At 45.9% G+C, this 60,360-nt stretch overlaps 1 protein-coding gene across 1 annotated transcript; it reads right to left on the bottom strand.

The window, feature by feature from the left end:
- Positions 1-7,104: 7,104 nt before the first annotated feature.
- On the bottom strand, positions 7,105-51,985 carry OIP5 (Opa interacting protein 5). Its single transcript, XM_063440469.1, has 6 exons — positions 51,906-51,985; positions 47,241-47,471; positions 45,143-45,209; positions 14,336-14,458; positions 9,492-9,573; positions 7,105-8,244 (listed from the first exon to the last, which is right to left on the bottom strand). Exons 2-6 carry the CDS (start codon positions 47,395-47,397, stop codon positions 8,101-8,103), a joined length of 573 nt encoding a protein of 190 aa, XP_063296539.1. The 5' UTR covers positions 47,398-47,471; positions 51,906-51,985; the 3' UTR covers positions 7,105-8,100.
- Positions 51,986-60,360: the final 8,375 nt, after the last annotated feature.

The raw sequence follows: 60,360 nt of genomic DNA, 5'->3' as shown, positions 1-60,360 counted from the left end.
CAGTAACTGCTGATTGGCCATTAGAGGCTGCTGCAAGCATTTGAAAAAAAACCAAAATGCATAGTTATGATTACATATTGGGTAGGGCTACATGCCTATGTTTAAACGCTATATAATCGATAATTAAATGTCAGGTGGATGGGACATTAGGCATAGTAGAGTCTTACAGCCTTTCCCAATGGTTAAATGCCGTGCTTCTATCTGGATTCTATAGCTTTGCTTGTATGACTCCAAATGCAAGGGAAGAATGCTGCACCTTTTTATACTAATATGCGGTTTGTAAATGCATTCATAATATGGTGCAATGTTTAAATGCATGCTTGAATTTTAACACTTTTTATATATGTATATTTGGAATGCCAGTGCCTAATCGGCTCTGTAAGTAATGAACTAAACTTGGTGAGGACTGAGTACTTGGGTTAAGGAACACAACTCCAAAGGAAAAAGCAATAAGAATTCAGCTTCGAAGTAGCAGAAGTTTCAATTTAAAGTTTGTCTTGTAACCTTTAAAGATAAACATGAAATACCTCTGAAACTGGAATGCAACATAGCACAGTGTCATTCTGGATGCAAATAAAGCCATTAAATATTTTAGACCTTTGGTAGCAATAACCGTATTGCATGACTATATCTTTATTATACAGTAAAAGAATAGACTGTAGCTAGTGTATGCATTTTCTTGTGTGTGTGTTTTAAATAAGGCTGCTTTTAGTGTAATTATTAATATTGCTGAGCAAAGAAACTTTAAAATCCATTTTTTTTCTCCTTAAGTATATGGGTGTAATACTGAAGACCACTAGTTCTCCATAATTTAGCAAGTAGCGGCACAGACCTCCGAGCTCATCCACTTAGTAATGACATCAAAACTTGTCAGGTTCAGGTAACAACACGTACACTTAGTTAAGTTGAATACAAAAAATACTATAGTACTACTTAATGGGCTTGCATAGCGTTTAAACAAATTCTTAAATAAAAACTCGAAGCACCATAACCATTATAGAATGCTGTAATGGTACCAGTAATTCCCTCCCCATTGAAAGTGATCACATTATTTTTGAATAATTTAGAGAAGGACGCACCTGGTGGCGGTTACCAGTTACAGACAAAATCTGCATTTTGGTTAAACGTAAAATGTTGGTGACTGGATCAGGAGATACTTAACAAATTTAAATATGTAAACATTACCTTTTTTTTTTCTCCTGTTGGGTATACTCCAGAGGTGACCCTTGTTGGGTTTTTGAACTGCTAGGTATCGCCTGCCAAGTTTTTCTTTGGACAGCGTCCAGTTTGCCTGAGCTGCAAGTATTTCCTTCTGTGAGTAAGCTTTTTGTACTCTTGAATACTGTCCGTTAAAGGACCACGGACCACTAAAATTATCCAGGCCCCATCATTTCAATAAATTCCGGGTCTAGTGGTCCTGTCACTTTAACCCTGCACTGGCAGAGTAAAATTGTCACTTTACATTGCTGCTCATAGGAAAGCATTGGGCGTGCAGAGCACTAGCTGTGCATGTCCAGCAGGAGCCCACTACTCCTCTCTAAAGAGGATCGGACCATCGCAGGAATAAGCCAGGCTTCCTCAACGTTTCAGGACATGGCGAAGTTAGCAACTCTGAGGAGTCTCGACGCTGCAAAAATGTAATGTTTGAACTCTGTGTAAAGGAGCAGATATTGGTGAAAGGCACATCTGTTAAAGTACGTAGCCTGGGTCAGCAAGCATTTTTGCTGCCTTGCAGAGAATCTAGCCATGACACTCTGTGACCTCCATTGATGGAAGATCTCATGCTTTTTCTACACTTTAAAGCTTTATGCTTCATTCCGGGCTGCTGCTGTGCTTATCTCATGACTACAGAATGGGATTCTGAGAGTTGTCACATTTTCAGCTTTCTAAACCAAAGCCAATAGGAGAGGAGGAAATGGTTGTCTTGTATAGAGCAGAACTAATTTTATGCATGCACTTACATAATCTGAGCACAGAATTGTGGGGTGTAATCTGCATTGTATGGCATAATTCTATTCTAGTCAAAGTTCCCCACAAAACCAGTTCCTTTTTAAACGAAGGTAGTCTTTATGATTATGGATATAATAGACAGGGAACAGATTATATTTTTGCTACAATGTAAAAATCTTTAAATTGACAAACGGTTTGAATAGCAGCAACAATATTTTGCTTGTTGACAATAAGTTCAAATCCAAAATATAGTAATGCTGCATTTTTGTCTTTCATTTTCATGACTTATGCAGGCATTTTATCATTGTGATTTTGGATTAATTTGTTTAGTGTTTCTAGCACATGCCCATTAGAGCCTTGAAAGAAATAAATATAAAAATCCAGTCTCTAAAACAGGATTTGAAAAAAAAATAATTTACAATAAAACTACTCTGTAATGGACTTTCTTTAAAAATAAATAAATTAAGAGTTGGTGTGTGTGTGAGAGAGGTTTGCGTGTGCCTTTCCAATTTCTATCATAATGAAATGTGCTTGGCTCAATGATTTTCTATTCCAAAAGGCTATTACTATAAGAAACCCTGGTTTGACACTTTGTATATACAGCTAGATTGGGTTTTGTAATCTCCTCTAGGATTAAACATGATTTAAATGTACAGTATTAAAGTTCTAAAACATGCAAATCACAATATTTACTGCGGCACAGTTCAAGCAATAGACCATACTATGAGCTGCTTAAATCGTTTTTGGATACGCCTATCTGTTGTGATTGTTAGTGACCTTAATTGTAGGAGCTGCTGTTTTGGGATCCTTCCTTCAACAAAATAATTGTGTATAGTTGGGCCTTGGGAGAGGGCACTGGTCCATACTTTATTCTCCCAGATGATATTTAATACACGAGGCAGGATTGGAATGAGCAGATTAAAGTCAATATTTGTGTTTATTTCTCTGTGGGCTAGTGCACCCTATTGTTTTTCAGTGAAAGCTCTCTGTATATCCCATAAAACCTCTGCCCAGTAAGGCCTGATGGGATTTGTAGTTCAGCAGTTGGATGTCAATTTCAGGTTTTATTCCCAATAAAATCTTTCGTTTTAATTAGTGAACCCACAGGCCACCCTATTCATGGCTAATGCATAAGAAACGCATATGCTTCGCTCGACCGGCTCTGTATGTTTGGGTTGCAGGGTAATGTCAGCCAGGCAGGGAAGACAAAGCCGAGGTACATATGGATTTTCTTTTCTGCTAGTACCGTGATGTATGCATAGAAATTATTATAGGCCATCATCACTAACAGGGACGGGAGAGAAGAGTATTACATTATATGATACATGTGCAGCTAAACATTGCCTATTGTGAGCTTTTTTTCTTTTCTTTACCCTTCACAAAGTCCCCAAGGTGCTGATGAATTTCTTTGAGTTTCAGATGTCAATCCATGTTCTATGCAGACAGACCTGTTCTCTGTCCAGACAAGTATAGCTCGCATCCGTAAGATGCCCAATACCCATTTCAGGCTTTGCCTGTGTGAACTGCAGGTTACTGCAAATAAATGCATAGTTAAGATGCTATTTGTTAGCATTTTAATTATACGCACACATATACCCGGTTTATAAATAAATATTTTCGAACACAGACCCCGTCAAACAAATGTTTAAAAATAAATTAAATGTTTTCTCACCCATGAGAGTAAAATTGCAGCCTACGCATGGCCAAATACAGCTTATATTTTTGTATTATGGTGTTCTGGTACACTGAAATAGTGGAAGTGTGTTTACATCCTAAAACGTATATAAGATACCCGCTATACCTCATGCAGAATTTGCGCAATGCATAATGTTATAGCTGTACCAACTTTGAGCGAGAGATCGTGCTTGTACAATACAAAACTGAACGCACAAATAACCCTACTTCAACTATTAGCAATAATATATTAAAATTGCAGCTGGACATCTAGTGTTTGTCTTGTGCTAGGTAATCCTGACACCACTGTAGAAACAAAGAAAAAGGTTTGTTTGTGGTTTTTGGATATTAGTCCACCATTCAGTGGGTGGTGGCTTCTTTGTAAGCAAGACTTAATGACTCTGAAAACTATGTAAAGATATAATGCATGAAGGATTTGTTATGTAAACTTAAAAATATATATATATCCATATATAAATATGCATGCGTGTTTGCCTGCAGAGCTGACCTTTCATTTGCCATCAATGAAACATATTTTATGTCTGCTGTCATTGGATAATGTACAGATCACAAGCAGTTCTACACATTTAGTATTATTCTATTTCACCAATATAAACACTTAACTATCCATCAATATGCTCCTTGTGATTTAAATCACTTTTCATAATAATGCATGCTGGGCAAACTGGTACAATATAACACTGTGTGCTCAATTTAGTGGGCAAAATGATGAAACCTCACTACAATCATGCTGACTGATATTTTACCCTAGGGGCTAATTTGTGTATATACTCTCACCTTTCATTCTATCCTTAGTTGGTCTGGTTCACATGCCAGTCTGTAGTGATAGGTTCTGATCCAAGAGTAGCCAAGGCCTCACCTTTTGGCTACCCTTGTTTTAATACGTTGTGGTTTAGTTTCAATGAGAACATTTGGCAGTGGACTTTTCAGACTTGCATAGACAATTCTGTAATGCAAGCAGACTAAAATTCCAGCTAATTGGACTCTAAAGGGTGATTTTGAAAAGATGTAACACATAAGTATAGCAACTCATATGAAAACCTATTCTATAGTGTGTATTTGCACAAGTATGAATAACACTCTATATACTAGCATAGGCAGTTTCACTCTGCAGCGTTTGCATGTTTCGTAACCCTAACAAGTGTGAAATTACATCAGTGATTGTGGGGGTTCATTTCCTAAACAAGGAATTGTGCAGAATAGGCAAAGGGAACAATATTTTTACAGCACTGTAACTGAAAATTAGCAATTCCCATGTCAGTTCTCCACAATTGATGGTGTGATTAATTAAAAACAAACACACTCTCTCTCTCAGTACTATATAGTTAAAGGTGAAAGCCACTGAATATGTGGTGAATACTATAATTTGTTAGCATATTGGATTCCTGATCAGACAAACATGAATACCTAGGAACAAGCACAGTTTAGTGCACACACTATATATAAATCACTTATTTTGGGGCCTCGCTGTACTCCATAATTTGGCAGCTTGCGTACTATATCTATGCATATTTGATCTGGGTAGTGGAAAATAAGGAAACCTACCACTAATGGTTTTGTAGGATCACTTGTTTTTTTTTTTGTTAAACCTGTATTTTGGAAACTTGCATTTATGTAAACTTTTTAAAGCAATAAAGAGGCTGAAAATGCACTGAACAATAAATTGTTGTCTGTCTATTTTTCAGTTCTATTTACTTTTCCAAAGATTTATTAAGAAGGAAATCAAAACACGGAGAGGCTGTGCTAATTCTTTAAGAGTGTTAACCACAAATCTGTGGCTTATTTTCCCTTTTCTTAGGCAGCCATCATATTGCTGTATACTGACAAAAGGAACAGGGAGAGGTATCATGTTAAGTGTGCCATAAGTGTCATTATTTGAGGACTTGCTCAAAGTGAAACGGCCATCTGAAAATCACATCAATTTGAAACAATGTTGCTTTTTAATATACGTTCCTAACAATAGCAACAATACGTTACAAGATCTGCTAGTGTTTCAGCAAGGAGACGGCCATCTTTGAACAGTATTAAAATAGTTTTAAACTTTTGACTGTTACTACAAGAGAACAAGGTTGCAGAGAGTATGATATCTACTACATCATTCAGAGACCGATATGCAGAGCAGCTCAGATTTTACTGCGTACTGCAATCTATTTGGATTTTAAAATTATAGAAAGTGATTCACAGACAATCATTTTACATAGTACTCTTAACTTTTCCAAGTTGGAGCCAAGCAGCTCAATCCTGGGGCTTATATACATGTTGTACATTTTTAATGGTGATGTTTCTAAGAATGGAATACCCACACACATCGGTGAAGCGGTTTTGGACTGGTGTAACATAAGAGCTACAAATAAAACAAATTTGGTAATCACAGAAACAGGATACTGAACAAACTGCACGATTATAGTCTTAAATATAGAATGAGGTGTGGCATACGTCTGGATGAGAAACACGTTCTGTATGTTCTACCATAGGTATTACATAGTATCATGTGCTTTGCAATATAGGCTGAAAAATAAAAACTGAATGAAAACATTGCCACGTGTTACAAAACAAATTATGTAGCTAAAATACCATGATTAAACTCATACCCAAATACAAACTAAAAGGTGGAGTGCAAATGGTTCCGTAGTGCTCCATCTTTAAATTTGTATGGGTCCTATAAACTCAATGTAGATGCATTTAGTGTCACCCCATGGGTGCTGTTAATTACAAAAATACTTAACCTTTCAAGCTCTGACTATTGATAGTTGCTTAGTTACACCTTTTCAACAGTAGTGATAAAATGCTGCCCTCTGCAGGCAGTATGAGCAAACAGCAAGTTTAAGTTTAATAATAACCTATTAGCAGGATTACAATCAGTGAGATTTGATATTGTCAATCAAATGGAAAAAATAGTCTTTATTGACAAAATAAAGATATCTATACACATATAGTTATTGGTTGCTAACAGTTAACTTGCAAGGATTGTCTGTATGCAATGAAGTATTTTAACACTGTATAGACAGTATATATAAAGGTCAGTAGTTTAATAAATTGGCACTGTGTAGTTGGGCATTAAAATCTAGATTTAGGATTTAGTAATGGTATTGTTATTTTGCTCTCTTCAAGAGGAAAAACCCAACAACTTAAATCTCAAGTCGAGAAACAATGAATGTAACATCTTATAGATGAAAATACTTGATTTTCCCTCCAATATAATAAAACATGACATGTATGATAAGTAGTAAAGGAACTCTCTAATCATTATAACCAGTACAATCTGCAAAGTGCCTGTGCCTTCTCCGCTGTAGTTGGAAACTCTGCCACTGAGCCAACCAAGCAGTGCAGGACTGCGCTCATTGCCTGACAGCACACAGCCGACATTACCAGCCAATGAGTTGGCTCTGCATTACAGGTCTTCGCTCAGTAAAGCTAAAAGTAACTTCTGGTAGGAGTTTCCTATTACAGAGCCGGTGGCAGACTCAGTAAGAAGTAAAATCATGGCACTCTCCCACTCTGGGAAGACATCAAAGCACTCCTGCCACCACAACCACTGCAGTGGGCTCTAGTGGTTAAGAGTGCGCTGGTTCCATCCCACAGTAAGTAATCAAACCATTTTAATGTGACAACTTACCAGGGTCCTGTTGGGCACCTGCACCCAATCTTCTTCTGCAAGACAATCCAGATTCTCTGTAGAGCAAAAGACAGAGATGCAGAACTGTGGTCTCAGCCCTGGATCAGCTGTGCTTTATTTTGCAGGAGAAGAGCAGATGAGGCGCAGGTCCCAGGTAAAATGTCAAACTGTACTAAAAATATATTGTCTACTTACTGTGGGATGGTAGGTACAGTGGGCTTGGAGTGTTATTTTAAGGCAGGGATGCCCAGAAGGTAGATCCCCAGATGTTGGAGAACTACAACTACCATGATGCTTTGCATGACTTTAGAATACTTTACAATGACAAAGAATCATGGAAGCTGTAGTTCTAAGACATCTGATGACCAATTGTTTGGGCACCCCTGATTTAAGGCATAACTGAACGTAACAAAGCATGAAATACAATCCTAAAACTATCGCCATAATAGTTTATGCACAGTTCTGGGCGTTTCTTATAACACAGCATAACATAAATATATCTTAACAAGAATAAAGGGGCACCTTCACCTCTGCAGCTAATGGCCAAGTGTTTGTGAAGAAGAGTTTTTTTGGATGCTTGGTTTAGGAGCAGTTTGAGGGAAAAAAAACTGCTTTGCCAGCAACCCTGCTAATAGCTACCCTAGCATTCTGAGCAAGCCAATATCATCAAAAAGCAATACGTTAGTTCACTTCTACATTATCCAAGCTGCAGTAGGCTGTATGTGCCAAGAGAGCCACGACAATCGCTCTGCTTAAGAACATTTACAATGAACAATAGTGCCCCTTCAAGAACAAGCTTGACTAATTATAAGAGTGTGGATATTTGCCACATAAATCATTCATTTCACTGCCTCTTCAGTTGCATTTTTTCCCCAGGAGATAGGAAGCGGTTCTGAAGATTTTTCTCTTGCCTTCTCAGATTCCTCCAGCTGGGAAGACAGGAGCTCTATCTGAACATGTAGATTTACCAACTCCTTTTTCAGCTGCAAAATTGTAAAAAAAAAAAAAAAAAAAAAAAAATCAGTTACAAAGTAATGCAGGCCCTGCCACAATTTTGTGCCTACAGGGAGTTTACAATCTTCCCCTAGAAGAGAATGAGCTGGAACCCTCCCAGTCAGACGATGACATGTTAAACCCCCACCCTGTAGCTGGGGGACCTAATGCACATCCTATGGGGTTTTAGCTAATGCTGGATATCCTCATGCTCTGCAACCAAGTCTGGCCTAACCACCAGGAAGTGCATCTAGTGGCTGTGTAGTAGACAGCCACTAAAGGTGGAGTTTACCCTGCAATGTATCAATAAATGCAATAATTACAATTGCAGGGTTAAACTGGCAGGGACAGTGCACCCAGACCACTTCAATGAGCTTAAATGATCTGGGTGCCTATAGTGTCCCTTTAAATGTGAAATGCCTGAGTCACAATTTCAAAATATACCTAGTTCAATGATTTACTTAGAACAACCAGGTATATACAGACAAAGATACAAATTCAAATGCATTCAAAACAACATATCATTTGGGGCGCAAATGGGTATTTCTGAAAAACTATATGTATATAGTTTGTGGAAATAGAAAAAAAAAAAAAACATTATATGACATTTAATTTGATATAAAAAGCACTAGATGCATGGCTTTATATGAAAAACTGTATGTTCTGCTTTATCTAGCATCTCAGCCGCTAGAAATATTCAGGAATATATTATTTCACTCACTGTTTGATAGAGTTCGAAACTATGTTCATACCGAATTTCGTCTGTTAACATCCTAGGCCCTACTTTTCCTTATGTATAAGTCGAAGGCGGACAAAAATTTAAGGGTGGAGCATAAGTCAAGCTCCACGGTCTTTGTCATTGGCCCAGGATGCGTTTACTTACCTCCCTCCAGCGCCATCTCACATCCTGTAGCGGTGGCATAACTGCTCCTTGCAGCTATTTAAAGAGTATTCCATTTCCGGGCACCGCCATGTTAGATTCTTGATGACGGTGGCACTTAGATTAAAGACCGGTGGGACCAGCACTTCACAAAAAATAGGTAATGCCGGTCCCATGGTCTGGAAATGGTTTGGGGGGAGGAGATGGCAAAGATGCACGGATCCCTCGGCTTTTAGCCAAGAGACCCATATGGTAACAGATATGCTTTTTTTTCGGGGGGGGGGTGGGGGGGGGGGGGGAGAGGGAATACATTTTATAATAACCAACTCAAACAGACTTTCACAGAAAACACTTTACCTTCATTATATGTCCCCCAAGGGGTAGCTGTTTAATATTCATACGTGATCCTGGACATATTTTCGTGGATTTTAAAATATAGCTTTAAAAAAAGAAAAGAAAACATGTTACAGAATGGGCTTTTTTGATTTAGAAGAGTCTTAGATGCATTGCTACATTGGACCATTATATAACATTGCACTCCAATAAGGTTCTTCAATCAAAGTAAGCCAATAATCCCACATATCATATTTCTAACGCGAATTCAGGTAAGGTAAGCTCAGATCTCTTTCCATCCTGATTTGTTCAAGAATTTGAGTTTTAACTATGTCCCACGTTATAGCAATATCACTCTTACATTTACAAACAATGGGTAATTAGATTCTGATTTTTCCAGGACATCTTAGGCCAATGTATGTGCAATAGAGTCACTGCAGAATGTCTCTCTAAATTTATATTAGTTTTATCATATATAAATTGAAAGAGTGTCTTTAAGGCCACTTTAATTTTAGAGCAACGCCACCAAATATGCAAGAAAGTACCCCCTTTTTGGAAACATCAGCAGCATAGAGAGGAGGCACTTTGATACATCATTGCCATCTCAACCAGGACCAAATACCATCTCTAAAATATTAGTTTTTTTTTTTTTATTAAAGCTTTTTATTGGTGCACTTGTATGGTTGTACACATTGAATTTCATAACAGCTCAAATAGTATACATCGTAGTAAATCTATATATCGGTCATTACAGATCGGTTGACTTGTGTGAATTGGAGCCGGACCCAAGTCGGCTCCTTCCTCCTCAAGGTTTCTCCTGGTCCGCCTGGGTCCGGTGTGCATGTCCGTGCGTAGGTCTAGCTGACATTCGTATAAACCTCAACGTAATATATTAGCTTAATAATATGAACGATAACAATAACCAACGTTTCAACTAAACCCTCCTTTTTGTAAGTTTTCCCTGTGTGTATACCAGTTTTCGTTCTGATTCCTTAGCTGGTAATATGGTTATTCCAGGGTCTTTCCCTTGTGTGTATAGTTGTGTTCGGTGTAACTTGGTTGCCCCTAATCCCTAATGTATTGGTTAGCTTTGTGTATTGTGGGATCTGGCGTATGGTCCCCCTTCTGTCCGTGTCTCTCACTCCCTAATGTTTAACGTTATACCGAAATCCCCCCCCCCCCCCCCCGATCATAGTTATCCCCTCCCTCCCATCATGTGCCCCCCAGGTATATACTGTATGGGTTTGTAGTGTCTAACCTGTCTCTTATTCTTTCTTCCAACCCCTCTGTAGCCCATCGGGGTCCTTGTGCGTCTCGGTCGTTGTAGGGACTGGAGCATTGTAGGGTCCTGTTTGTATGTCTAATGGGCGTGTTTCCCTTTGGTGCCTGGTATCTACCCATCTTCCCCAGGGGCGACAGTCGGAGGAGGAATCGAAGAGAAGGGGGAGGGCAGCGAATAGACATAGGAATGAACACCATAGGGGGGCGGGGTAGAAAGGAGAAGCCAGCGCATTTTAGAGAGTGCTCTCGGGCCCACCCACCTCCCCCAAGTGGGGCCGCCAGTTCCAGTCCCCGCGCCTCCCGTCCGTCTACCGGATCGTCGGAGAGCCATTTTGTCCAGTGGTACCAGGTCTGGTGATATCGCTGGGTCCACCCCGTTGATGTGAGAATGAGTTCCTCGATCTCCCTTATATCTTCCACTCTGCGTACCCAATCTCTAATGGAGAGGACTGTCTTCTGTCTCCAGTGGCAAGGTATAAGGCTGCGTGCTGCATTGAGCAAGTGCGGTATCACCGTCTTTTTGTATTTTGTGGGTGGCATAGAGGTAACATGTAAAAGATAGGCTTCGGGGGTAAAGTCCACACTGGCGTCTGTTATTGCGGTAAGAATCCATGCACCCCCTCCCAAAAGGGCTTGATGTTTTGGCAGCTCCACCAAATGTGGAATTGCGTGCCCAATTCCCTTTCACATCGCCAGCATTCTGGGTCACAGCTTAAGCCCACGTTGGAGAGCCTTTCGGGGGTCTTATACCAGTGAGCGATTAGCTTGTAACCCGATTCCTGGTACTTTGTGCTAATTGAGGATTTGTGTGTGTGCGCACGAAAACATCTAGCCATTGATCGTCTGTCAGCGTTTGCCCCAGGTCTCTCTCCCAGTATTTGGCAAAGTAAGGGGGCTGATTACCACTGTGGGTTGGTAGTATCATTTGGTATAGGACTGAGATACAATGCACAAGGGGGGTGTCTTGATCGCACAGCCCTTCGTATGCGGTGAGTTGTCTGTTCGCCGATTCCAAGTGAGGGATGGCCTTTACATGCCTTACCAACTGGTGGTACCTGAACTGCGTCAAGACGCTTGTGGGGTTTGGGGCCGGTAAGTCATTGAGAGGCACAATTCCACCCCCTGTGCCTATGTTTTTAAGTCTACACTGCCGGGGCAATCCCAAGGACGTCAGGAACTGCAGGGAGGACGCGGGCTCGAAACGCGGGTTTCCTGCGATAAGGTACATAGGTGACACTGGCGGCGACATGTTTTCCCGTGGGGCCAGCTTTCGCCACATTTTCATTGTGGCGGTAATGGTTGGGTGGTCCCCCAGGTTCAGCCCCTCCGTTCCCCCCGGCATCCACGGCAACGCTGTCAGAGGCTGCTCTCCATCTCAATTCAGAGTTTCTCCGGGGGTGCCTGATTCCATGCTATGATCCTCTGCAGATGCACCGCTTGGCAGTATTTAAGCAGGTCTGGTAATCCCAATCCCCCCCTTTGTTTGGTTTGTGCGAGTATCTCATACCTCAGTCTTGCTTGCCTCCCGCTCCACACATATTGGGTGAACGATTTGCGTGCCCTGGCAAAGAACTCCTTGGGTATATGTATTGGCAGGGTTTGGAAAAGATACAGCAGTCTGGTAAGTGCGTTCATTTTTAATACGTTTACTCTCCCCAGCCATGTGATGTGCGGTAGTGCCCATTGTTGGAGGTCTTTCTGTATCTTCTCCAGGAGTGGATCAAAGTTGTGTCAGAATAAGTCAATCAACTTTGCTGTTATCCATACGCCCAAGTATCTCAAGGCTTCGCTGCACCAGTGGAAAGGGAATTCGGCGCGGATGCCCCTCACCGCGTTCGTGCTGCATCCTATGTTCAGGATTTCTGATTTCCTGTAGTTTACCTGTAGGTTCGAGAGAAGTGGTATTCCACAAATTCTTTTATGATCGCCTGCAGGGATGTACCTGGGTTTGTGACTGAAAAAAGGAGATCATCTGCATACGCCGATATTTTACTGTCTCCCCACGGGTCCCTTCACCCCTCTCACCTCCGGGTTCTCCCGTATTGCGTTGAGGAATGGTTCCAAGCTGATAGCAAAGAGTAGGGGCGATAGGGGGCATCCCTGTCGGGTTCCATTGCGCATGTCAGATGGTTGGGACAGGATTCCGTTCACGCACACCCGTGCTGTTGGTTTGCAGTAGAGGGCTTGTATCCATGAGAGCATATGGGCCCAAATCCCACCAGTCTGAGTGCCATCATGAGAAAAGACCAATCCACCGTGTCCAACGCCTTCTCCGCGTCTGTCAATATCAGCAGTGCCGGGGACGATTGCTTGTGAGCCGCGTGAATGAGGTTGATCACTTTCACCGTGTTGTCTAAAATATTTTTGATTGTATTTTGATTAAATTTATACTTTGAACTTTGTTTGTTTAAATATGCTATTAAAAGATTTGCTCCATTTATCCTGATCTAAAATACAGTCAAGATCTCTTTTCCATTATCCACGTAATTTAGAACCCGAATTAGGTCAATGGCTTTAGTTAAAACCTTTTTATTACTAAAAGTCTTTTTTAGAGCTTTAGTTAAATTAGGACTTATTTTTATTAAATGATTTTGCAAAAAGTGTTTTACTCTAAGGTATGTAAAAATCTCAGAATTAGGAAGATGAAATATTTGAACAAATTTTGCAAAAGGTGTCACTTTGCCTTGTTGTATAATCTGATCTATTCCGTAAATTCCCTGGGTGTTCCAATTAGATAACAATACATTTTCTACATTGAATTCTATAACAGATATACTTAAGAAATCTAATACCGCATTATGTAGATCCAAGATTTTCTTAATCCCGAGCCAAGTAGAAATTATTTGATTAGAAGGTTGACCGACTGCTGTATGCACTGCTTCACGCAATTCTTACAAAAAGGCTGTCAAACTCAGCACGCCATACTCCCGCTCTCCTCCATCAGCGCGCACCCACACTCCCACCTCTTCCAACGTGCTACCTCATCACGCCCAGAGTTTTGAAAATTATTTAATTCATTAGAATATTGTCAAGAAGGGAAAAAATGTGAATCACATCTATCATTTTTCTAAACACAATATAGTTCCACAAAATGAAAGTACACGTCATATATTAAAGCCTTTCTTCTATGGTTCCTACCCAAGATAGTACAATAATAAGTATACTTATCATTGTGCTATCTTCGGTAAGAGTCATACATTAGAATATTATCAAGTATGAATACTTATCATTGTGCTATCTTGGGTAGGAGTCATAGAGGGAGGTTTTAATATATTGTGTTTAAAAATGATAGACTTGATTCCCATTATTTTCACTTTTTGCCAATATTCTAATCAATGAATTAATAAATTATTTTCAATTTTTTCCTAATTTAAGCATGACTTGCCTTATTGGAGTGCGGTATTATTTAAAAATTTCTTGTGGATCATTCCGAGGTTGCAAACGAGGATAACCTCTATACTTGCACCCACTTAAATTAGAGTGCCAACACATCTCTAGTATTTTTTGTCCATTATATAACATTACAAGGATTAAAATGTTCCAAAAGTGTATTTAATCTTAAATAATTATCACAGCTTGTCACATACCAGATCAGCTTCTCTTTTTCGATGCAAAATAACCCTCGCAGGCAGGCAAAAGCTCTCGATGCCGTATAGAGGCTGAAGCCAAGGTTGGTTTTGCAATGTTTACAGAGCAAGAGATAATAGGCACTGAAACGAGAAAGGAAGTTTTTTCAGTAATCATAAGTACATCATAAGGACATGAGATGTCTTGAAAAAGGATATAAGTTTAAAATGTATTTGATATTTTCAAATATTAGAATAAAAATAGAATCAAGAAGATGGATAAGTAATATAAAATTGTCACCCAACTGCAAAAAACATTGCAAGCACTGTAACCCCTGCAGCTTGCTGTAGAAGTTATGGTGCCAGAAGTGTCCTGGTACCATCTTGTTGTTGTAAGACGTCAAACCATTTAAGAATGGATTGATTTCTTACTTGGGGTTCCGCTCCCTACCTTCCTTACGAACCATGGAGAGTTAGAAGCAGCTGTACTGGGGAACCTGGATCCTATAGAAAAAAAAAAAAACGTAACTCTGCTGCTAGCCCGCAGCAGGGCTAAAAGAAAAAAAAATAACCTGCCCGGGCGAAACAAATTGCGCATCTCTGAAATAGATTTGTGACTCTCTCTCAAGTGTTAGGTTAGTGTGTAAATGTAAATTAGCAATTTATTGGTGACACTATAAAGATTAACTATTCTATACTTTATAAATTTGGAAGAAAAAGGGTAAAAAAGAGAAAGGAAATGTATGAGAGAAGGGAATGAAAGGGAAAAGAAAGAGGGGGGAAAGGATGGGGGATAAAAGGGGAACAAGTATAGAAGTTACTGTCATATGAGTGAGATAAAAGGTCACTTGCAATTATTGTATTGTGTATTTTTGTATCTGAGAAAATATAATAAAAAGAAATATGAAAAAAAAAATTTTCAATGGTAAAACTAGGGAAATATTTTTGCATGAGCCTCCATTGTTTCGTGACCTCAATGCTCCTTAGCTGCAACAGTCCTGCTGCTGCCCAACTTAGTCATTGCACTGTTTAGCACTTAACTGAGTAGGAGGCTAACACAGCAGCAGCAAATTGATTATTGGATATTGCTCAGATATTGATACTTGCCAAATATATCATGGCTCAACAACTGAATAAAAGAGGGAAGGTCTCCGAGTGCCATGAAAAAGGGCACCAAGATGATACCCCCTTTATCCTGTGGACTGAAGGTTCAAACAAAACACCACGTGTGAAATTTATGGCGGAGGCTGTAACTGGAGAGTCACCCCTTCGAGAGCTAGGAAAACATTAACAAAATCACCTATAAAATGAGCCGTTATGGGAGTCGCCTGGTCCGCAACATGCTATCTGCTCATGGATTTGAAGAGGCCAAAAAAACAGTAGTGATTTTAAATTGATGTGGATGGGACAGGGCATACAATACCCAAGTTATGCAAACCTTTTAAAAGGACAAAATATAAAACCACTTCCCCAGATCCTCTGAGTTGTCTCGCAAAGATCTCATCTGTAAAAATATTCAAAGGCTTCAGAGGAAAGATGGGGAACAACAATGCAACTTTCTGCCCCAGGGCTATGTGGTCCCCGAGGAATACCAGGACTTTTATCATCAAGTTATTGCCAAAAATCAAGGTCCTTGGATTGTCAAGCCTGTTGCATCTTGTCAAGGGCATGGAATCTGGCTTATAAATTCCCTTTCACAGATAAGCGCAAAAGACCGTCTCCTTGTATCACGCTATACAAGTAACCCGCTCCTTGTTAAAGGGTACAAGTTCGACTTACGCCTGTATGTGCTAGTCACATCATACGACCCATTAATAATTTATTTCTATGAAGAAGGACTAGCCAGGTTTGCTACCTCAAAGTACAGACCAGCAGAGCATGCCATGAAAAACAAATTCATGCATTTAACCAACTATAGCATAAACAAGGACAGCCCTTGCTTTGTGGCCAACGATGACCCTGAGAAGGAGAACTATGGTAGCCAATGGACCATGAGCGCTATGTTGCATCATTTAAAGCAGAAAGGAAAAGATACAACAGCGCTCATGGCTGAAATTGAAGATCTAATTATTAAAACAACAATTTCTGTGCAAGGATCAATCACTGTAGAATGTTCAGGAGTTCTGGCTGGCAAAAAAACCTGTTTCGAACTGTACGGTTTTGACGTGCTAATTGACGAAAACCTGAAGTCATGGCTGATGGAAGTTAATTTGTCACTATCTCCTTTTTCTCCCCTTGGTTTTGTGAGGATATTTATGGGGTGATCAATATTAAAACTAATATTTCATAAAAAATTGCCAAAAATGTATTTAATTTTTATTATATCAGAAATGTATATATTGGCACTGGTTCCCTTGATTGATTTAAAGCAAAGAGCTACCCACTATTTTAACGCTTATAGACCCTGGAGTACATTTTATTAGAGAATCTGTATTTTACACATTAATCACAAACTAATTATAAAAATATAATTTATTGTGACAATAATTAATAATAAGAATAATATGCAACATACATAACAATATTCAGTGAATATTTAGGTATAACATATGTATCCAATATGGCAACAGTTTAACAGCAACATCTCCACATATATGCACATTTCAATAAGATTTAGGACAGGACACTTTCTTTGAAATCAGCTAGGCATTCTTAACACAGAACACCGCATTGTCTTGAAATTCCTTTACACAGAACACATCACATCCTCAAATAACAGCACAGCTAATAGCAATAAAACCTGGCTGTTAGTCTGAATCACACTGGGTTAACTCACTCACTGCTGGCTACAATTTTCACAATAAAAATACCTTTTATATTGCAATTTACAAATATAATTTTCTCATACCAGATCAGTTTAACCAATCCTTCTCATCCAATAACCAATACGAATAATTCTAACCAAATTTTACATTTGCAGAAGATTAACCTTTCCTGATGAAAGATTAATATCCCTAAATTCAGATAAGTCAATATCTCTGGATAAGATTTTGATATGCTAAACGTGGCAAGTTACCAGTAAATATATTGTTCACTTATTCCTTCTACAGTAAGGAATTTTGGAGCACAATATTTCATTACCTAATTACGATTTCTAAGTTAGAAATCTGACTAGACTTTATCCAGGTATCTTTCTGCTTTTAGTCAAAATTTATTTAAATTAAATTGAATTAAATAAAACCAGCATATTTACCAGCTTTCTTGGTAGAATTTCTTTATCTTGGAGATAATCCATAAATTGTGTATGCAAATATGAGTATAGAGAATTGTGGGAAATAGGAAAGTTTTCAACGTTCTGATTTTCAAAGTTTCAGTTGAAAAAGACAAGTGTTAGCTTTTTCTGAATTTCAGAATTAGTTGGCATAGATAGAGTGTTAGGCGTGTCCTTTTTCCTGCTCCAGATCTCAGACCTTTCTCTCTTCAGCTCCCTAGGGTGGCGTTAGCATGTTCCTGTAGTTTCTCCCAGAAGACTCTAAAGATCTCATCCAGGCCAGATTCCAAGGAGCCACGAGGAGCTGGCCACTCAGTTGGAGTGCTGTCCGCCATCTTGTATAGTCGAGGTGCTGCAGGCTTGCTACCTGGAACTAATGCAACGTGCAGCTAGAATAACTTATGGCAGTCCAGTGGGGACCGAAATACCCCTCGCCAGTCTCAGGGGGGGGGGGGGGGGATAGGGTCTGTACAGGGAACTGGAGGATGAGGAGATCGTCCGCCTCTCCCAAACTCCTTTCCCAGTATGCCGCAGCATTATATCTCAGGTTCCCGGGGGCTTATAGACTCCAGGATTGTCCCGATTTGTTTATCCGGGAATACCTGACACAGTAAGGTTCATCCGTGGGTACTTTAAATGGTTGGCTGGGAGAAGTATCCCAAAATTGGTCAAGCTCCGGCCCCTTACAGTATACATTTTTAATTTCTAGCTTAACACAAAATGTCTTCCAATGGAAATACCCTGACAGTTTGATAGTCAAAGCAAATTTAATAGCAGACATGTTTACATTGGTTGGCCTGGAGTGCAAAGATATCAAACCTGAAAAGAAAGGGAGGTCCAGCAACCACGGAAAAAAATATTAATGCCGGCTGTTGCATGACATCCGCATTACAGACTAAACCCTCCCTATATGACAAATGGATGGCAATTGTTCACGACATTAGAGAGAAGGAAAAGAGGCAATCGGAGGTTTGTACAATTATTTCCAAGGCAAGGCACATGGAAACAATAAAACAACATACAAAAGCCTAAATCACATGCTGGCTCAACACCTTATCATGGAAACAACACCAGAGTCAGAAAACAGCATCAAACAGCGTATAGCTCTCTATGAGAGGATGCTGCCACCCGTGCACAAACTCAGACCTCGATTTCAGATTAAACAAAAAACAGTTAAGCCGGCCGATACAACCAAAGCATGTCAACAGAACCGAGGAAATTATAACAAGGAATCAGAGCACGTGAACCTTTCAAACATTTCAGACCTGTGCAGTCATAGCAGCAACACAGAAGCTGGGGACCTCAGGAGCAAGAGACCAGTTCCACCAATACATAAGGTTGTGGAGTCCCGCAATGAGTCAAGTGATGGGGCAAAGATGTCAGCAATTGTCAGAGATGTAAAAACAAAAGTTCTTTACGACGACGCAAGAGTAGTAAGACGGTTCAGTCAGGTTTCAGGGCACCTGCAGAGCAGGAGACCTCTTCCACCAATGCCTAAGGTTGTGCAGCCCCTCCATGACTCACCTCTGGGCGTGAAGTTGCCAGCAATCTTGGGAAAACCAGAAGCTCTCCACTATGAAGATAGGCTAGCTAGCAAATGGTTCAATCAGGCTTCAAAAATAATTGCCAGCTTCTCTGACATTTACAAGCTGGCTAGTGATGAACAGAAATGGCTACAGAGAACTCTGGAATCAGACAGCTCTGCCAGGAACTGAACAGTAACTACGTTATTTGAATATGTCTGAAAACAAAGCTTTGTAACAAAAATAAAAGTAACAAAAAAAGGAGAGAAATTATATTTATTATCTCTTTTTGTTAATAGCAGTTAATAGCTGGTCGGCACCATAAAGCAGGAGACCAGCTTCTCCAATGACTACAGTTGGGGAGTCCCAGCATGACTCAACTGGTGGTATGAATATGCCAGCAATCTTTGTAGCTGACACGGCTATAGAGAACACAGGAATCAGGATGCTCTGCCTGGAAATTAACAGTAAGTGCGTTATTTGAAAATGTCTGAAAATAGAAAAAAAAAATGTATACTTACCGTAAATTTGTTTTCCTGGATACAACCATGGTAGCATCACTAAAGGGTTAGCTTTGCCAACTTGGCTGATGTGGAGAGGAAGTGAAACCCTTTAAAGGAACACTATAGGGTCAGGAACACAAACATGTATTTCTGACCTTATAGTGTTGAGAGAAAAAAAAAAAAATCATCTAGCCCCCTGGCCTCCCTAAATATAGTATGAGCTTACTTTTATTCCAGAATGCTGCTGCTGACTCTGCCCCGATCTGCCTCCTTGGCTGACATCTCTAGAAGTGATTTCAGCCAATCACAATGTTTTCCGATAGGAATTTAAGCGAAGGAGGCAGGCTGGGGGTGGGGCTGCCCTGGCCAATCAGCATCGCCTAATAGAGAGATGCATTGAATCAATGCATCTCTATGAGGACAGTTCAGTGTCTCCATGCAGCGGGACTGCCCCAGGAAAACCCTCTAGTAGCCATCTAAGGAGTGGCCTGTGGAAATGTCCCTAGGCTGTAATGCAAACACTGACTTTCTCTGTAAATACAGTGTTTACTGCAATTAGCCTGCAGGGACTAGCTATAAACACCATATTACAATAAGTAGTAGTTGTTCTAGTGACTATAATGTCTCTTGAAATATATTCCCGGGTCACAATATCCTCAGTCTTGTTCCAAGCTCCTGAAGGTCACATTGGATACAATCTGATAAAGAAAGGGCAGGGGACCCATGCTGGCATCATCACTAAATGGTAATAACCAAACTAGCATAAATGTGAGGGAAGAAAAATAATAACAACACCACCAGGATAATGCAAAATATATAATACATATATTTAAAAAAAAAAAAAAAAAAAGATACTGGTGGCCTGAAACACAAGGCATAATGAGAGACACCCACTTCACACACGCAGAACCAATAATCTCTTCATTTTGCATCTCTCTGCAGCTTTAAGGTGTTACTGAAGCTTGTAGTTTGCCACTGTAATTCTCTGTGCATGCAGTTTATTATTGTCATTGAATGTGTTACACCAATATATCACGTACACCTTTATTAAACTTTTGTGTGATAGAATTTGTTTGGAAAACTTTTTCAGTTGCATACCCCCTCTCTCTCACCAGCCTCTGTCCCTCCTAACCATAAATACCTTCATGTAATAAGTTAAAAAGTAAGATTTAAGCAGGGAGAACGTGTCAGGTTGCTCCTGAGAATAGGGGGGAACCCCTATACCTAAATACAAAAATATGACCTTAGGACCTCAGTGTTTGTTTGTAGCTGCAAGTGTCATACGTTACTGTACCATTGGGTTTCTTCCCTTATTTTTATGTATTTTATATGCTGACACGTACTTGAGACATTGAAAGAAGGTTTGAAGAATCATCTATTGTCCAGCTATATCCTACATGTGGGGAGTTTCAAATACCACTGTATGCCGTTTTAACTAGAGCTGGACATAGCTCTATTGATTGTGAGTTGGCATTTCTCTGTTTCTGTGTTGTCCGTGACACCATCTCCTAACGGTTTTGCACAATTGGTCCCTCTTTCTTTTTGCTTTTGTTTTTCATATTAACTACTGAGGCCCCAATCAAGAACCAAATAATACCTACCCAAGGTGCACCTTGTATTTTCAGAGACTCTTTTGTAAATATGATCTCTCATTTGTTCCATTTAGCGCACCCTGTATTTTTGTTGTTTCCTGTTCTCCCAGATTTATTGAAGGGTTTGAGGGTTGCCCTTCCCCTCAGGTGTGCAGCTCCTTCCACCCCTGTGGTTAGTACTGTAGCGCTGTTCCACCCCAATTACTATTTTTTCTGTTATTGTTGCTATCTTCCCTCTGGTTTCAGCAACAGAGAAGCTGGCTGGCACCTGGGAGCAGGAGATCAGCTAGTCCTCTCTTGACTCAGCTGGTGGCTTTGAACAGGTCAGCAATCTTTGGAAATCCTAAAATAGAAGCTCTCAGCTACCACAACAAAAGACTAACAAGATAACAAGCTTCTCATCTTTTCACTGGCTGCCTAGCAATGAACTGAAAAAGCTTTAGAGAAACCTGAAATAAAGCAGCACTTTTAGTAACTTAAAACAGCATGTATGGGGTGGAGCCAACAGCGAAGCCGAGCGGACACCATTTCTAACATAGACTGTGACAGTAGATAAGAACCATTCCGCCCATCTAGTCTGCCCAATTTTCTAAATACTTTCATTAGTCCCTGGCCTTATGTTATAGCTAGGATAGCCTTATGCCTATCCCACACATGCTTAAACTCCTTTACTATATTTAACCTCTACCACTTCAGCAGGAAGGCTATTCCATGCATCCACTACCCTCTCAGTAAAGTAATACTTCCTGATATTTTTAATCCTTTGCCACTCTAATTTAAGACTATGTCCTCTTGTTGTGGTAGTTTTTTGTCTTTTAAATATTGTCTCCTCCTTTACTGTGCTGATTCCCTTTATGTATTTAAAATGTTTCTATCATATCCCCCGTGTCTAGTCTTTCCTCCAAGCTATACATGTTAAGATCCTTTAACCTTTCCTTGTAAGTTTTAGTTATTAAAGCATTTTATTGTGACATGCATGTAGTGTTATACAACGGTCAACGAAACAAATCTTATATCTCACAGCTTATTACAAGTTTCAAATACAACAGTTCATTTGCCTTGGTAGAGTGGGTTGTGTTTTCCCTCTCGTTGCTGTGCATAGGGTAGCTTCGGGCTTAGCCTTTATTGATAGATGTATGTGTATAGTGCTGCCTTTCGTATGGGAATTTACCTTGTCTCTTTATTCGTAAACGTTGGTGTAAACTGTAACAAAAACCGAACTCTAATGTATTACTAGTTCCTCACCCTAACTGGGTGTGTCATTGTGAGTGCCGGTACCCTCTTCTGTGGTTCCACTCTAAATGGGGATGGGCAAGGCACCCTGTTTTACTCACGTTTGCCTTGTCAAGGGCAATATGATTCGGGTGCTTCTGAACCGCGGTCTGCTGAGTGTCCGAGCCTCCTTTTATCTGTTCGCCCCCTCGGGAGGCTGTCACCCGTCCCCTCCCCCCTTCCCACCCTGGTCCCGTCAATGGGTGAGAGATGCGGGTCGTTGTGTAGTCAGGAGTTGACTACTGGCTACAGTCGTTTAGTTTGTGGGTTTGTACGTCATCCCTGGGTTAATCTCTTATGAGGGGGTTGTACTATGTCGGGGTGTCACCCATTTCATCCCCTGGTCCGGCCACTCGGTACCCCCATGAGCTGACAGAGGGGGAGGGGGGAGGAAACACCGGGAGAGGTGAGGGAGGTGAGCGAGCGCTCTGTCTGTGCCGCCGCTGGGCCGATCCTGAGGGCCCCCGCCCCCATCCGCCTCCGCCAACTTTCTCGTCCAGTGGTACCAGGTCTGATGGCTAAGCTCCTCAATCTCTCGTATGTCTTCCACCCTTCGGATCCAATCCCTGATGGAGGGGATTGTTTTCTTTTTCCAGTGATTGGATATGAGGCTGCGTGCCGCGTTAATCAGGTGTGGGAGCACCGTTTTTTTGTATCGCGTAGGTGGCATTGGTGTGTCGTGCAGGAGATATGCCTCAGGTGTGAGTTCGATGTCGGTTTCCGTTATCTTGGTGATCGCTCTGTGGACCTGTTCCCAGAAGGGCTTAATGTTTTGGCATTTCCACCATATGTGGAATTGCGTGCCGAGCTCCCTCCCACATCTCCAGCATTCTGGGTCGCACTGGCAGCCTGCGGCAGAGAGCTTCTCAGGGGTCCTGTACCAATGAGTTAGCAATTTGTACCCTGACTCCTGATATTTTGTGCTGATCGAAGATTTGTGTACGTTCACGAATACGTTTAGCCATTGGTCTTCCGTCAGGGAGAATCCCAAGTCTCTCTCCCAATATCTAGTGTAGTATGGTAGTGGATTACCTTGTCTGTCTGGGAGAATCATTTGGTACAGTATGGAGATGCAGTGTGCCGGTAGGGCATCTATGGTCGCACAGTGTTTTGTACGCCGTCAGTTGCCTGTTTGCCGATTCTAGGTTTGGGATGGATTTGACATCTCGCCAGTTGGTGGTATCTGAACCGGGTCATGAAATTCGAGGGGTCTGGGGTGGGTAGTTCCGCAAGGGGCGTCGGTCCCCCTTCTGTGCTTATGTGTTTTAGTCTGCACTGCCTCGGCAGGCACAGGGCTGTCAGGAACTGCGACGAGGCTGCCGGCCAAAATAGAGGGTTTCCTGCGATAGGGTGCAAGGGGGACACTTCCTGCTCCAAATTCCCCCTCCATGCCAACGTTCTCCAGGTGGACACCCCCTTCGGCACCCACGGCATCATTGCCAGAGGGGTTTCGGAGAAACTGTCCTCTATCGCCACCCAGAGCTTCCCTGGGGGGGCGTGGGTCCACTCCACGATCCTCTGTAGATGCACTGTGTGGCAGTATTTAGTCAGGTCCGGCAGACCCAGTCCCCCACTCAGCTTCGATTGGGTTAGGATCCCGTGGTTCAGGCATGCTTGCTTTCCGTTCCACACATACTGGGCAAACGATCTGCGTGCCTTGGCCAGGAACTCCCTGGGTATGTCTATTGGCAGTGTTTGAAGGAGGTACAAGAGCCTGGGTAGGGCGTTCATTTTCAGGATAATTATCCTTCCTAGCCATGTGATGTGTGGGAGTGACCATTGTTGGAGGTCCTTTTGAATTCTTCCCAGGAGAGGTGCGAAGTTGAGCCAAAACAGCTCAGTCAGCTTTGTCGGTATCCACACTCCTAGGTACCCTAGGGCATCCTTGCACCAGTGGAAGGGGAATGCAGTACGGATCTTCTGCACTGTGTGTGAATTGCATCCTATGTTGAGAATTTCTGATTTCCTGTAGTTTATTTTCAGGTTAGACAGGAGGTAATATGTTTCGAATTCTTTCATAATCTCTCGTAAAGATGCCTGTGGATTTCTGAATGTGAAGAGATCATCATCATCGGCGTATGCAGAGATTTTGCTTTCTCCCCAAGTCCCTCTTATTCCCCGCACTCCGATGTTTTCTCCTATTGCATTGAAAAACGGTTCCAGGCTAATAACAAAGAGCAGAGGCGACAGGGGGCATCCCTGGCGAGTCCCATTTCGTATGTCGAATGGTTGGGACAGGATCCCATTCACCAGTACTCGCACCGCCGGTTTGCGGTAGAGAGCCCGGATCCATGACATCATGTGGGGTCCGAAGCCCACCTGTCCTACTGTCGTCATGAGGAAGGACCAATCCACCCTGTCGAACGCCTTTTCCGCGTCCGTCGAAATCAGCAGTGACGGGGATGCTTGTTGTTGGTCGGCGTGTATCAAGTTGATCACGTTCACCGTGTTGTCACGGGCCTCACGGCCCCACACGAATCCCACCTGGTCCGGGTGTATCAGCCCCGGTAAGTAGGGCTGGATGCGGAGGGCCAGGATCTTTGTGAGGAGTTTCAGGTCGGCGTTCAACAGGGAAATTGGTCTGTAGCTGGTGCACTCAGTCGTGTCCTTCCCCTCCTTTGGCAGCACCACCACATGTGCCATGAGCATGTTTGGTTCCAGCTCACCACCCATTCTGATCGAGTTGAGGGTCGCCACTAGGTGTGGCGCCAGAACTTACGCGTATTTCCGATAGTATTGAGCGGTGTATCCATCCGGTCCCGGGCTCTTCCCCGTCTTGGCCAGCTTCACCGCCCTGAGCAGCTCCTCCGTAGTGATGTGCTCCTCGAGAGCCTCCCTTGCCTCCGCCGGGTGGTAACTGATATAGTGCTGCGTAGTACGCCCGGAAGGCCCCTGCAATCGTCTTGGGGGTCCGATAGCACTCACTCCCGAGGTTGATGGCTTGTACAAAGCTTTGCGGTCTTTTGGCACGCAAGGCTCTAGCGAGCATTTTGCCACATTTGTTGCCATATTCGTAGAACGATTTCCTTGCGAGCTTAAATTGGAATTGAATTTTGCCCGTGAGTCTTGATTGTAGTTTCGCTCTGGCTGCCGTCAATTTTTTGTATGTGTCGTCGTCTAGAGTAGCTTTATGTTCCGATTCCATTTCCACCACGTGGGCTATTAGAGCCGAGATCTCCTGTGTGTGGAGCTTTTTTTGGTGTGCTCCATGTTTGATCAAGAGACCCCGGATCGTGCATTTATGGGATTCCCAGACTGTGGATGGGTTGGAGTCAGAGGTACCGTTCGTTTGGAAGAATTGTTCCAGATTCTCGAGGATATCTCCGTGGATTGTCGGGTGTTCGAGTAGCGCTTCATTCAATCTCCAAATCCATTGCTTTTGGGTGGGTCTCGGGTGTTTGATGGATATGATAACCGGTGCATGGTCCGACCACATCATTGGAGCTATTCATGCTAAGAGGAGATTGTCTAGTGTTCGGTGTTGCAGGAAGAAGTAGTCCAGTCGAGAATAGGATTTGTGTGCCGTCGAGTAGTAGGTGAAGTCGCTAGTATTGTGGTTTAGGGTGCGCCAGCAGTCCATGAGTAAGTGCTCATGGAGCAGGGCTTTGGTACCTCGAATGATGTGATCTGGGAGTGGCGTTGTTCCGGTAGATGCTTCTATCTTCGGGTCCATTGGGACGTTGAAATCGCCCCCCCATCACTATTGTGCACTCTCCAAACTTTTCTAGGGCTTCTAGTGTGGTTTTTAGGAAAGTTTTCTGACCTTTGTTTGGTAGGTATATGTTTGTGAAGGTAAATTTTGCTTGGTGTATCGTACCCCTGAAAAAGAGATATCTACCTTGTCCGTCCGTTTGCTCCGCCTCTTTCCTAAAGGGAACGTCAGTTGAAAATAGGATCGCCACTACTTTGGTTTTGGATGTGGGGTTATTTGCAAAGAATCCCATTTGATAGTATTTATTAGAGAATCTTGGGGCCTGGGTGGCGAGGAAGTGGGTTTCCTGAAAAAAGTGTGTCAGTGTCAGTGTGCTATCCTGGGTATCAGGGAGAGTTTGTGGCAGCGTGAATCTCCGAAGAACGCCGGGAATGCCTCTGTTTCCGCCTTCACCGTGGGGAGGAGAAGGAAAGAGAGGAAAAAAAAAAAAAAAAAAAATATATATATATATATATATATATATATATATATATATATATATATATATATATATATATATATATATATATATATATATATATATATATATATATATATATATATATATATATATATATATATATATATATATATATATATATATATATATATATATATATATTTTTTTTTGTGTAGTAGAGTTCAGGCCCATGTCCCCCCTCTCAGGGAAGGTGAGGAAAGAGCCCCAGAGAGGCATCGAAGGCGAGAGGAGAGTCACAGAGAAGGGGAGAGGCAGCGATAGAGAGCATGGGACAAGAAAGGTGTGTGTGGTGCATTCTTGAGCATGTAGCTTGGGATGTCTAGGTGGAGGTGTGTGCGGCTACTTGTGTCTATGTCTAGTGTATCGACCCAATGTCCATGCCATGTGAGAGTTCATTAGCAGGCCGCAGTCCCTTTACCAGTAGGCTGCCCGCGTTCTGTCGGCTATCCTTCCGGGCCGGCCTGTGGGAGTGAGGAGAAGTCCGCTCTGCTCTCCCCTTCTGTTGGATGTCTGCAGCTCACCGACTGGCCCGTGCGTCGTTCATTCAGCGGGCAGGTTAACCAGTCCTGGACCTGCACGTTCGGAAGCCCTAGAGCTTCCAGTAAGGTTGGAACGTCCTCCGGAATGCGGATGGTGGCCTCCATGTTCCCCCTGCGGGCTAAGAGAGCAAATGGGAACAACCATCTGTAGCGGATCCGTTCTTGTTGCAGCGCCATCGTGACTGGGCACAGTGCTCTTCGTGTTTGCAGTCTAAGGTGTGACAGGTCGTTGAACAGTTCTACTAGTTGGCCTTCAAACCACCAGGACCTCTCCGCACGTACGCTCAGCATGATTTCCGATTTCAATTAGAAATCCTGGATCTTGCAGATTACATCTCGTGGTGGGGCGTCAGGTGGTGGGCGCGGGCGCAGAGCTCTGTGCTCTATCCATCGCCACTCGGGCCTCGGGCGGTCTTCCCAGCAGCTTGTTGAAAAGGCGGGTAAGTAGTGCTCGGAGGTTTTCTTGGTCTGAAATTTCTTTTAGACCCCGCACCCGGATGTTATTTCTGCGGCTTCTGTTATCGAGGTCTTCGATGTGCATTCTCATGTCTGTGATCTGTGTCGCTTGGTGTCGGATGATAGCTGGGGTCTTCTTTCTTCCAAAGCACTGACACGGGTTTCAAGTGATGTCAGAGATGGGCGTATCGAGGGTATTTCGGCATGCAATGTGCCCTTCACCTCCTCGACTAATTGTTGAAAATCGTCCTTTTTGGGTAGAGATGCAAATAGTGCGTACCAGTCAGGAGTCGGAGGTGGCAGGGTTTCGTGTGCCGACATGGATTCTGCCTCCGATGCAGTTGAGCCGGAAGAAGCCGGCGCTATGTTTGTGGCCTCGAGGCTTGCCGCCAAGATCGCCGGCGTCTGGAGGTAACCCCTGATGGATGTTGAGGGGGGTCCCCCTTGTGTTCTAGGGGTAGAGGGGGTCATTTGAGTGCGTTTAGTGCTGCCCATGGAAGTCATTTGGTGCGGATTATCGCATTTTTAGGGCATCTAGGGACGGAGCCATAAAGTTAGGCAGCCATCTCTGTCCAGCGTCAGACCACGCCCCCCTTCCTTGTAAGTTTTATCCTGCAATCCATGTTTAGTAGCCCTTCACTGAACTCTCTCTAATGGCTCCTTAACAGTGTGTATAATCTTACAAATATCTTAATTTACCTGCACAATCCGCAGACTCCACTCACCCCAGCAGAATCAGGGGTTCAAGCTGCACAGATCGATGCCCTTCTTTCAACCCGCCAAGACACCTAAGCGGAGACGCAGGCCTGGGGCGCAGACTCTTACGGATCTGGAGACGTTCCTCGTAAGTGCATATGCGGCCACAGAGCCTGACTCACTCGGCCAAACACACCCGGAGCCTACCATGGGACGTTGCTCCCAAAAGACGAACATTCCGACCGAACACCAAGGCATCAGAGCGCTGCTCCAAAGACAGGTACAACCTAAGACGGCACCTGCCGAAAGCCTCCACACTGCGGCCTCTGACATATCCTCAGAGCACCAACAACAGCGAGAGCCGCCCAATACACCACTCGATCCCACGGCTGGCGCGGAAGACTCGTCCCCACAGCCGGCGCGGAAGACTCGTCCCCCGCGATTAAACACTACCTGAAGGTCCTGCTGCAGGACTTCCACAAGGAACTTGCAGCTGAGCTTGCAATAATACGCTCAGACACCACTGACAGGGTCCGGGCTACAGAAGAGGACATTTTAGACATAAATGCAGGCCTCACCAACATACACACCACGGTACAGCAGCTGACTAAATCGCATCAAACACTCTCACTACAGATGACCGCCATGGAAGACCAGTACAGACGTAATAACGTCAAAATCAGGGGCATACCGACAGCAATATCGGCAGAGGAGCTACCCCACTATGTCAGGAGATTGATGGCAACAATATTGCCCCCGGCAATGGCAAAGAAAATCATGCTAGATGGGGTGTATATAATCTCAAATCCCACCAGGCCACCACCACACACCGCCAGAGACGTCATCGTAAGATGCACCTTGGCACAAGATAGGGGGTATATCATGTCGGCCCTAAGAGGCAAAACGCCACTAACCTTTGAATAAACACAATTGACCTATCAAGATCTTACCAGAACGACCCTACAATAGCGCAAATCGCTCACACAAGTCACGCAACAATTGAGAGCTGCAGGCATAGCTTACCGCAAAGTTTTATTTTCTATCTTTTCTCATATGGTTGCTCTTAAATTGTGTTTGATTAATATTGTTTTACGGTTTGACTAAGCTATACAACACTCCACAGCGGCTCCACTGAGACTTACACTGACGGAAGACCACCCCACGCCGTAGTGACCCAGACGGCTCTAGAGCTCAAAGGTCATCCAGTAACAACTCCTAGGTGAGGCATACACTACACCTCAACCCCTCTCCCCTTGCAGCCCCTTTGGTTAGGGGAACACCCTGCTTAATTGTAAGGTACCCCTACAACAGGTCCTTGTTAGAACCCATCACACTGACACCCGTACAGAACAATCTCAATGCAGAAACCAACACGACAGGCAACCTTGCATGACCTCCCCACGCTGTCACTTACCCTCGACGGTTCACCTCGTACAGAGGACCACCGACCCAGCTGAACCCAAGACCCTAACATTGCGTCACTACTCAGATATAGAAATCCCGTACCTCAACTATGCAATATATCAGCACACTCACGATTACTGACCCACTAGGTGCACTCACCTACTGATAAACAGAATTAATCATGTTTATGAAAAAAAAAAAAGTTTGTGCCGCATACTCATGTCACAACTTTGTCCAATTGCAAAAGCCGTTCCATGCCACTGTAGCATTCTCGGCATGTCTGTTACTTCATGGCGCAACGAAAATAAAGAATTATATATAAAAAAAAAAATACCAGCATGTACAATATCTTATGAGACGCGGGGGCGGAGCCTGACTGCTGAAGTGGATGGTCGCAGGCTGCCCGAGCTCCGGGCCCGAGACCTATAACATGTTGCCTGTGGCGGTTCTGCCGGTAGCCAGCGGCTCCAGGACGACGCAGCCATGCGGCCTGTTGGAGACCGAGGCGGGGAGAGACGGCCGCTCTTCCTGCACTAAGGTCAAATACGGAGACCAAAAGCGCTCCCACCCCCCCCCCCCTACGGACCGGCGGGGGTCATCCCGGTCCCCCCCAAAGCGCAGACATACCCATCCAGCATAGGCTCCAGAGAGGCTCTGCAGAATCGGAATCACACGTGGCGAGAGCCAAGATGGCCGCCGAACCGAGACCCAGTATCGCACACGCCTTCGACACATTCTGTATACCACAGCAAAAATAACTCAAAACAACACACAGCCAGACGCAGACCCAAGCTGGCCTCCAGTCAAACAACCCACGAGGTATCCGAAGAGTAAGCAGACAAAACAAACTGCCGCACTGCCTAAGATACGGCGACGAAAACCAATTGCTCGCATCCGGCACAAGGCAACCCGAGACTCCTGCGGACCATGGAGGAAGAAAACCCCGGCCCCATCGGAGGCTCAAACTCATATTATCCAGCGACGGACCCCCAAGCAGCCTGATAAGAGAACGGAAGACGCCGCAAGACACAGAGACTGTGGCCGTGGTACCCCACTGCAGCCAAGCACAGAAAGGGGCACCCTGAGGGCTTCCAGACGGGGCAGCAATCACCTGAAGGTGAATCCACTTGCCGGCATCGTCAGAGCGGGCTTCCACAGCGACGGACGGACGAGACAGCAGCTGGAGCCCACAAAGCTACACCTTGCGGTGCCTCACCAGGACTCTCAACCATCCCTAACACCCTTCAATGTGCAAGGTATCGGCTGACAGGGAACTCACGAACCGGGACATATAGGGGTACAAGCTTAAAGCCTCTTTTACTATAGACGCTGTCCATACTACACTGCAACCTCTTAAATAGAGACTTTCCGACGAGATTGAACTTTCACGTAATATACACTGTCTACCAAATGTTTACTGTTTACTGTTAAATGTTCCAGCACCTCCATGATAGTCATTTTACATTAGCATAGCGCCCTACAGCACGCATCAGCCATGCTCTTAGGTAGCCTGCCACCCATTATTACATGCCTACATGGCACCCAGCCTGTGTCTCCCTCATGTCTATTTCCTTACCCTCTCTCATGTAGGCATAATCTGTGTTGTCCTCAGCCTAGTTTAAACACTGTATAAACCTAATAATATAGCATAGACTAGGTATAATTCCTGTAACACACCTACCGTTACTGTTATTTTTTGCCATGATATAACTTGCCATGTCTTGCATACTGGCTAGCACCTGATGCCGAAAGGGCTAACCTATGCCACACGATCACCTATTGATCCCTAATTGACCCTGTAAATTTATTTAACTACAGCCTTAAGAGGAATCTACATTACTTATGTGTGGCGAGTAGGCATTACAAGGGGCAGTCTTTATTAGCCCTTTCAAACCACGCTAGCCGCAGGACAGTACCTGATTACTTTAACCTTCTAATGTTACTCTAACGACTATTGTTTTTGCCTTAATTTTTTATTTGTATTTTAACGCTAACTCACTGGCATATAACCCGCTACAACAAATGCTTACCCTTGTTTTAATGCAGAACACCTTTATGCTCAGAGAGAATAGAAACATGGCTACGCAACGTAGGCTAAACCTAGCAATGTTAACTGCTGTATGATATGTCTAAGCTTACATACACACAGTTTCACTTTTAACTGTATTGGTATATTAAGTCACTGCTAACTGTAACCGTGCTTATACAGAATGACTACGAATTTAACCTGAAACCACTATCTAAGCATTTGACTGCACCGGTCTCTACTGACAGCTAATATAATCTGTTGATGTTCATACTATATGCTGTTAATACCCTGTCATAACTCAATCAGCCTGTCTATATTGCCTACACCGTAAACGAAAGTGCGCTACTACTTTAATGCCCTGCCTGCGCATTCCAATGAAGACGCAGTACTCACCTAAGCGGTCGTGGCATCGACCGATATCCTTAGCTAGTTAAGCAATGTTTAATCATATTCAACCACTACTATATAAGCTAGAACCACCATGTTTACTGTGTCAAGCTTGAAACCCCCATCGTGACCCACCGCAACAGTCATACAAAGCTAACCTGTATATATATCGCATGTTTAAAATCTTTAAAGTGTTCCCAGCCTGTTATTTTTCTCATAAAAAATGTGCTGCTTATTTCTGCCATGACTATGTAAGCCGTTGAATTGCCTGTAATCGCTGTCGTGGCGCTACAGGTACCTCTGTTATGTAACCAAATGCACAAGAAAAATAAAGAATTAAAAAAATATATATATATATCTTATGAGACAAATAAAAGCAACATAAATCAGAAAAAATTATAAATTTTCATTGTGTATTTAATATAAAAGCTGATCAGTTGAGTAAATTCAGGCCTACTGCGCATCATTCGAGTAAATTAATGCAACCATAGAGGTTTGTTTGGTTTTTATATTTTTTTTAAATATGCGTGGAATCTAGGAGCCAGCTAAAAAAAAAAAAAAACAACAAAATTACAATTCTTAAGGGAACACTATAATCACCAGAACCACTACAGCTTATTGTAGTGGCTCTAGTGTCTATAGCATGTTCCTGCAGGCGGAGCACGGTAAACTCTGCCTTTTCAGAGAAAGGGTAGTGTTTACATTGCTGCCTAGTAACACCTCTAGTGGCAGTCACTCAAAAGCCCACTAAAGTGTCTTCTATCTCAGTGCTATACAATGTGCAGCACCTACATGCTGCATCTCCACACTATGCATGGAGGCGCTAAACGTTTCCCATAGAGACCCATTGATTTAATGCATCTCTGTGAGGAGATGCTGATTGGCAATTGATAATCTCAGCTATGGAGGCAGGCCAGCTGCGGCATGACTGGCACGGCGTTGGAAAAGGCTAGTATAAACACCATACCCATGCGATTGGAGGGGGGCTGGTTACCTAAAAATACACATTCACTGACAGATAACCAGACTAACAAAATTACACACACATACATACATAGACAGACACACACATTCTCTCACACACTCACAAAGTATTATTTATTATTATTTTATACACACAAATAGACAAATACACACACACACACACACACACACGGAGATTCACAGATACACACATGACAGATACACAGAAATTTTATAAAAACATTTTTACCCACACTCCTGGTTCCTGACTTGTGGGCTCAGGAGGGTGGCTTCCCCGGGGTCCAGTTGGACTGGCCAGCAGCAGGTGACATCAGGTTAGTGGGACTGGCTGCTGCTGTTCTAGACTCCCCCTTCTCCTGTCTCTATATTGCCGTGTAGCTTTCTGTGTGCCAGGAGGAAGTGAAGAAAAATGTAATTACCTCCTCCTGGCGCTGAGGCCGCTCAGAGGAATGGGTAGGCAGCTGGCTCTGCGGAAAGGGGCAAGGCTGGAGGTCGGCTCTGTGGAATGGGGATGGGTGGCGAGCAGAGCACTCTTTGCCTCGTGTCCGGCCAGTGTGCCATGCCCCTGCACAGCCTCAGCGCTGGGAGGAAGAAAATACAGTTTACCTTTACTTCCTCCCGGTACACTGCCGTAAAGAGTGCTGCACAGGGATGGAGACAGGAGGGGGCAATGAGCGGGTTAAGTATACTATAAGACGCCAGGACAAAATTCTTAGCCGCCATGGCGACCGGGGATTTGTCGAGCCCTGGAATAGAATCGCTACATTTGCCAACACCACGTCAGTGTTAAAAAGCAGTCATGGTGTATGGAGTGCCTTTGCTGCACGCGGAATAGCTCCAGCTCCCAGAGCATCATTAACCAGCCCATTCCATGCCACCCAAGTCCTCCCTAACTTCCCTCACCCTCCAGCAAACATTGAGAAAACTATGCGAAATGCAAACACTGGATGCAAAAACTCTCACATTATACTAGCTGGCTGATTAGCAGCCATTAGAGGCCTCTTTAGTGACAAATGTTAACAATAGATGCCATAAACAAAAATGCTAAAAAATAGATAAAAGGGGGCGGAGCTGACTGAGCAACGGAGTGGACGCACTTTCTCGGAGCTCCGTCTCTGACTTATAAAAATCGAAGATATATGGTGGAAATCGAGCCTAAAACCTCCCCACACACCACCCAAACACGGGCTAATAGACCATGGGTAGGAAATCTAAGAAAGCAAAAGCCGAAAAAAGCCCCCACGGAAGGGACACTGGTGAGATGCTTCGGCTTTCACAACAGGCCGCGTGGCCCAAAATGGCGCAGCATGACGACCTTTCCTCATATTCATCGGAGGATTTCGCTGCCGACATCCTGGAGGGTGCATCCTACAGGCCACCTACAGACACTAGACAGGTACCCCCGAAACCCGGGGACCCGGTCACTGCCGAGCAACTCAAAACCATGCTGGCGGAACTCCGCAAAGACTTGGCAGCTGACATGGCCCATTACCGAAAGGCCGTCGAAGGCGCAACGATCAAAATTACCCAGCTAGAGGCCAGCTCAAGCTCCCAAGACACAAGGCTACAGGCACTCGAACAGACAATCACAGGCCTGGTCAAATGGCAAAACGCCACTAACAACAGGCTTGACACCATGGAGGACCAGCGAAGGCGGTGTAACCTAAAGCTGAGGGGGGTGCCGGAGTCTGTAGGCCTGGATGACTTACCTCACTACGTTAGGCGCCTGCTGAAAGTACTACTACCGCCGAAGCGGGTAAAATCAATAAAAATTGACGGCATGTTTCAGCTGCCGAAATCACCCAGGGCACCGACAGCAGCGACGGCAGACCTCATCCTGCGGTTCCAGACACTGGCTGACAAGAGCACGCTTGCGACTGCATTGCGGGGCAAAACCCCTCTAAAGTTTGAAGGGGCATCGCTGACGGCGTTCCCAGATCTGACCAGGACCACAATAGCCTGGCGAAAAGACCTACAACCCCTCTTGCATCATTTGCGTGCCAAGGACATACCTTATAAATGGGGCACTCCTCGTGCTGTATCCTTCACCCTCAATGCGACCATATACAAGGCGCAAGACAAGCTGGAGCTGGAAACCCATCTACAAGCAACAGGTATCTTACAAGCAGCACCGGCACCCAGACGGAGCATAGCCCACCTGAACCCCGACACTATCCGGGACTTAACCCCACGGAACCCTCCCAGGGCCTCCCCAGGTGGATCCCCCACTTGAAGAATCACCAGCGAACCAACCTACATGGACTTTCCCTCACTTTCCATTCCACCATCCACGTAGACGGACCGTCTCACACCGTCAGAGACTAAAAAAATCAGCGGAACCACTAACTTTTGTTAATGTTTTTTTTTTTTTTTTATAATGTTTTTTTCTAATGTTTTATATAATGGTTCCCTTTATTACTTCCTTAGACACGTCATTTATTTCATTTGTGTTTTATGTAATGCCCATACATAGCGACCCGACGAAGCCACCACTGTATAGCCGCAGCATCTAGTGGATAACACCTAGAATGGGCAAACTGCCATACTCATACCATGAATACCCAGATAGGGTTGCAGAAGCCCGTCTAGCAGCGTTATCATGTAACCCGCATTGCACTACGACACCCCTAATCCCCCCCCCCCCGCCGAAACACTGCAAACCACTCAGAGAACGACTACTTCATACAAGGCGAAGGGGTAGCCCTATAGTTAAATAAATAGAGAGTAGCATCGGGCACACCTCACCCTCACCAAGGGCATTAATGTTACCAACACAGACCTTCTCCTCTAGAGTTAACCCTATATTATAAAACAGTGCTATGATATGACAGCCATCTATGTTATAATTGTTTGACATGTTGAATATGAGCCGTTGTGGCCATGAATGCATCAATGTTACTTTAATGCACGCAAAAATAAAGAATTTAAAAAAAAAAAAAAAAAAAAAAAATAGATAAAAACCTTCCTGGCGGGGGGGCGTGGCCTGGCTGCAGATGGAGTAGGACGCACGCTTTCTGAGCTCCCAGGCCCTAACCCGCTAAAGCCCCTAAAACGAAGCGTTAAACACCCTCACAACCACGCTGATGGGGGAAAACTAAAAGAGGGGCTACTCCCGGCCCGACATTACCCTCATCGGGACACTCGACGGGACCTATGGACGATTACCTCTCCACCCCGCAACCGCTGGCCGGCGCACGAGGCCCAAACAATATGGCGCCCGCGTCCCCAGGTATGAGCAGCCGCACTGAATCCCCATGGGGATCCCCTGCAAGAGACACCCAGAAAGACACTCTCACCCAGTTGTCCGCGGATATGGCGGCTATTGCGGCAAACATGCTTACGAGGGGGGATAAAGCGGAACTCATTGCGGAGCTCCGAGCAGCCGTGCGTGAAGAAATCACGGCTCTGAGGCGAGACCTAGCGGTGCTGGAACAGAGAGTAGACGATCTGGAGGTACATAGACTACAGGCCACCCAGCATCAACGGGCATCAGAGCTGGCAGCCACAAGGCAGGGCAATATCTTACTAGATTTGAGACGCCAAGTGGAGGACCTCGATAATCGAGGTAGACGCAACAATATACGCATTAGGGGCATGCCGGAATCTGACGGTGAATCACCACGGGAGCTGCTTGAAGGCCTGTTTGCCCAAATCATGGGTGATGCAGCCCCACTAGACTTTGGACTCGAGAGGGCACACAGGGCGCTCAGAGCCCCGCGCAGAGATGGCCAACCGAGAGACCTGATTTGCTGCCTCCGGTCATTTCAATTAAAGGAGGCCATAATGAGGGCTGCCCGAACGCAACGCTCACTCCGGTACATGGAATCGCCAATTGCGCTATACCAAGATCTGTCCGCCATTACCCTAGATGCACGGCGAGCCCTGAAACTGATCACAAATGCGCTACAAGAGAAGAGGATTCAATATAAATGGGGATACCCGTTCAGTCTACAAGCAAGAATTGGAAACCAGTGGCACGTCTTGAGATGGCCCACTGAAGTCCCACGCTTCTTACACGCGCTGGGCCTACCGGACATGCCTGTACCTAACTGGATTTTGGACTATCCACCCGCAAGGCCTACTGGCCCAACAACCCCGGCCGACATGCTCAGAGTGGGAGCCTTGCCTGGAACCCCCCAACGCAGGGGTGGCCCGGTCGCACCGGAGGAATAAGCTACGGTCGAGCCCCGGGGACGCAGAACCCCCACTGAAGAAAAATCTGCACGCCATTAGACCCGCCATGCCTGAGCGGCGGACCGCTCATCGCCTCCCATCGCATCGGAAGGTACGCAGTGGCCCAGAGACACCGAGACTGTTCACCAGGGGTAGGTACTGCTCCCCCCCCCCCCCAGGACAGGGGAGGCCAAGCATACCGAGGCAGTTTAGCAAGCGATCATTACGGGGTCCTGCAAACCCACAGTCGGGGATACGATAGGTGGGGTGGTGGGTCCGGGATGGACACTGGGGGACGGCCTTGTCGGCCCAGGGACCCAACACCCACGAGGGGACGGGGTGTTTGCTGGACACTGCCTTCAACCGGCCACGAGATAAGGGTACGGGGGCCGAAGACCTCCCGGACATTAACTGCTACTGATTTGATAAGGCCGCGGGCCGCTGTTGGGGGAGGGAGGGGTGCGGGCAAGGGGGGTCCTGGCCACGCGCCCGAGCCGCACGTGCGGCCGACTAGGCTCCGGCCGTAGGCCCTGCTCTGGCGGGTGCGGAGTCGGACGCGGTGCCGAACGACTGCGTCTCCGGGGGAACTTGTAGATAACGCGGGATGGAGAGATTTTAGGCCCGCGTAATTGAATGTTATGTTCATGTTTTACCAGGTTTTGATATTGTTTTGGTTTACTAGTCCCACAAGCTGGCTACGCAGTATGACGCTGGGATCTCCCCTAACACTGTATGCTATGTACCCACTCCAGGAAGCGGGGAGGCTCAGGAAGTGTTCTGGCCCATGTAGACATGGAGTTGGGGACTGCAGGGGCCCCGATCACTACTGAACAGGCTAGGCCTAAGAAAACGGAGGTCTCTACCCATTCTCAGCACATAGCACGACCGACTCATGGGTCCGGGAGGGTGACTCGGACCATTATGGGTACCCCACGATACTTAGGACAGGGAGACATATCGGGTTTTGACCCAACTGTAGATGCACTCAGCGGGTTGGGAGCTGAGGGAGTCCGCTAATGACTTCACCTACCAGAGAAGGCGACTGACACCATAGGTGGCCTCCCTCGCACCCCACGCAACTGACCTACACTGTAAATACTGGTCTGTGTTTGGAGAGGGCTATACTATAGTTTCCCCGACATTCTATTCCTGACCAAGGTTCGAAGTTGCTTTTTGTTTCCCGACTGACTCGACTAACCCTGACAGTCGACTACACCACACCTCTGACCTACACCTCCCCCCCCCCAATTTTCCTCTTTCCCGAATATACCTAACTCAGCCCGAAGGGGCTCACCATCCAATATTTCCCAGTGAGCCCGGGCGGGGGACTCTCTCGGGACGGTTATGGAGTCCTTTAAACCGGCGCTGCTTAACCCCTTAAAGACCAAACTTCTGGACTAAAAGGGAATCATGACATGTCACACATGTCATGTGTCCTTAAGGGGTTAAACTATGGTCCCACAATGTTAGGGGTCTTAATCTCCCTGAGAAACATGCTCAACTGTTGCGCAGGCTTTGGGCTGACAGAGTGTCCATAGCGTTCCTGCAGGAGACGCATTTCAGAGGTATTGACGCTCCAAAACTGGAGAATAGGCGCTTTCCACAGGGTTACTTTGCCAACCACCCAGACGTGAAGAAGGCGGGAGTGGCAATCCTACTCGCCCACACTGTACAATTCCAACACAAGGCTACACTCACTGATCCTGGGGGTCGATATATCTTCCTTAAAGGCTCCATAAGAGATGTTCCCCACACGTTCGCTTGCATATATAGCCCCAATCGAAAACAGCACACATTCATAGCCAGGACACTGACCAAGCTAGACAGGTTCAGGGAAGGCCTCTTGGTGCTGGCTGGGGACCTTAATGTCCCTCTTGACCCACGAATGGACTCCTCTCGGGGCGCAAGCACGGTCCCGGCGCACTGCCTTAGATCGATCCGACGATCCCTGACCAAAGCTGGGTTAGTGAACTGTTGGAGAGTGGCGCACCCTGAGGACAAAGATTTTTCCTACTATTCCCCGATGCACAAACAATACAGCAGGATAGATTACATATTCATGCCCCAGGAAAGCCTGTCTCTTCTCCGAGAGGCCAATATAGGACTCATACACCAGTCAGACCACGCACCAGTCTCGTTGAGAATAAAATCCCCATTGCTCAAACCCGTGGAACGCCAGTGGAGGCTCAATGAGTCCCTGCTGGACGATCTAGGGACCTGTACCATTGCCCGACAGACTATCACGAACTACTTTGTGGAAAACGACACAGTGGACATGTCCCCACTGACACTGTGGGAAGCCCATAAGTGTGTTGTCCGAGGGCACTTTATATCCGTGTGCACGCAGCGCAGAAAAGACAGGGCACGCGAACTTACTGACCTCACGAAACAGATAGCCGACTTAGAAAACTCACACAAGCACACGCTAGACGACAACATACATTTACGGCTCACAGAAGCCCGTAGGGCACTCACGAATCACCTTTCCCAGGGCCTGCTGCACACCATGCGAAAATCCGCCAGGTTCTTCTATGAGCATTCCAACAAAAGTGGTAAACTCCTGGCAAAGATGCTCCAGGAGAAGCGTAGATCCCAACACGTACACAAGATCAGTACACAAAATGGGCGAACTACAGGGATGCCTGAAGGCATTCTGGACGCTTTCAGGACCTATTATATGGACCTGTACAACCAGTCCCAGACCCAACAAGGAGCCGCAGCACAAACCCATTACCGATGAGTAACGGACTATCTGGCTCAGCATGTCACCCGTAAACTTACGCCGGAACTCGCAGAGGAACTTGACAACCCCCTCACCCTGGAAGAATTAGCGGCCGCAATGAAACAATCGAAACCGCACCAAGCGCCGGGCCCCGACGGCTTCCCCCTGACGTACCTACGGACATTCCGGGAAGAGCTCTTGCCGAGACTTCTGGCGAGCCTAAACGCCTTACGGGATGGAGGTGCGTTCCCCACTGACACCCTAGCGGCCATAGTCACGGTGATCCCCAAGGAAGGGAAGGACCCGAGTAAATGTGCCAGCTATAGGCCAATTTCACTGCTAAACGCAGATCTAAAATTGTTCACGAAGGCCCTCTCACTGAGGATATCCCGGAAGCTGCCGGACCTGATCCACCCGGATCAGGTGGGCTTCATCCCAGGCAGGGAAGCCCGAGATGACACCATACGGGCATTGAACATAATCCATAGCGCACAAGCCAGGAAACGGGACATCGTCCTCCTCTCGACGGACGCCGAAAAGGCGTTTGATCAAGTGGATTGGGTATACCTGAAAGAAACGCTGCGTCACCTGGGCTTTGCCACGTATATGCGCGCGTGGATCTCGGCCCTGTACACTACACCGACTGCTCGGATACGGATAAATGGAGCCCTCACACAATCTTTCCCGATATGTAATGGGACGCGACAAGGCTGTCCCCTGTCCCCCCTCCTGTTTGCCCTCACCCTGGAACCTTTCCTGGAGGCGGTCAGGCGGGACGGGGGTATAACGGGGGTTTGCATGGGCACGGAGGAACATAGGGTAGCGGCATACGCCGATGATATGTTGTTCTTCTTGGAACAACCCCTGGTCTCAGTGCCCAATCTACTAAAGGCTTTCGATGGCTTCCACCAAGTGTCAAACCTGAAGCTGAACCTTGACAAGTCGGAAGCAATGCCGATAATGAAGAACGAAGGCGATGCCCACAGACTCGGCACCCAATTTGCCTTTTCGTGGTGCACGGGGAAGATACGGTACCTCGGTACCTGGCTGCCGAAAGACCTTTCACAAACTTACCAACTAAATTTCCTGCCCCTCCTCCGGAAAATACAATCGGATCTCCAACGCTGGACGGCCTACTACATCACCTGGTTCGGACGAATTAATGCGATCAAGATGAACGTGTTACCACGGTTGCTGTATCTCTTTACCACCCTGCCACTCTTAATCCCACAATCATTCTTCAAATCACTAGATACGGCTATCCGCGGGTTCGTCTGGAACCATAGACCCTCGCGCGTCCGCAAGTCAACGATGGAGAGACCCAAACTAGCCGGGGGCCTGGGATTGCCTTCGGCATCCACGTACTATAAAGCCACACACTTGCACAGGATCACAGATTGGCATGTTGACACAAGCCCAAAACGTTGGGTGGCTATGGAGCTACAGCAAACGGGGGGTAAGATCCCCTCGAGACTGAGGCTGTGGGGCACCACGTTCGCAGAGCTGCGTACAGGCAACCCCATGATAGACGCGACGCTCAATGTTTGGTGCAAAGTCCGCTACACCCACCAGTTAACTACATCGCCGAGCCCGCTGACCCCGATTGCCTGCAACCCGAACCTGGCGGGGGGACTCCACCCAGCGGCGCTGCGGAACTTCCAACAGGCGGACTGGGTATATCTGGATCAGTGGTGCTCGAGGGGACAGCTCCGGCCCCTACCTGACCTGATGGGGAACACACAACCCACACAATTAGACAATTTCCGTTACCACCAGGTGCAATCGTATGTCGCCAGCCTAGCCGGTAGGGACCACCTTCATAGGCAACTAACGGACTTTGAAAGGATATGCAAGAAGAGGTGTCACATAGACCACGGGGTATCGCGCATGTACGGATCCCTGAGAAGGGTCCTGGACACCTGCCCGCTGGGATACAAGAGCAAGTGGGAAAGGGAAACAGGCACACAACTCTCAGACCAAGAATGGGACAAGATAGTCCGCCTAACCCACAAATGCTCGATCAGCTCGAAGATTCAAGAGACCGGATACAAATTATTATCACTATGGTATCGAACACCGGATACCCTCATGCACTTCGGCGGAACTGGTGCGGGCGACTGCTGGAGGTGTGGCACGGCCCTGGGAACGAACCTACACATATGGTGGTCTTGCCCGCGCATAGTAACATACTGGCAGATGATAAACACAAAAATAAGAGAAGTTACAGGAGAAACCATCCCCTTACAACCTATGACGATGCTTTTACATCACACTCCCACACCCACGCAGAAATATAAACACTCCCTCACCATTCATCTGTTAAATGCTGCAAAGGCATTGATTCCCCTGCACTGGAAACTCACATCCGCACCTTCATTCAGACAATGGGTGGACAAGGTGGAGAGCATCTATGATATGGAGATACTGACAGCCTCCCTGCAGGGACGCTCAGACAAGTGCGCACTGCAATGGTACCCCTGGAGGCTTTTTGTCTCCAGGGGGATCGCGTAAAATTTCCGAGACAGGCAAGGAGCTCAGAGTAGCTACCTGAGCTGTGTAGACTGGTCGGAACACACCCCGTACAGACGGGACAAGGAAACTGCTTAGAATGAGGAGACCTCACCCAGGCTCCTGAACCCCCCCCCCACCCCCTCCCCCACCCCGCTTGTACCTACCCCGCTCTCCCCCCCCCCCCCCCCCCACTTCCCTTGTACCAAGCCTCAACCTGACGGACTTTCTATACTACAGGACACCAGAGGAATCTGGCTCCCAATTGACAAGACATTACACTGACAGACAGGTAACCCCGATTACACTCAAGGATCAGAATCGAAACCTGGCCGCACGACATAGAACTGAATAATACCAAATTGGGTAGACTTACACAACCGGAACAGTAATCCATACGGACAAAGACACAACAGTTAGCTATCGCTTAGACACGAACCCACAGACAACTTCGGACCACTAGACACAGCTGATAGCCCTGAAAAGGCACCCCACCGAGAGAGGAATCACAAGGGGCTGCATTGGTCCAAATACCACAACATGGCCTACGGAAACTGGTCCCTCACGATGTACCCACGCAGGTACCGAGCATTCCTGACCTGTTTCGACATAGGTATTGGGGTAATATGGGGATGTCCCCGAGGTGTGGATACAGGAAATACGTTGCCAGTAAATGGGGAATTGGGAACGGGTACTGCCAATTTCAGAGGCGCCCAATTGATACCAGGCAAACCCAGGTGGAAGTAGTCAAGTGTATATGTCAAGGACAACTTAGCTACCTAGGTTTCCTAGAAAGTTGCTCTTTAATAATGATCCGAAACCTGTTTAGCTGTTTCATTGGTGCCAAATGTTAAATATACATTTCTGTGTGACTTATGAACAATGTGCTGTTACTGTTACCTGTGAAAACCTATCAATAAAATACGATTGACATAAAAAAAAAAAAAAACCTTCCTGGCTGTCTGAATGACAGAATGAAAATGAATTCTATCAACTTTATCTTCTATGACCAGTTCCATGAGCTTGCAGCTATAGATATGGTACAAATAAGAGTTGTTAGGAGTAGGAAGGAATAGATATATTTTTACACAGGGACATGACTGGGAGAGGTAGGAACGTGCTTGCTAGGGTAAAGGCAGGCAGGGTTATTTATTAAAGTGAGAATTTGTGTAAATGTAAAAAGAGGTACCATTTGTGATTTTAAAAGTAGTCATGGTGCTTCAAATCTGTATGTGCAGTGTTTCTGCTTGAAATGTTGCACATCAGGACACTGGCTGCTCACTGTTTAATAAGTATGGCAAGAGGGAGAATTAAACCTATGTTCATTTACAAAGTCATTTTTACTTAGTAAAGTTGACTGAAAGACCAATTTGAGTGTTTCAGCTTTTTAGTAGATAGCTCCATAATAATTATGGGATTGCCATTTCATGGGAATCCCACAGGGTACCAATTTAAGAGGTTATTCACTAAACGCCAGCAATTTTGAAACCGAAAATGATCTAATTTAGTCCTAAAACAAATGTACAAACTGTCAACATTCTGTTTGGACAAAATTTAGTCATTTCGGTGTCGCCCTAATCTACATGAGAGGACGCTCGGAAATACCAAATGTTGGCAATGCGAGAATATGGAGGAAAGGCGAGTATTGTGGGGAAACTTTCTTCAAACAGGAAGTGGAGCTTACTTAAAGGACCACTATAGGCACCCAGACTACTTCAGCTCAATTAAGTGGTCTGAGTGCCAAGTTCCTCTAGTTTTAACATAGCAGCTTCAGAGAAACTGCTTCAGAGAAACTGCTATGTTTACACTGCAGGGTTAATCCAGCCTCCCTGACAGCCACTAGAGGCCGCTTCCGCGATTCTCAGTGAGTAAATTGCACTGATATGACGGTGGACGTCCTCACGGAGTCCAGCATCAAATAAGATCCCCATAGGAAAGCATGGAGTAATGCTTTCCTATGGGTGGGTTTGAATGTGCGTGCGCATTCGGCTCCACTCGGGAGCTGGCGTCAGCAGGGGGAGGAGAGGTCACCGGTGCCGAGGGAGCCCGGAGCTGGATTAAGGAAGGTGGCTGAAGGGGTTGTAACCCCTTTAGCCCAGTGGGAGGGGGGGGGATCTATTAACCCTTTAGTGCCAGGAAAACAAACTATAGGATCCCTTTAAAGGGAAACTATAGACACCCAAACCATTCAGCAATAATACATTTGCAGAGCTAAATCCTAGTGACTGTCTACCACTAGGTCCCAGACGAGCAAGTGTGGAGGCACTATAGGGTACAAAAGCTAGGAATACAATTACAGTTTTCCTTTAACCTTCTTAAAAAGTTTGCAAAGCTTCTTAGAGTTAGCTCGCCTATGTCCAGCCAGCACTAGCACTGGCTTACTGTATAACCATTAATTATAATAGATTCAAATATATAAGGAATTCCAACTCTGTTTCAACAGAGTTAGAAAGTCTAGTGTGGATTGAAATGGAACAGATAATAAAATATGTACTAGATATCCCACAAACACACACAAATCCCCCCTCACACCATGTAAAAAATAAAAAAGGTACCCCCCCCTTAAATTTTAAACATTAAAAGGGGTTTATCTCCCTACTCAAGAAGCTTTATTCAAGTAGTGCGCATTTTTTTAAACATAAAACAAAACTACATACCAACCGCTCATGTTACCGTCCATAAATAAATGCAGTCCTGTTTCCACAATCACATTATCAGTAACTCCTAAAAGTAAAACAAGGTCAGAATTAATACTAATCATGCCTAGAAGAAGAAGAAATAAAATATTACTAAAAATACTAGTTAAAGGTATAATTATTGATTGGACCGATACAAGAACATGTGGCTTCAGTTCATTTGGATTGTCTGGATTTAGGCTCATCATTCAACGTGTCCACATTCTGACACCTTCTACAACTGCACCCAGGCAGTATATTCTATTGGACATTTCCTGGTCTTGGGTGAGAATTGTTCAGAGCCACTGAATCTGTCACTTACAAAACACGGAAACTACAAGTTCACCAATTTAATCCATAGATTGTGCTGGATAAGTAGACAACAATTTAATACATTAAAAAGGTATAGTTTTACCAACTTACAAAATAAATGGTGCTATCTGCAGAGCAGCCACATTTGTAGAACTGTGAATTCTTTAATGATATTTTTTTTTACTTAACCTAGTCAGTGTGTCTGACACATCTTGCTGTCACATTTCACTTATACACTGAGCTGGGAGAAGTAAATATTGTCACCTGGCCTGTCCAGGAACTGTGTGTTAAAGGGACACTATAGTCACCAGAACAATTACAGCTTAATGTAACTGTTCTGGTGACTATAGTCAGTCCGTTCAGGCTTTTTGCTGTAAACATTACCTTGTCATAGAAAAGGCAGTTTCGGGACACCTCAAGTGGGCAATCCTCAAATGGCTACTAGAAGTGCTACCTGGGGCAGTGCTGCAGACGTTCAATGCTTCCATGCTCTGCATGGAGATGCTGAACTTTCCTTATAGAGATGCATTGATTCAATGCATCTCTATGAGGAGATGCTGATTGGCGTTTGGGGAAACACCACTGGGAAATCATTGGATTGGCTGAGATCATCAATTCTGATGATGGCAACCAAAGAGGCGGATCAGGGGCAGGACCAGTGTGGCACTGGAACAATTTAATATTTTAACCTTTTCTAAGGGAGTTAAGGGGGAATGGCAGGGGGGGGCAAGTCAATGGTTGTTTTAACACTATAGGGTCAGAAATTAAGTTTGTGTCTGACCCTATAGTGGTCCTTTAAGAATTGATTGACAATCCTTCTCCTGATTCCAATCTCAAAAACTCTACAGCAGAATGTATCCTTGCTGTAATAATACACTGTAAACAAATCAGTGTGTCTGCATTATAAGAAGAAAATTGTCCTGCATTGGGAAGACGTGATACATTTGTAAGGCAGGGCCATTATAATAAGAAATAAGTGCGAGATAGAAGATTACAGGAAAAACCAAAGGAGTTTACATCAAAAGTAGCAATCACATAACAGGGGAGATTCCTGCTCGCTGGAGAGGAGCTGATGAAGAGAAGGATTTTTTTTTAGTGATGTACTTATGATACCTATGGAACTTCAATGTGACTGCAGGAGATGATCTATGGAGGACAGAGCTACTTTTTCATACCTTTGGACATGCGCAAGAGCAGGCCACTGATTCAACTCATGGCAGCTTCCTCTATCAAGGACCTGAAACTAGTCATGCAGAGGATGGAGAGTTCCAGTTTATAATAGTACTCTATTAGTACTTTGTCAATTACTTTCTATTCTATTAGTTTCTTAGGACACCAGTAACTCACAAGGGCAGGTTATGACCTCCAGTGTGACACTAATACTCAGGCAGGTTACGATACACATGGTGACCCTATTATTTACTCTGCCAGGCAGTGACCCACAAGGTGACCCCATTATTGACTCAGGTAAGTTATGACCCGCACAGTGATCTAGTTACTCTCTCAGGCAGGTAAATACCTGCATAGTAATCATATTACTCATTTGAGCAAGCAGCGACCTGCAGGGTGGTCCTGCTGTGCTCAACAAACAACAGGGTGAGCCTATTGCTCACTAACGCAGACAGTGACCCGCAATGTAACCCCATTGCTCACTCAGGCAGGCAATAACCTGCAGTGTAACACAAGTACTCACTAGGACAGGCAGTAACCAACTGGGTTGCCATGCACTCTGGTAGTCAGTGAACCGTAGGATGACCCCAGTACTCACTTGGGAAGATTATGACTTGCAGTCTATCATGTGTCCCGCAGAAGCTGTGCGAGTCCCCCAGCACAGTATTGCAGCTCTTACACAGGAACACCATGTCTAGTGACAGCTGCTTTGTGAAGGACTCGACTGGGTGATTGGTAATCTCTTGGTACTCCATGGATACTGTTCTCTCTCAGACCGCCAAGCTCTCTGCTGTAAAGTCTGTGCTTTAACTGCTTCCAGATTGGTTCCCTGTAATAATAGTATTAGTAGTTACAATAACGGATTTAATTAGCCCTTTTTATGATGAGGTTCAAGTACATTTATAACAGCCTCACTCACATATGCATATTTTTTACATTTAATTTTTTCCTTTTTATTATTATTATTAATAAAGCACCAACAATTTCTGCAGCGCTGTACAATGGGTGGACTAACAGACAAGAATTTGTAACCAGACGAGTTGGACACACAGGAACAGAGGGGGTTAAGGGCCCTGCTCAAATGAGCTTGTATGCTATAGGGAGTGGGGTATAGTGACACAAAGGGTAAGGGTAGGGTAGAAAAGTAGGTTGCTAGAATAGTTTTTTGCTGAAGGCTTAGTGGTCTGTTTGTTTTTTGGATGACATGGCATGAGAGGAAGCATGCTGCGGGAGGGAAAGCTATTAACAGCTTAATCGATATGCTTTCCTGGTGAAGTGAGTTTACAATGATTTTTTATAAAGGAATGGAGACTGAGTGAGAGTCTAATGGAGCAGGGAACGGAGTTCCAAAGGAAAGGTGCAGCCCTAGAGAAGATTTGGAGGTGAGCATCAGAGCTGAGAGAACGAACAGAGAATAAACAAAAAAGTCTTCAGCAGAAACCCTGCTTACACACAGCAGGCGCCCCGTGGCCCCTGCTTACACACAGCAGGCGCCCCGTGGCCCCTGCTTACACACAGCAGGCGCCCCTGCTTACACACAGCCGGCGCCCCTGCTTACACACAGCCGGCGCCCCTGCTTACACACAGCCGGCGCCCCTGCTTACACACAGCCGGCGCCCCTGCTTACACACAGCCGGCGCCCCTGCTTACACACAGCCGGCGCCCCTGCTTACACACAGCCGGCGCCCCTGCTTACACACAGCCGGCGCCCCTGCTTACACACAGCCGGCGCCCCTGCTTACACACAGCCGGCGCCCCTGCTTACACACAGCCGGCGCCCCTGCTTACACACAGCCGGCGCCCCTGCTTACACACAGCCGGCGCCCCTGCTTACACACAGCCGGCGCCCCTGCTTACACACAGCCGGCGCCCCTGCTTACACACAGCCGGCGCCCCTGCTTACACACAGCCGGCGCCCCTGCTTACACACAGCCGGCGCCCCTGCTTACACACAGCCGGCGCCCCTGCTTACACACAGCAGGCGCCCCTGCTTACACACAGCAGGCGCCCCTGCTTACACACAGCAGGCGCCCCTGCTTACACACAGCAGGCGCCCCTGCTTACACACAGCAGGCGCCCCTGCTTACACACAGCAGGCGCCCCTGCTTACACACAGCAGGCGCCCCTGCTTACACACAGCAGGCGCCCCTGCTTACACACAGCAGGCGCCCCTGCTTACACACAGCAGGCGCCCCTGCTTACACACAGCAGGCGCCCCTGCTTACACACAGCAGGCGCCCCTGCTTACACACAGCAGGCGCCCCTGCTTACACACAGCAGGCGCCCCTGCTTACACACAGCAGGCGCCCCTGCTTACACACAGCAGGCGCCCCTGCTTACACACAGCAGGCGCCCCTGCTTACACACAGCAGGCGCCCCTGCTTACACACAGCAGGCGCCCCTGCTTACACACAGCAGGCGCCCCTGCTTACACACAGCAGGCGCCCCTGCTTACACACAGCAGGCGCCCCTGCTTACACACAGCAGGCGCCCCTGCTTACACACAGCAGGCGCCCCTGCTTACACACAGCAGGCGCCCCTGCTTACACACAGCAGGCGCCCCTGCTTACACACAGCAGGCGCCCCTGCTTACACACAGCAGGCGCCCCTGCTTACACACAGCAGGCGCCCCTGCTTACACACAGCAGGCGCCCCTGCTTACACACAGCAGGCGCCCCTGCTTACACACAGCAGGCGCCCCTGCTTACACACAGCAGGCGCCCCTGCTTACACACAGCAGGCGCCCCTGCTTACACACAGCAGGCGCCCCTGCTTACACACAGCAGGCGCCCCTGCTTACACACAGCAGGCGCCCCTGCTTACACACAGCAGGCGCCCCTGCTTACACACAGCAGGCGCCCCTGCTTACACACAGCAGGCGCCCCTGCTTACACACAGCAGGCGCCCCTGCTTACACACAGCAGGCGCCCCTGCTTACACACAGCAGGCGCCCCTGCTTACACACAGCAGGCGCCCCTGCTTACACACAGCAGGCGCCCCTGCTTACACACAGCAGGCGCCCCTGCTTACACACAGCAGGCGCCCCTGCTTACACACAGCAGGCGCCCCTGCTTACACACAGCAGGCGCCCCTGCTTACACACAGCATGCGCCCCTGCTTACACACAGCATGCGCCCCTGCTTACACACAGCATGCGCCCCTGCTTACACACAGCATGCGCCCCGTGGCCCCTGCTTACACACAGCATGCGCCCCGTGGCCCCTGCTTACACACAGCATGCGCCCCGTGGCCCCTGCTTACACACAGCATGCGCCCCGTGGCCCCTGCTTACACACAGCATGCGCCCCGTGGCCCCTGCTTACACACAGCATGCGCCCCGTGGCCCCTGCTTACACACAGTATGCGCCCCGTGGCCCCTGCTTACACACAGTATGCGCCCCGTGGCCCCTGCTTACACACAGTATGCGCCCCGTGGCCCCTGCTTACACACAGTATGCGCCCCGTGGCCCCTGCTTACACACAGTATGCGCCCCGTGGCCCCTGCTTACACACAGTATGCGCCCCGTGGCCCCTGCTTACACACAGTATGCGCCCCGTGGCCCCTGCTTACACACAGTATGCGCCCCGTGGCCCCTGCTTACACACAGTATGCGCCCCGTGGCCCCTGCTTACACACAGTATGCGCCCCGTGGCCCCTGCTTACACACAGTATGCGCCCCGTGGCCCCTGCTTACACACAGTATGCGCCCCGTGGCCCCTGCTTACACACAGTATGCGCCCCGTGGCCCCTGCTTACACACAGTATGCGCCCCGTGGCCCCTGCTTACACACAGTATGCGCCCCGTGGCCCCTGCTTACACACAGTATGCGCCCCGTGGCCCCTGCTTACACACAGTATGCGCCCCGTGGCCCCTGCTTACACACAGTATGCGCCCCGTGGCCCCTGCTTACACACAGTATGCGCCCCGTGGCCCCTGCTAACACACAGTATGCGCCCCGTGGCCCCTGCTAACACACAGTATGCGCCCCGTGGCCCCTGCTTACACACAGTATGCGCCCCGTGGCCCCTGCTTACACACAGTATGCGCCCCGTGGCCCCTGCTTACACACAGTATGCGCCCCGTGGCCCCTGCTTACACACAGTATGCGCCCCGTGGCCCCTGCTTACACACAGTATGCGCCCCGTGGCCCCTGCTTACACACAGTATGCGCCCCGTGGCCCCTGCTTACACACAGTATGCGCCCCGTGGCCCCTGCTTACACACAGTATGCGCCCCGTGGCCCCTGCTTACACACAGTATGCGCCCCGTGGCCCCTGCTTACACACAGTATGCGCCCCGTGGCCCCTGCTTACACACAGTATGCGCCCCGTGGCCCCTGCTTACACACAGTATGCGCCCCGTGGCCCCTGCTAACACACAGTATGCGCCCCGTGGCCCCTGCTAACACACAGTATGCGCCCCGTGGCCCCTGCTAACACACAGTATGCGCCCCGTGGCCCCTGCTAACACACAGTATGCGCCCCGTGGCCCCTGCTAACACACAGTATGCGCCCCGTGGTCCCTGCTAACACACAGTATGCGCCCCGTGGCCCCTGCTAACACAGTATGCGCCCTGTGGCCCCTGCTAACACAGTATGCGCCCTGTGGCCCCTGCTAACACAGTATGCGCCCTGTGGCCCCTGCTAACACAGTATGCGCCCTGTGGCCCCTGCTTACACACAGTATGCAACCCTGTGGCCCCTGCTTACACACAGTATGCAACCCTGTGGCCCCTGCTAACACACAGTATGCAACCCTGTGGCCCCTGCTAACACACAGTATGCAACCCTGTGGCCCCTGCTAACACACAGTATGCAACCCTGTGGCCCCTGCTAACACACAGTATGCAACCCTGTGGCCCCTGCTAACACACAGTATGCACCCTGTGGCCCCTGCTAACACACAGTATATGCACCTTGTGGCCCCTGCTTACACACAGTATGCGCCCTGTGGCCCCTGCTTACACACAGTATGCGCCCTGTGGCCCCTGCTAACACACAGTATGCACCCTGTGGCCCCTGCTAACACACAGTATGCGCCCTGTGGCCCCTGCTTACACAGTATGCACACTCCGGTTCCTTCCTGTGGCCCCTGCTAACACAGTATGCGCCCTGTGGCCCCTGCTAACACAGTATGCGCCCTGTGGCCCCTGCTAACACACAGTATGCGCCCTGTGGCCCCTGCTAACACACAGTATGCGCCCTGTGGCCCCGGCTTACACAGTATGCACACTCCGGTTCCTTCCTGTGGCCCCTGCTTACCGCAGCTGTTAGGGCCCCGGAGCCCCGCCCACTTCTCTCAGTTCGAAGTTTGCCGCTCGCGCTGTGTGACGAGCTCAGACCGAGTAATCAACGGCCGATCCCCAGACTGAGAGAGCAGAGCGCCGAACACAGGATTGCAATCAAGCCCAGAGCCTGAGCAATGGAAATACTGATTAATACATAACTTACCCAGAACGCTTATAAATAGAAATAATGATTAATATATATTACCCCAGAGTTCTGATTAATAGAAATACTGATTAATACATACATATATATATATAGATATATATTACCCCAGAATACCAGGACTTTTCTCAAGTTATTGGCAAAGATCAAGGTCCTTGGATTGTAAAGCCAGTTGCATCCTGTCAAGGGCACGGAATTCGGCTTATAAATTCCCTTTCACAGATAAGCGCAAAAGACCGTCTCCTGGTATCCCGCTACATAAGTAATCCGCTTCTTGTTAAAGGGTACAAGTTCGACTTACGCCTGTATGTGCTAGTCACATCATACGACCCATTAATAATTTATTTCTATGAAGAAGGACTAGCCAGGTTTGCCACCTCAAAGTACAGACCAGCAGAGCACGCCATGAAAAACAAATTCATGCATTTAACCAACTATAGCATAAACAAGGACAGCCCTTGCTTTGTGGCCAACGATGACCCTGAGAAGGAGAACTATGGTAGCCAATGGACCATAAGCGCTATGCTGCGTCATTTAAAGCAGAAAGGAAAAGATACAACAGCGCTCATGGCTGAAATTGAAGATCTAATTATTAAAACAATAATTTCTGTGGAAGGATCAATCACAGTAGAATGTTCAGGAGTTCTGGCTGGCAAAAAAAACTGCTTCGAACTGTACGGCTTTGACGTGCTAATTGACGAAAACCTGAAGCCTTGGCTGATGGAAGTCAATTCGTCACCATCTCTGGATCCTTATTCTCCACTAGGTTTAAAAGTAAAAGCAAATTTAATAGCAGACATGCTTACATTGGTTGGCCTGGAGTGTAAAGACCTCAAACCTGAAAAGAAAGGAGGTCCAGCAACCACGGAAAAAGGCAGCTATTGCATGACATCCTCATTACAGGCTAAACCCTCCCTATATGACGAATGGATGGCAATTGTTCAAGACGTCAGGGAGGAGGAAAAGGCAAGGGGGGTTTGTACGGCTATTCCCAAGGCAAGACACATGGAAACAATATGGGTCTTTATTAACATACAAAAGACTAAATCACATGGTGGCTCAACACCCTTTCCCGGAAATGACAACAGAGCCAGAAAATGGCATCACACAGCGTATAGCTCTCTATGACAGGATGCTGCCACCTGTGCACAAATACAGATACAACCAAAGCATGTCAGCAGAGCTGTGGAAAAGTGAATAAGGACTCCGAGCACGTGAGACTTCCAAAGATTTCAGACTGTCGTAGCAGCAACACAGAAAATGGGGTCCTCAGGAGCATGAGACCAGCTCCGCCAATACCTAGGCTTGTGAAGTCCCGCCATGACTCAAGTGGTGGGGCACATATGCCAGCAATCATCAGAGATGCAAAAACAAAAGCTCTCTACAGCAATGACGCAAGAGTAGTAAGACGGTTCAGTCAGTGTTCACATAACTGATGAATTCTTGGAGTAGTGACTCCCCACCTCTCCAGGTAAATAAATAGTAATCTATGTATGTCTTATAGAACACCAGGTTTGCTGCCCAGCTACTTCACTCGCCTAGGCAGACTGATTCCTGGTGCCCATCGCTGTGTCACATTTTTGCAGATAGAAGCTATCGTAGAACCAAAAATAGCTGTTATTAAAAATAAGCAGGATAGCTTCCAAAACAAACTGCCTCTGAATTTCTGCATATTGGGTGTTCTCACGAAAGTGCTTAACAGCTCGGGTTCCGAATTCGTGCTTAATTACAGTGTATATAGAGAAAACGTCTGCTGTCACCAATAAAAAAAATCTTTCTGCCATTTAAAGGGACACTGTAGGCACCCAGACCACTTCAGCTAATCTGGGTGCTGTGACCCTTTTGCACTTAGTGCTGCAATGTAATACATTGCACTTCCAGAGAACTGCAATGTTTACATTACAGCTCTAAGTCTGCCCTCTTTGGCTGTCTAACAGACAGCCACTAGAGGGCTTCCGGAATCCAAACCGACCTTTGGTCGGTTATCTGATGCTGGACGTCACAGACCTCCAGCGTCACATTTTCCCCATTGGAAAGCATTGAATAATGCTTTCCTATGAGGAGGTGTAATGCGCGAACGCGGCCATTGCTGCGCATGCGCATTAGGTCACCCCCGCCGGCTGATGGCGGGGGAGGAGTGTGGGCGGAGCATGGCCCAGCGCAGAGGGACATCGGCACTGGATTCAGGTAAGTGGCTGAATGGGTTTTAACCACTTCAGCCCTGCGGGAGGGGGGGCACGAGGGAAGGGGGACCTAATAACCCTATAGTGACAGGAAAAATGGTTTGTTTATCTGGCACTATAGGATTGCTTTAACTGTACTCAGGCCTGTAATACGTTAGTTGTGTCTCTCAGATATGAAGGGCAGCTCTTAACCAACGGCTGAAGGATATGGTCATATATAACACAATGTAACCCCATATCCTATATATCATGTTAAAGTCTGTGGCCAGGCCTGTAGTCTGTGGGCAGGAGGCTAGCTGTTATGCATCTCCAGCAGGTTGTGGCACGGGATCTTCTGTGACATATATATTTTGTATACTTTTTTATTTGCTATTTTTCTTAAGGACACAGCTTTCCCCATTTTTTTTCTCCTTTTGAATGTCAGAATAGCGCTTTTACAATTTCTACAACTTTTTATGCAGTTTATTATTGTCATTGAATTTGTTCCACCAATATATTACATCCACTTTTTTATTAAACTTTTGTTTGATAGAATTTCGTTGGTAAACTTTTTCAATTGTATACAAGAAATGTTTGCTTTACCCACCCCCTCTCTCTCCATCCCTGCTCATCCTAGCCATAAATACCTTCATATAATTGTTTTATCTCCATCTCTGTTCCTTAGGCCACACTTCACACACCCAGAACCAAGCAATACCGAATCTCTCCTGGTTTCATCACCCTCCAACTGTAAGGTACCACTGAAGCTTGGAACATACTCCACTTCATTTATTCTTATTTTGTTCCCATATTATAATTTGTTTTTATACTATTGTTACCATTTATACCTGTAATTTTCTGTGCATGTGGCTTATTATTGTCATTGAATGTGTTCCAATAATATTTCATGCACACAGTTATTAATATTTTTTTTTTAAATTCTTTATTTTTGTTGTGCATGTTTTAACAACGAGCCTGTGCTGCCACAACAGCAGTCACACGCAAAATCATACATTTTCAAACATGGCAAGTAGAATGTCTGCAACATTTTATATATTATAAAACAGAAATGGTAGGCGTAGCGTGGTTCTGTGAGTAGACGTCATAGAAACATGTTTGGTCTATATATGTCTAGGGTCCTGGCCTGCTAACAATAGAAGGAGCAAGCGATGGTCGCTGAACGGTTAGCGCTTTGCAAAATATAAGATATTAAACTGTTACAGATTAGAGTTGTTCTGCTAACTAATGAGACAACCAGTAGCTTTCCCCAGAACATGTTACTGGACCATTACAGCGAGGTACATGCCAGGGCAGATTAAGCATCTAGATACATCAGCACATTTTTAAAAGAATAGTAAAATGTTTAAATTGAAGCGCTGAGTAAGGTAAACTTTGAGGCAAGCATTTTAAGGGCTGTATACGCCCAGATTAGTCTAGCTAGGGTAGACAGTGATAAAATAATAGAACAAGAGGTACATATTATAAGCAACTACAACATTAAGTGCAATTGAAGCATGCTAAGTTAGCTGGCATTTGAGTTAGACACAATCATAGGGATAAATTCAAACAATGTACAGCTGAGTTACTCAGTGGTCTGGCCATTCGTTCTCAGTTCCTAACACTGTGAGCTTTAGAAACATTACATGTGCAACGTAAATCAATCATGCCTATTTGAAGTTACTGGCACAGGGGGGAGTTACTGTTAGAGTGTTATGTCCGCAGATACCGTGTGGAGATAGAAGGTAGGTGGTCATTTGCCTTTATTAAGTCCCAGTTCATGAGATCAGTTCACCCGATGCCTGCTGATGGCAGGGTACATTCCCCGAAAAGCGTGCGCTCAGGGGAGTTGTATGCGTGGGATTCCAGTTTGACTTTCCCACTCTTGTGTGCTAGGGGGCCAGTGCGTGCGCCCGGGTAATATGAGTCTCTGGGCCTCAGTCCAGCTTCAGCCGTGTTCTGCAGGGATTTTGTTTGCGTGCCGGCATGGCGTGCGACTATGTCCCTGTGGTGCTGTCTGGCGTCTCGCTGGTTCGGGATGTTGTGCTCGGGTGAGTTGCTGGAGCATAGGGTTTGCCCGGCGGTCTACCTCTGTTGAGAGTGGGAGCGGGTACGTGCACCCATGTGGTGAGGCTCTGCCTCCCACCTTGTCGACTTTCGGCGCCTGTTAGCCGCTTGGAAGGTCTGGGTAATAGGTCGAATCCACGAGGCCACTGTGTGGGCCGCTCGTTGGTAGGGTACTCCCCTGCCACATAGTGTCATACAGAAGCTTAAGCCAAGCCGGTCAAGTGCTTCTAGGGAATGAAAGGGTAGGTAACTGCCCATATTCTTCTTCCTTGTACCATGCTGGGCGGCCATCTTGGATGTGCCTCGGTTGTTTTAATATTTTGTGTGATAGAATTTGTCCATTTGTTCAGGCATTGGCCCGAACTTGAAATGGTTTTTCTTAATAGCAAAACATGGAAACTTTTGATGAACCTAGGAGACTGGGATGTGGAAATAAGCTTCTTGAAGATCTATTGATGCCAACCAATCTCCTTGATGGACCACAGTTATAATGGAGGCTATCAATTCCATGTGAAATCTGGACAACTGAATGCAGGTTCAGGATAGGTCTCCAAACCAGTGATAGTTTTAGGACCAGGAAAAGAGGTGAATAAATTCACTGAAATGTCTCATGAACAGGAATGTTAATATTGACTCCTGATGAAAGATGCTTGTCAATGTCTTTTAAAGGGACACTTCAAGCACCCAGACCACTTCTGCCCATTGGAGTGGTCTGGGTGCCAACTCCCACTACCCTTAACCCTGCAGCTGTAATTATTGCAGTTTTCATAAACTGCAATAATTACATTGCAGGGTTAACTCCTCCTCTAGTGGCTGTCTACTAGACAGCTACTAGAGGGCAATTCCTGGTTTCTAGCACAGGTTTTCTGTGCTAGAGCGTCGCTGGACGTCCTCACGCTATGTGAGGACCTCCAGCTTCGCTCAATTCCCCATAGGAAAGCATTGAAAGCATTAGGTCTCCCCCGCCGGCGGCTGCGCATGCGCAATCGGTCTCCCCCCGCCAGATGCCGTCGGCAGGGGAGGTGCGTGGGCGGACCCGAAACCACCGCCGGCGGGGGTCTCAGGTAAGTCACTGAAGGGGATTTCACCCCTTCAGCAACATGGGCTGGGTGGTGGGAGGGAGAGAGGACCTGCAGTGCCAGGAAAAAAAATTGTTTTCCTGGCACTGGAGTGTCCCTTTAATAATGCCTTTGGCTTTAGTACACTCCTTGGCATCTTTGATTCCATGCAGAAATATGTTCTTGTAAAATTTTGAAATTCCAACCTCTAACCTCCTTTTAAAATGGAAATAACCCAACTGTCTGTGGTGATCTTGACCAAGAACTTGTGAAGATGACCTCCTACTCTTTGGACCTGAATATCGAAACCTTCAGAAGGTGGCAGAGGGTTTCTGATTTACCACTCTTCAGGACTGACCTTTCCAATTACTAAACCTATTGCGCTCTCTTACTGCTCTCTTACTGGTCTGTCTCCTCCAGAGTCCTGAAAGGAGTATCTTTCATTCCAGCATTCCTTTACGCTCTCTTCGGTCCTGAAGAAGAAAGGCTTTTTTACCTTGTCACATTTTTGTACATCACCCTGAAAGGGCAGACCACATACATTGAAAATAAGAAAATCTCAGTACTCTCCCCTAATGAGGAGGATAGTGAGACTGGAGCACAGCAAAATAGAGTAGTAGTGAGAAATATTTTATTAAGTATGAATATAAAAAGACAGAAAGATAGCTCCACATGAAGTAATTAACCAATTGAGTGTGAGGGATAAGGAAAATAAAATGGACAGTATCCATCTATAGTCAGGTGAGTGCCTTTACATAACTAAGGGTGCAGGGTAAATAAAAGGGTGCGTTGATCAATCGTCTTGTGTTGCCCCACCCAACCAGTGCTTAATGATGTAAATCTAATAGATGAAACTCTAATAGGTATAGTCATAACCTGCAATAACGAAATACAGTGGGAAAAAACCCAGTCATACACTCTCAAAAGAAAAAGTGGAAAGAAAAAAATCCTCAAATAACACAGGTAGTGACCAGAGATGGGTAACATATTGCAAGAGAAGTAGCCTAATCCCTGTCTCTCTGGCTCCGGGTATATATTTTATTTTAATTCTTTTTTTATTCTTCATTTTTTGCAGTGCATAAAGATAATACATAGATGCTTGCAGTGCCCCAACAGCAGATTCAAGCACAATATAATACACAGAAAAGATAGCGTTAACATATTTTTTTTTACATATACAGGCTAGACCTCCGTGTCCTGTTGTGTTCAGGACAACTTTAGGAGGATTAACAGGCTTTAGTACTACATAGTGAAACTTAGAGCAAGAATACAAGCAGTGTTAACCACTGGGTTGCTTAGATATATTGCAGGATGTAACCATATAAAAAGCATATAATGATAAAAGAAAAGGAAGTACAAGATTGGTGGCCCTCAGCCCAGGTAGACCAGAATTAGGCGTCACTGAAGTTTGTGAGGATCAGTTGCCCAGAGGAGGCCCAGGCTCTCTGCGTCTCCCACCACTTTGCTCTCTCTCATGTAGCCAAGACTGTGGAATCGACATCCAAGCTTCCAGTTGTTGCCAGAATCGCTCAAATAACATGTCTAGGCATTGCAGCATTTGATCAACTAAGCCAGGCAGGGCCGTCTCAGGCCGTTGTAGCTCATGCCCCTGTAGAGAGAGCTCGTCCTCCATCTTGAGTGGATCAGCTGAGTGTCCCATGCGTGCAGTGTTGGCCGTCTGAGTACAGCGTGAGTATATTGAAAAAGCCAGGGGGGGGCCGGGATAACCCCCACTGGTCCAAAGGGGGGACTGCCCTAGTCGGATTCAAGCACTAGTCGGATTCCACACCGCCTGTCGAAGCAGTAGGAGATCGGCAGCCTCTCCTCCGCCCTGTCTTTAGTAGGCCGCAAAGCCTTGATTAGGATAATCCAGTGGCGGAGAAGCCCACAAGGCATATCCCTAGAAACACCGTGAACAGACTGGTCCCTGACCTGTGGTCAGCTATGTATTTGGAACTGGAATATTTATGATTGTAAGGTGCCTGACGCAGGAGCTCTTGCAGCACACGTCTGGACTGCTCAGTAGTTCCGCCCCGCATCTTCAATATTTTATGAGACAAATAAAAGCAACCTAAAATCAGACAAAATTATAATGTCCATTGTGTATTTAATGTAAAAGCTTATCAGTCGAGTAAATGAATGCAGCAGGACCCAGTTTGTCCTGCCAAACCACACACTGGTGAATTGTTAGAGGAACTTCTAGTAAACTTTGCCACTGTAATGTATAACTCTGAGACTACTTTGGATTCTCACATTGTCCAGCCAGAGGAGTTACTTCTTTTTTTTTTCATTGTTAATTTTTATTTCTTACATACACAGAAAAAACAACATAAGTTATAAACAATAATAAAACACAATAACATAAAATTAAATAAAATAAATTCAATTTTGCTTTTCTTTGCTATTGCCTTAATTAAATTTATAATCCTTATATTCAACTTATACACGTATGCAATCAATCAAGAGAGCACCCCTGAGCAGACGCAAACTGAGATAAAGAATAATCAGCCTGGATCATATGTGAGCATGAGCAGTGACCATGAAGAGCAAACATATAGTTCTGAATCAAAATCATGGAAAGCCAAGACTTTGCAGTACCTGCACTCCAAGAGGAGGCACATATTAAAGCAAAGACAAAAAGCATATGCTATGACAGGGATTTCTTACTCCAATTCAAATCCATCACACAGGAGCCAAAGGACTTCTCTGAGATCTGTAAAATCCACCAAGGAATGGTTATTAGACCTCAGCTTTGGCCAGTGGATCCATCACGATTGACTCGCAGGAATTGCACACCTTCATCTGCAAATTTCTGCCACCCTGCTAAGGGTAATCGCAGATTGCCATCTGGAATGGGTCAAATGAGGTCTCAGCAAGCTCCTGCTAAAAAACTTCATAAAATGATTGAACTCAACGAGAATGTTAAACTGCAACAATCTGCCAAAGCTTGGAGACCTCCTATGAAAAGGGCAAACGATCCCA

This window comes from Pelobates fuscus, chromosome 13 (genome assembly GCF_036172605.1).
Source record: "Pelobates fuscus isolate aPelFus1 chromosome 13, aPelFus1.pri, whole genome shotgun sequence".
Taxonomy (NCBI): domain Eukaryota; kingdom Metazoa; phylum Chordata; class Amphibia; order Anura; family Pelobatidae; genus Pelobates; species Pelobates fuscus.
The sequence above is the reverse complement of the archived record's forward strand: the minus strand, read 5'-3'. Positions and strand labels throughout refer to the sequence as shown.

What these genes read in the sequence shown, in the direction of transcription:
- OIP5 (XM_063440469.1), bottom strand. Translation starts at nt 47,397, where the DNA reads ATGGAGTACCAAGAGATTACCAATCACCCAGTCGAGTCCTTCACAAAG. An exon ending in GCAAGTCATAATCTTCCCAA is followed by an intron (nt 45,210 to 47,240) that starts GTGAGTACTGGG and finishes TTTTACTTTTAG; the next exon opens with GAGTTACTGATAATGTGATT. An exon ending in TTGGGGGACATATAATGAAG is followed by an intron (nt 8,245 to 9,491) that starts GTAAAGTGTTTT and finishes ACAATTTTGCAG; the next exon opens with CTGAAAAAGGAGTTGGTAAA.